The 52,123-nt window shown below is 36.3% G+C and overlaps 2 protein-coding genes and 1 pseudogene across 2 annotated transcripts; 1 reads left to right on the top strand and 2 right to left on the bottom strand.

Annotated features, from left to right (window-relative positions):
- The first annotated feature begins 20,568 nt into the window (after positions 1-20,568).
- LOC137722595 (pirin-like protein) lies at positions 20,569-24,405 on the top strand. Its single transcript, XM_068461637.1, has 6 exons — positions 20,569-20,820; positions 20,984-21,033; positions 21,138-21,205; positions 21,321-21,383; positions 21,602-21,705; positions 23,490-24,405. Exons 1-6 carry the CDS (start codon positions 20,603-20,605, stop codon positions 23,962-23,964), a joined length of 978 nt encoding a protein of 325 aa, XP_068317738.1. The 5' UTR covers positions 20,569-20,602; the 3' UTR covers positions 23,965-24,405.
- Positions 24,406-36,681: 12,276 nt separating this feature from the next.
- Positions 36,682-38,590, bottom strand: LOC137723218 (UDP-glycosyltransferase 92A1-like). The gene has a single exon (XM_068462383.1). It carries the CDS (start codon positions 38,263-38,265, stop codon positions 36,742-36,744), a length of 1,524 nt encoding a protein of 507 aa, XP_068318484.1. The 5' UTR covers positions 38,266-38,590; the 3' UTR covers positions 36,682-36,741.
- A 6,619-nt stretch (positions 38,591-45,209) lies between these two features.
- On the bottom strand, positions 45,210-46,510 carry LOC137723223 (UDP-glycosyltransferase 92A1-like; annotated as a pseudogene).
- Between the last annotated feature and the right edge of the window lie 5,613 nt (positions 46,511-52,123).

The raw sequence follows: 52,123 nt of genomic DNA, 5'->3' as shown, positions 1-52,123 counted from the left end.
GTCATATTAATTAGTTTACAAATTTATACAAAAATTTAGCTTGCTTAGCATTACTCGAATTAAAACGTAAATTTGGTTATGCAAGCAACAGCAATAGGACCTGGATTGTCTGCCCTCCCCATCTCATACACTTCCCATCCCCTCCTATTTCTGCAGTCATGGTTAAGCTGCATCAACATTTTATATTCCCATTGCATTTTGTCTTATTATTTCTATAAAAAAAATCAATATAAAATGTCGACGTGGCTTAACCGTGGCCACATAATATAGGAGGGGATGTGAAGGGTATGGGATGGGGAGGGCAGACAATCTAGGTCCATAGCAATACAGACTTGGATTTGATTGGTTTCTAGTTTGCGATGTGGAGGAAATGCTGCCATAGATGCCAACTCGGTATCAAATGAGGATTCTTTCCAGATCCTTTTGTGAGGATTTCAAAGATCCTCAAATTGTGTTTCAGAAATCATTTTAAATATTTTTATTTAAAACTAAACATGAATAGTATTTGAAGAAAACTAACAGCAAGATGCACAATGAACAAACACGATTTGAAAATTCCTAAAATCTTCACAAAAAAAAAAATCAGGAGAGGATCATCATTCCTCTGTATCCTGACATATATTTGGTTTCTTCCTCTTGCTTTTTTCCTTATGCTATGTAGTTCAGTTCTGCATCAATGTGATGCATGCTTTTCCATTTCTAAGGTTGCGTTGCGTACGTTGCAGATACTGTCGAATTATAAGTAGTAACTTTTAAAAATCACCACTTCATCATCTACTTTTAACGTCACTTGGAACTAGTCCTTTAATGACATGTTTACCAATCAAGATAAGAGTAGAAAGAAACAGAATTGCACGCTTTCTAAAGCATTTTAACGTTTGTTAACATGTGCACGCCTTCTAAGAGCAAGTTCAGCAGGGGTGATTGCCTGATGGGCCGGGGACCATTTAATTGCAATTGCATCCCTCCCTTGCTCCAGCTCATGCGGGCAATTGGGCTCGGGGGAGGCCTGAGTAAGAGGGGAGGCGGGAATCAACAGCCCGAGTGCTTGAGGGTGCTGATGCAAGGCTGACATCAACCATGTTAAAAAATTAATAAAAAATGTAAAACATTAATAAAAACATCTGAAAAAAAATTTAAAAATTAACAAAATTTGATTTAATTTTACTATAAATTTCTTATTATTATCTTCCACCTTACACCACAATTTTATATTTTCTCAAATACTTTGGATTGTAATTTCTTATTTAATAACACGTGGCATAACAAAACCGATTAAAAATCATATCCGAAATTACAAATAAAATTATTTTTTATTATTTTATAAAATAAAAAATACTAATATTTTATTGCCTATTGTCATGGCTATTCAGTTTATGGGTGGAGATGCAAAAGATAATTACTGTTCATTAAAGACAGTTACTGTTCACTGGAGGGGATTCAATAGTAAGTTGCTCTGGGGGACCTTTGATATGCTGGAGTTGCTTTAAAGCATTTTAACATTTACTAACACTTGAGGGATTAAAAAATAAGAACTTTAACGAAAAGGTTCCGGTATTATTTACTTTAACTAAAAACTATATTTTTACACAAAAAGTCAATCTCGGTACTATTCATTTTACTATTTATTTTGTTTTTATCGTTAAAACTCAAAATTTTCAAGTCATTTTCATTACTTTAAAAAAAAAATTGGTGAGGCCCGCCTAATGTTCAGAATCAAATTCCAAAATTACATGAAATTGGATTATTTAGATGGAAATGGTATTTGAATTCTAGATAGCTATGTACCTTTACAATAATCCTAAAGCATCCTTCCACCTTTTCTCCATCCGCCGTATGACTTTACTAGCAAACACCAAGAAGGCACCACCCACCTTCATGAAAGCATCAAGACACCAAAATCACTTCGACTCATCCACCGCCTCGATCTTGTCGGTTGGCGATGACCAAATTAAATATTAATAAAATAAAAGAGAGAAATTTATAGGGCTCTGTGTGTGTGAGTGAGAGAGAGAGAGAGAGAGAGAGAGAGAGAGAGAGAGAGAGAGAGAGATAGATAAAGGCGTCTGGGGGTGATAGGTGAGGCTGTGGCTATGTGTAAGCGGTGGGGGAAAGATAGATAAAGGGCCATGAAAGCGGTGGTCACGGAGTGGATTTTGTATTTTTATTTTTTTTGTCAAATGTTAAGTTTGTTCGATTAGGAAGTCGATAGAGTTTGAACTATCATCGTAGTACAAAATCAATACTTCTTTTTATCATTGTAATAAAGAGCCACTTACGAGTAAATTAGTACAACTGATTTTATTCTCTATACAAATAAAAAATAAAAAATAAAAAGAACTTGAATCCTTCTCACAAATTTTTGAAAGTTAAAAAGAATAAAAAATTTACTAAGGATAAAAAAAATTAGCACATAAAATATAATACTTAGAATATGAGCATTCTAACAATAACATTCATTTTCATTCCGATTCATATGAGTTAGTAAGCAATTTATATGGATTGATACTATTATACTCCGGTTCCAAACAGTTTTAGTAAACATTTTCAACAAAAATCTAATTCTAACTCTATTTCCTTCCAATTTCTTCTCAATTCAATTCATATCAATTTGATTACGAATTAGTAAATGAGCCATAAATGTTTTGAATCTAGTAAGTTTTCTCCTCAAAAAGCTAGGGTGGTGCTATCCAACACCCATTTTTACCTCCATACTCCCTCTCAATTTCTTGCCACTAGATCAAATAACTTGAAGTAGATAAAATTTAGTAAGAATGTGTGAAAGGTAAAAAATGGTGTATGAATAGCCAATGGAGGATCCAGGATTTGAACCTGGGGAGTCTCAATGTTAAATGTCCAAATTTTAGTCACTGAGGCATTTCATTGAACATTTGGTGTGTTGTCATCAGTTAAACCATGTTGTGCACATGTCAGTCAAATCATGGTGCGCACATGTCAACAGATATCAACATATGCCGAAGCAATCTGATGAGTGATATCAAGAGAATTTGTCGAGTCTTGTTAATGAAACCTGTCAAGATATGTCTAAAAAATATTATATCAAACAGTTGGTAGTTACAAAATGGAACAGTACCAAATATTCGAATGGTCTTCGAAAGAACTTCACTTGTATATTTCCCAAACTCCAAGTAATTCAGAGACTAGCTCTGTTCTAATGTGCATCCCCACCTATGAATAACATCACCTTAAAACTAATATCTCTACCTCTACCGAAGAAAGAAATGAACTTTCAACCTGTTAGTTGACAGACAAAACGAGTGACGCTCCATGTAAAATAATGAGTTCATTGGAAGCTGGGGGTGTTGAATGATAGCCGCCATGTCCGGAACGAGGTTTTGTCCAAGCACCCGGAGTTGCATCATTTGAAATGTAATTGGCGGAGCCTTGAATTGAGGATTGTACATCAACAAATTGAGTAGATTTAGCCCAACCTAAAGTACAATGGGCCATGGGATTTCAATAAAGGTGATTGTTTAGACGAGTGTACAAACCCATACGGTAACACATTTTTTATTTTTTCCAAGCCACACCGTCGGATTGTTTAGAATGGATGGGTATTACCATGAATGTCGGACCATCGGATCGAGCTGGTTTGAATGAGTGTGATATCATATAAGCTTCAGAGTGAACCTCACGGTCCAGAGCGAATTAACGGCAACGGACTGTGATGCGAGAATTACTTGACACTCAAATTAAACCCTCGTTTGACAATTGTAGTAGAATGGATAAGTGAGGGATCGTTCTAGACCGGGGATTAGGAGGGCTTGCTAAAACCTTCTAAATTGACTTAAAAACATAAAAACTAAATTAAAACAGATTTAAGACACTTGGGAACAAGGAAATAAAAAAGGGGGTTTTAGTTTTGACGAAGTTGAAATAAACAAACAAAATGCAAAAATGGACAGATTGTAAACAAGTGTTGTGAAACAAGATGGTTGGTGAATTAGCTAGAGGTTCTTTCTCCACACATGATATTTATGCATATGAATCAATTTCCAGTTATTCCTTCATTGAAATATGAACGACAATGCCCCAAATTAACCGTGACATCACTAGTTAACCCTCAGATTTTCCTTATATTATTGGATTGGATGGCATCATTCGACAACCCAAAACATTCTCAAAAGTTCCCTACATGTCATCATAATAGAGATACAATCGAAGATCATTAAGAATAATGAAAACCATAAGCATTGACAAAGCATTTGCAACTATGACATCATGTTACTCATGCTAAGAATTAAACTTAACGCGATCGTGACAAGCGACCTTAACTACTTTCAAGTATAAGTTAGTAACGATTATGTGAAACCTTCTTAAACTTTAGCCACATATTTATGCATGCTAATTAAGTGTCGACCCTTAATCGACAAACACAAATAAGTTAATCAAATAGTTAAGCCAATTGTATTCACGAATCAAGAGTTCATAACCGGAATTCATCAATTCATATCACATAAATAATCATGGTATTGAAATCACCCCTAGCCAAAAAGGGTTTAGTTCCTCATAACTTTGAAATCAAAGAAACACCTAAACATTCCAACAACTCAAACTTGAATTGTATGAACGTTTAGGCACTCTTCTCTTCCATTCCTCATACGTACAAAATAAAGAGAATTAAAAATGAAACATTGAAATCAAAGAATCACCTAAACATTCCAACAACTCAAACTTGAATTGTATGAACGTTTAGGCACTCTTCTCTTCCTCGTTGTTGTAGCACAAGGTTTAAGGATAGGTTGTGTGATGGTATGAAGTGTTTTGGAGGGATGGGAAGTGGTTGGATAGTGGCTGCAATGGAGGAGAAAAACTGTACAGAAATGGAAGGGGAAGTGTTTGTGTTGTGTGTTTTGTATGAAAAATGAGATATGCATGAATGAATGAATGCTAGGGTATTTATAGGGGTAGTGGAGGGAACATATGGCTGTTTGTTTAAGCATTTGTGTGGAGGAATGATGGAAAAACAGCTAGGACACATGTGAAAACTGGAATTGCACAAGGGGAGCAAAGGGAACCCACGGCATGGATGGATTTGTGCATGTGTTGGCTGATTAAGATTGTGGAAATGCAAGGGAATGCACGGGTTAGGTTTGAAGAAAAGGTGTGTGAATGGGGTAATTGAATGATTAAAGTGCATGTAGGTTGGATATTAAAGGATGGAATGTATGTGAATTAAGTTGGAAAGCTGGAATGATGAAGTGGGAGTGCACGGCATTGAGTGTTTGTTTGATGATGATGCATGTGATGGGTGGGAACAAAGGGGGAAACATGGCACAAGGGGGCTTGAATGAATGATTGAATGTGCATGTGGATTTAAAGAATGAGTGGTGGTGTAATGATGAAGTGAATGCATGTGACTTGTGAATACAAAGAGAAGGGGAAAAACTGGAAATACTCAAGGAGTGCACGGCATTGGGGGGGGGAAGAAATGATGGCATGAAAGTGAAGGGATTAGTGGTGCATGTGCATGTGTTTTAGGTTGTGAAAGCATGTGGATTAGGTGGAAAGAGGTGGATGTGCATGTGAGTTGAAATGCATATGTTTAAATGGTTGAAATGTGTAGATGATTATGAGTATGATAAGTGATAAGTGAATGATATGTGGTGAGTGATAAGTGAATGAAAGTGATAAGTGATTATAGGGCTAGTTTAAAGGGCTAGGGTTTAAGTACATAGAATGGGCCTAAAATAGGTTGGTTTGCATGGCATAATATGTTTGATTGGACTAGAGGTTTTCCATGGCTCAAAGGATTTGTTTGATTGGGCTAGGCCCTTTGTTTGATGTCCCCAAAGAGCATACAAGGCTTCAATTTCGTCCATCCTCTTTGCTCCATGATTAAGCTATCCAATCCTTGCCCAAAAGTGCCCCAAATAGCCTCAAAATGCACTTTCTTGCTCCCTAAGCCCTTAGAACCTGAAAACACACAAAAGAAGCATAAAGGACTAAAATAACTAGAGAAACATAACGTAAATGCACGAGAACAAGCCATTTAAGTCGCATGAATATGCTTCTATCAGACTGTCGAAACAATCATTTTGATACGTCTAAGATTGTGCCAATGGATGAGCATAATAGGTTTTTATCACCCAACAAGATCCTCTCCGTATCCTTTTGGTGAGGATCATGGGGATCCATGAATCGTGTATGTTCATCGTACATCGTGTGCGGGCAGTTTTTATCAGACACTGTTTCTGTTTAATTTTAAATAAAAATATTTAAAATGATTTCTGACCGCATGATGTACGATGAACGGACACGATTCACGGATCCCTAGGATCCTCACAAAGAGGATCCGGATTCTTTTATCACCAGCTAGAAAATAGGTGCTTATTAAAGAGGTAGCATTGTCATTGCCAAACTATGTCATGTTTTGCTTTAAGCTGCTATTAAATTTATACAAAGAGTTGAACGATTGTTCTTGTAATTTTGGTAGATTAACACAAAAAACTCAGTAAAAATTACACTGGGCATCTTGGAAAAAAAAAAGGGCAATTAGTTGGAATGGGCACATTTTGACATATTGTTGCACTTTTGATCACTTTTTAAAAGGGCAAATAGTCTGAATGACCAATTTTTGACATTTGGTTGTAGAAATGATCAATGTTTATTATCGTCATTTTATCATCATTGCATGGTTGTTAGGTCATCGTTGCGTCATCAATATATGATCAATATTTCTTCGTTACATTGATCATTCCTAAAATCAAATGTCAAACACAGATCATTGCTGCTAATTTCCCATTAAAATTTCTATTTATGTGAGGTTGGCAAGACTTAAGAGTGAGAGTTTGAGGAATGAGCATATACATAAATGGAATGAAATTGAATGGCAGAATCGTATGAATTACATGCTCTCAAATCCCATTTTAATTTGGTTTTCCTTTCGGGATTTTTGTTGTTTGGATGTATCATTGATAATTTAATTTTGAACATTGACAATAGACATCTTTTGTTATTTTAATTTGGCAATGTTTTACAATAAATTAATTATTTTTTTTAATACAGATGATATTATAATATTACCACGTTAGTAAGATAGAGTTTGAGTTTAAAACGTAATGAACTAAAAAAAAATAACTTAATTAATATGACAATCCACTACTTAAGTTTGAAAGAAAATGACACATATTAGCATTGCAAATGCAATGGGAACACATTTTTAGAAGATATTTTCCCATTAAATACGTTAAAACTTTCTTAAAAGAATAGGATGAAAATCATGAAGTGAGACATTTGCGGTGAGTATATTGGAAAGTTTTGAAGAAAATTGATGACCAAATGATTGTGCGTAACGAATGGATGAAATGAATCCCTTTGATTCTACATACTATATAAGATGAGAAAATTGTAGCAATAGTCTTTCAACTTTAATCTAATTGGAGCAATTGTTCTTTAACTAAAAGTTTGTGACTTTTAATTTCTTAGCTTATCAAAATGTTCGCTATGGTCATTTTCATCAACTCCCTCAAAACTTTAGTCAAAATGAGTCATGTTGGAAAAAACAACTTACAATTGGTGACTATTGCGCTAATTGGGTAAAAGTTGAGGAACCATTTCTCCAATTAGGTTAAAATTGAATGAAGTTGCTACAATTTTTCTTGTTTGATTTTTCGTATTTATTATTTTATTCACCCCCACGTGACTCATTTTGACGAAAGTTCTAACGAAGAGCAAATATGGAAAACCAAACAAGAAAAATTGTGACTATTTTTTCAATTGAATTAAAGTTGAACCTTTTGCTACAATTTCTTCATTGAGATTGAGTAGGTCAAGGTCAAACCAAATCCATACTCACAATCACATTCGCACACATCTCTCCCTCCCTCCCTCCCTCATGGTGACAAGGGGTTGACTAGTATCTTTACCTCTACTGAATACTAAAGATCAATGAACAAAATTTAACAAAATATATAAAAAGTAAAAACAAACGTGTGAATAGTACTACCAAAAAATAATATCTCAACCTCTACAGAAGCAAGAAATGAACTTTTTACCTGTCAGTTGACAAACAACAAGTGACACTTCATGTAAAATACTAATTTACAACGAGCCATGGGGTTTCGATAAAGGTGATTGTTTAGCTGAGCCAACAAACTCATATGGTAACACCTTTTTTAGGATTTGGATCCTCGCCATATCCCCTCCCTGGGGATCCTAAGGATCAACAAACATGGGCCGATGATAAAAATTTGTGCAGTCTCAATTAAATGTTTTTTATATTTTTAAAAGTAAAGCACCATCGTTTTGCGTGAAAAATATAAAAAAGGAAAAAATTGTGGCCGCACGATTTTTGATCAACGGTCTGTGTTCGTTGATCCCTAAGATCCCTAGGGAGGGGATTCGGCGAGGATCCAAATCCCCTTTTTGATTTTTGATTTTTTTTCAAGCTATAGAGACTCATTGTTTAGCATTGAAGGGTATTATGGGACCATGAATTTCGGACCATCGGGTCGAGCTAGTCGGAATGACTGTGATATTGCATAAGCTCCGGAATGAATCTCACAGTCTAGAACGAGTTAACGGCAACGGAATGTCATAGCAAGTCATTTTGATATGTTCAAGATTGTGTCAATGGATGGGCATAGTAATTTTTATTGGTGACTAGAAAAAAGGTAGCATCGTCAATGCCAAACTATGTTATGTTTTACTTTAAGATGCTAGTAAATTTATCTAAAGAGTTAGAATGATTGCTCTCGCAATTTTGGTGAACCAAAAAAAAAAAAAAAAACTGAATAAAGACTACTTTTCACCCCTAAATTTGAGTACAAAAAACTACACTGGGCATGTTGAGAAAAAATAAGGGCAGCTAGCTGGAATAGACACGTTTTGTCATATTGTTACATTTTTTTATTACACTCTTTAAAAGGGCAAATAGCCTGAATAATCAGTTTTTGACATTTGATTGCAGAAATGATCAGTATTTATAATGTCGTTATTATATCATTGTTCTGTGGTTGTTATGTCATCATTGGGTCATCTGTGACGACCCGTCCCAATTTTCATTATAATTTTCTCCCGGAGTATGTAAGATGATGATTATGCACTTGATGGCTTAGTGACGTGGATGTGCATATGCAGTTTTAAATAATCTTCCTCACTATCGTAATTAAATCGTACTTGACATCACGAACGCGTCAATGCGAGTTAGGGTTGAATCGGGTTCCTAATGAAAATGTTACGACGATGAAAGAACGAGTTAGGGTAGAAATATATTGTTGGGTTGACTATATTTTATTCACCAATCAATTAGTTCCTGTCATGTCTAGCCCAATCAGATTTTAGGTTGAATTGTTATTTTCCTTAGGCTAATTGGACCCTAAAACTCTCTCTCTTTCTCTTTCTCACAGCAGCCCAATCAGGGCCTTACTTCTTTTCTTTCTGGCCAATTCGTGACCACACACACACATGTACACACATACACACACACACACGTATCCCTCACTCTCTCATTCTTTCTCGATTCTTTTTCCCGTTCGTACAACCGTGAGACCACCACACTCAAACCATACCAAAACATCAAGGATCGAGTCCTTGGACACTACCATCATCTTCCTCATAACCTCACGAACTCATCCATACCTTTGGTTCATCGAATGGTTGTCGGAAACATAAGAAACCAAAAGCTTCGACATGGTGGGTTTTTAGGATGTCCTGATCGTGGGTGATTTATATGATTTTAAGGCTCAGGATAGACTCTAAACAACTCCCTTAACATCTTAGAGTGAAATTGGAGTGGTTTGGACATCGAAACACACAGGTTCGAAGTTGTAGAGTTGATTGGAGGTATCAAAGGAAATTCCGATCATTTTCCATTGGTTTTAGGACCTCTAATAGGTATGGATGTGTTCTACTCTTCAAGACCTTCAAATCCATATAAATTTCATGGATTTTGGTTAAGAATTGAAGAAGATATTGCACTTTAAAAAAATTTCCAGAAACCGGCAGACTTCTGCGAGTCAACGGAGAAGAAGAAGCACATTCCGTTAACTTTAACGAAATATTCTAACGGCGTTAGGTAATTTAATGGAATATTCCCTAACGGTGTTTGGGTTTTCGTCAGTGTGCCAGGCACGTGCTTGCACGTGTGGTCGTGCTTTGGCTGGTGCGTGGCGGCGCATCTGACCTGACGTCCAAAATTTTTTCTAAAAATATGGGGGTGTTCGTGTTGTCAAGTAGATCACTTTGATATATTCAAACACCCCATTTGAGCAACATATGAGAAGTTATTCCTAGGGTTTGTGTATGTGCTTTAAAATTTACGTAAAATTAGTTATTTCGCGTATAGGTGAGACGTACACCGAGGACGAGCGTGGACAAGCAAGATTGGGGGGGCTACGATCCTGCTACTTATTAGTGAGTGGGCATTTGCTTTCTATATATATCGTGGTTTCCATAACATTTTTAAAATGATTTATGCTTTAAATGCCATGTTGAAAATGAGTTACATTTTAAGTATTGCATTATTATAAATCGTGAATTATATCGTTTGATGCTGCAGAGGCCCATGTAAGCTTCAGGTGAGTATATTGTGATGGTATTGGTTGCATTGCACATTGTTATGCATAGATGCATTTAGAACTCATCATTGCTGCACCCCGATGTTAGTGCTCCCGTCTGAGGCCAGGGCACAGTCCTTCAAGTGATGTTCACCTCCCACACCGCACGCTCACCTTGGATCCAAGTTTGGTGTCAACCCTGTCATATAAACCACAATAGGTGGTTCTGACTCGTAGGTGACCCGCAATTATTCCCACAGCCTTTACGTGATCGTAGCACTTGAGCATACATATTACACCCAGCCCTATTGTACGTACAGGTCACATTAGGTGACTTCGGCTGACATATTATTTTATGTTGATTTCACATGGCTTACATCTTTTAGTGCGGAAACATTATGACATGGCATACATCAGTTTTTATTGGCCTTGTGCATTGGTATTTGTATGTATATACTTAGTATTATTTTCTGGAGACTATACGAGTTTTACAGTGAGGGGTTATTATGTTCAGAAAAGATAAATGTGTTTTCAAATGTTTTGTTTTTGCCCACCTAACCTTCTGTTTTGCGCCCCTCCAGTTCCTAGGTATTGTATATCTTGGTGACTCACGAGGACTTCTCGGCGGTTCTGACAATCTACTAAATAACTGTAGGGATCTTCTCCCCGTTTGTATAATTAGTACTTCGTTTGTCTGACTACATTGTTGATACCTATGCTTTGAATACTTGTGTTTGGTTATGTTCACTTTCACACACTTATTTCTAGTCTAATTAAGTTTAAGTTTCGTTCTTTTTATTATTACCCATGTTTTCGCATAATTATCACTTTTGCTGCGCACTTGGCTACGTCATCCTTACGTGACGGCCAACACGTCTAAACTTCTGTCGGGATGTGTCATCATCAATGTCTGATCAATATGTCGTCATTACTAAAAACTGATCATTTTTGCACCAATGTAAAAAACTGATCATTCCTACTAATTGCCCATTAAGGGCTCATTTAAATGTGCTTTTAAAATAACTAAAACCACTTTTAGATAAAATGTTTTTAGGTTATAAAAGCACTTCAAGTGTTTTTCCAAAATTCACTTGTATTTTTACTAAAAATTGGTTTCGAAAATATTTTCATAAAAAACGCTTCCAACCGTTTAGGTAAATTACACTTTACCACATCAGGTTTGGAGTCAATTTCAATTCCTTACAACATCTTTAAAACATTTCACTTTCATACCTCAAGTACTATTTTATTTCAATATAATACATCCATTATATTTTCCATCCATTGATCCGTTAAGTGCTGATGTGGCTGCCACATTTATGCCACGTGATTGCCAAATATCTGTCACGTGGCAAAAAAAAAAACCCCTTAATCTTCTAAATTAAAAAATAAAAAAAAAGGTTAGAAAATTCAAATCCCATTCCCATACTTGAACCTTGAAAGAAAAGAAGAAGCAACAGAAAACCTGGAACCCGATGAAGAAGAAGAAGAAGAAGCAGACAACCTGGAACCCGATCCCATTACCCACCCCCCCCCCCTCCGCGAACCCAACCTGGATGCCATTATCCCTCCCCCACCCCCACCCCCCCCCCCCACCCCCCCGGGGAACCCAGATTCGTGAAACCCATATCCCATATTCCCCCACCAAACCACCCCCCATGCGCGAACCCAGATCCCACCCCCGGCAACGAAGTAGTGGGGTTTTTTTTTCCTCTCCTCGTCTTCTTCTTCTGGGTTGCAAGTTGGGTGGGTGAGGAAAACAAGCTTTTGTTTCGCTCTCTTTGTCCCTCTCTTGCAGCGCTCTCTGGCCACTCTCTCACATCGCTAGCTCTCTCGTCTGAATCCCAGGTTGTTGGTGTTGTTCTTCTTTCCTCTCTTCCGCCCCTTTCCTTCCATTCTTCTTGCAATTTTTCTTATTCTTCTTTCTCTATTCCATCTTCATCCTCCTATTTTTCATGCAATTTTATTTCAATTGATTGATTCAAATTATTTTCTTATCTCCAAATTTGCAATTGATGATATAATTTTGTCTTTCATTTAAACTTTTAGGGTTTGTCAATTCCCAAGCTCTCCTACCCCCCTCAAACTATCAAATCTGTTCTCAACTCAAGTCCTTTTCTTTTTCCCCAGTTTTTCTCTCCAACCCTAGCTGTAAATCTCTCAAGGCAGTAGGAAGCCAACGTCATCGCTTTCTAAAAATGTCGAAGACTTGTCCTCGGGGGTTGGGGTTTTTTTTTTCCTCTCCTCTTCTTCTTCTGAGTTGCAGGTTGGGGGGGATCCGGGTTTTTTCTTTTTGTTCAAGGTTCTGGGGGTGGGGTGATGGGATCTGGATTTTCTAACCTTTTTTTTTTTTTTTTTTTATTAGAAGATTAAGGCTTTTTTAGAAAAAAAAAAAAAAAAAGTTTAATTTTTTTTACCACGTGACGCATATTTGGCAGTCACGTCAGCACTTAACAGATCAAGATTTTTTCTTTTTGTTCAAGGTTCTGGGGGTGGGATGATGGGATCTGGATTTTCTAACTTTTTTTTTATTTTTTATTTTTTAATTTAGAAGATTAAGGTTTTTTTTAGAAAAAAGAAAGTTTATTTTTTTTACCACGTGACGCACATTTGGCAGTCACGTGGCATAAATGTGGCAGTCACGTCAGCACTTAACAGATCAATAGATGAAAAATGTAACAGATGTATTATATTGAAATAAAATAGTACTTGAGGTGTGAAAGTGAAATGTTTTAAAGATGTAAAAAATTGAAATTGAACTCAAACATAAAGTGGTAAAATGTAATCAACCCAAAACATTTTCAAACGTCCTAACATTGCTATTTTTGAGAGGTTGGTAATAGTGAGAGTTTAAGGAATGAGCATATATATGAATGGAATCGAATGGAATTGAGGGGCATATTCATATTATATGCTCCCATTTATTATGAAACCATGTTAATTTGTTTTCCTTCAGGGATTTATTTAGTTTAGATGTATCATTGGTACTTTAATTTTGAATGTTGATTATAAACATCTTGTATTATTTTAATTTGGCAATGTTTGACACTAAATTAATTATTTTGTAGTACAGATGGTATTACTACGTTAATCCAAACTATAGAAGATGACATCGTTTGAATACGGAACACAATGAATTGAAAAAAATGACACATAATAGCAGATGTGAGGGAGTGACAAGTGCGAAGCGCATGCATCATCACACAAACACATCCATAAACCATTGGACAGAAAGGGATCCGGTCCTTAAACCATTGGATAGAAAGGGATCCAGCCCCTAAATCATTGGACAGAAAGCGATGCTCTTCAGATTTCTTTCCACCTAATTTACCTAGTTTAAGATTCGGACTGTTGAAATATGATCAAATGACTATAAACAGGAGGTCTCTTTAAAAGTAATGATAACTGTAACCGTTGAATCAAATTCCAACAACTCGAATCCTGAACTAAGTAGATTAGGTGGAAAAAGGATCCAGCCCCATTGGATAGGCCTGGCAATTTCTGACACGACCCGATAACCTGACACGACACGAAATTAACAGGTGTTTGGGTCGACACGATAACGAATCGGGTCGTTATCGGGTTGTTGGAAATATGCCCTGAAAGTCAATCTTTGGAAGAAACCTTTCAGGACAATGAATTGATGTATATATGACTCTTATACATCGGAAGACAAAGATACTAATTAGGACTATCTCAATGAACAAAATATGTCCTAAATAGTGAATCCATGGACAATGGATCGATGGAAGAAGTAACCTAATGATGTTAGATTACAGAGACCTTCTTCTCATAACCATCATGTCCAAAAAGGTTCTTGGTCATAAGGATTGTCGGAGGGATACTGACAATCCATAGACCGGTACATACTATGTCTGCTTCAATTGGAAGGATGGAAAGTCTCATCCCATTCGTGTAGCGACACTAAGACAAGCATGTAGGTGCTCATTAAGGGAATGAGTTCACTGAACACAATCGAACGAGAGTACTTGCATGGAGGTCTACTCACATGTCAAGCAAGTAACTCTAATGGTTGGAATAATGTAAGTAATCCTTTGACCTGAGGCATCGTCGTTGTCTTGTGGTTAAGTACTTAATCTTTGATTATGTTAAAGTCATTCCATACGCGAGTGTCCAAGGCATCGTTGGGGTTAAGCCACTTAGCCATGAAGGCAAGTGAATGCGCAACAAGGAATCTCTAATCCTCGATAAGAAAGGATGAATACTCTAAGATATGATTCGGGAATCTTCGGCCGAAGTATCGAGCGTAATAAAGGAAAGCGTTCCTATACGTCTCAATTGAATCGTATAAGAAGGAATAATCACATTAGGGGTTTGACATTATAAATCCATACCCTAGTGATGTGATTGAGAGTATTGTTTTTGAGAAGGATCGAATTACATTGTAATTCCAACTGAATAGGTTCTCCGAATAAACTTCTACATTAGCTTGGGTAGCCATGATATATGGTTAGATGTCACTCATGGCTTGTGAGTTCTTCTAGATGATTAAATGTAGTCATCAAAATGAAGGTGAATTAAAAGTAAGTTTTAATTCACTAAGTGATTGGATAATCAATTGGATTGGTGCCAATCACCTCACTGCCTTGCTAATTAGAACCTAAAAGATTGTTCACCAATACACTCTTGTAGTGAGTAACTAATGGATGATGGAAATAATTAATTGGATTAATTAAGTGTTTTGATTAATTTAGAAAGTCTAAAGAAATCATAAAAGCGATAAAGATCGTTTTGGGCTTAAAGAAACGTTCGGGTTTAATTAGGCCCATTGGGCCAAAACCCATTGGGCTTTTATTCAAGCATTGGATGACTTGAAATAATTAAAAGCCCAAAGCCCAAACCAAACACACATGGCCGGCCAAAGAGAGGAGAGAAGGTCAATTGTTGACTTGTTTCTTTATGTAATAAAAGGAACATAATAATGAAAGATGTAGGGGTGTGTTTTTAGATTATAAAAAACACAAAAGAGAAGAGAATATCAAACTCTCTCTAACAACAAAGGGCCGGCCACCATGGGGGAAAATTAGCTAATCATTTTTCATCACCCCTTTGGTTATTCCTTCATCTTTCTCATTACAAAGTGGGTGAGGATCTTTAGAGGTTTTCATATCTTTGGAAACTTGAAGAGAACCTAGGAGCACTTACTATACAAAGTGGAGGAAGCAAGGAGGGAGGCTAGGCTCAAGGAGTTTGAGGAGCAAAGATCTTGGAGGTGGTCCATCCTTGGTCTAAGATCTAGATCAAGAGGTATAAAACTAAACCTCTAGTTTGTTCTTCTTATAAATTTTGTTTTGATGCATCTTATATAAACCTATGCATCTTGAAGGGGATTTGCATGACTATAGCTTTGATAAAATGTATGACATGCTTCCGTTGCTTTCGTATATAAATTTTGAATTGTATATGCATGCTAGTCACTAGAAATCCCACATGAATCTCATAGATTTCCCTTCACGGGTAACCCGATAAGCACCTGTTAAGATAACGGGTTGGTTCGGGTATACACGTGGGTAACACGATACACGATAAGCTGAATATTATTTTTATAATTTTATAACCCTAAAAAAATACTGTAATAATTATATACATTAATTTTACAATTTTATACCCCTAAAAATTATAATATATATATTAAATTAACTATAAAATTTATAATAATTATATATACTATAATAATTATAGCCCCAAAATATTAAGTCTATCTATAATAATTATATATATATATTAAATTTTATAAAAACTATAATAATTATTAATTAATAATTTAATATGCATGAATATGATTCATTGCATTGCATCCATTGAAATTTGATGTGATTTGTTTCCATTCAAATTTCAATAATGAATTTCTTGCCGTTGCCAACTTGCCACCCTTTTTGAAAAAAAAAATGGAGGGAAAATGAAAATGTTAAGAAAAGTTGAAAATGAAACAAAAAAGTGAGGGAATTAGGGAAAGATGTTGGAGGGAAAAGTGAAAATGATAAGAAAAAGTTGAAAAGGAAACAAAAAAAAAGAGGGAAAAATGAAAATTAATAGAAATGGTGAGAATTTTTTTTTTTTTTTTAAGTTATTAACTTTTTATCACACACATGACTGTCATGACATATCTCACTATTTTTATAATGACACACGTGACACGTGATGTATGTACTATTCCGTGTACCAGTCAATTATAATTTATACGTACAAAATAAATAGATTTAAATCTACTTAATAAATATATATATATACACACACACACGGAACTTGATTGATGGCATACGAATTCTCCAAAACTAATTTCAACGATCCCAACCGTCAAACTTGTTTGTATATGCTTTGAGATCACATCAACAAAAAATCATAAAAAATAAACATTCAGAGATCAAGTAACGGGACAAAGCTTTTCAACGGTTATAAACGAAAAATCACGATTTAACGGTTATTTTAACTCCGATTTTGATGATTTTTTATAACTACACTCCTTGACCCTATATGAATACAATGAATGAATTCGATCTTCAATTTAAAATATTTACACAAGTGGATACCACAAAATCTTATGTTATACTTAATGAAAGTATAAATAAACTCTAAGTGTTAGTCAATCTATCGTTTTACGAATTCTCCAAAACTAATTTCAACGATCCAAACCGTCAAAATTGTTTGTATATGCTTGGAGATCATATCAGCAAAAAATCACAAAAAAAAAAACATTCAGATATCAAGTAACGGGACAATGCTTTTCAACGGTTATAAACGAAAAATCACGATTTAACGGTTATTTTAACTCCGATTTTAATGATTTTTTATAACTACACTCATTGACCCTATATGAATACAATGCATGAATTCGATCTTCAATTTAAAATATTTACACAAGTGGATACCACAAAATCTTATGTTATACTTAATGAAAGTATAAATAAACTCTAAGTGTTAGTCAATCTATCATTTTACGAATTCTCCAAAACTAATTTCAACGATCCAAACCGTCAAAATTGTTTGTATATGCTTGGAGATCACATCAGCAAAAAATCACAAAAACAAAAACATTCAAAGATCAAGTAACGGGACAAAGCTTTTCAACAGTTATAAACGAAAAATCACGATTTAACGGTTATTTTAACTCCGATTTTGATGATTTTTTATAACTACACTCCTTGACCCTATATGAATACAATGAATGAATTCGATCTTCAATTTAAAATATTTACACAAGTGGATACCACAAAATCTTATGTTATACTTAATAAAAGTATAAATAAACTCTAAGTGTTAGTCAATCTATCGTTTTACGAATTCTCCAAAACTAATTTCAACGATCCAAACCGTCAAAATTGTTTGTATATGCTTGGAGATCACATCAGCAAAAAATCACAAAAAAAAAAACATTCAGAGATCAAGTAACGGGACAAAGCTTTTCAACGGTTATAAACGAAAAATCACGATTTAACGGTTATTTTAACTCCGATTTTGATGATTTTTTATAACTACACTACTTGACCCTATATGAATACAATGAATGAATTCGATCTTCAATTTAAAATATTTACACAAGTGGATATCACAAAATCTTATGTTATACTTAATGAAAGTATAAATAAACTCCAAGTGTTAGTCAATCTATCGTTTTACGAATTCTCCAAAACTAATTTCAACGATCCAAACCGTCAAAATTGTTTGTATATGCTTGGAGATCACATCAGCAAAAAATCACAAAAAAAAAACATTCAGAGATCAAGTAACGGGACAAAGCTTTTCGACGGTTATAAACAAAAAATCAAGATTTAACGGTTATTTTAACTCTGATCTTGATGAATTTTTACAGCTACACTCCTTGACCCTATATGAATACAAAGAATGAATTTGATCTTCAATTTAAAATATTTACACTAGTGGATGTGGATATCACAAAATCTTATGTTATAATTTATATACTTAATAAAAGTATGAATCAACTATTTGGAAAAGGAGGTAATATATTTTTATATGGTATAGTATTATTATTTTATTTCTTTTCATAATTATTTTGTTTAACTTTTCATAATTGAATGATTTTTAATGTTTACTTTTTCTATACTTAGTTTATGCGGAAGAGAGTTCTGACGTGGAAAATCTTACTGAAAACATCTTCAACATAACTCTTGAAGGCAATAGATCAAGCCAAAGTTCCAATACAATTTCATGATGATCGATGTAAATTGAAGGTTTTGTAAATGGAGGTGTAAACTTTTGAGAAAGACTTACAATCTTAAAAACAAAAACTCTTTATCCTTGCACATTTAATATTTGTAATAGATTAGTAGTGTATGTATTATTTTTTTTATTAGGCTTTTATTTTCGAGTGTAGATATAGTACTTGAACGAGAAATTTTTTAATGTTTTGAAGTAATATTTATGTGGCAATGTGTGATATGTGCAAATTTTTAAAAAATATATTTTTTTCTTAACGGGTCATAATGGGTCGGGTCACTTTACCCGTTGGATAAAGTGACACGACCTGTTAAGGACCCGTTAAGATAACGGATGTGACACGACACGACCCGTTAAGATAACAGGTGTTACACGAAAACAACACGAACACGATAGACACGATCCGTTTGCCAGACCTACCATTGGACAATGGGATAGCAAATGCAATGGGAACACATAACAGAATTGATTGAAAGCAGTGATACGTTCCCATTAAATATGTTAAAACTTTCTTAAAAGGTAGGATGAAAATCAAGATATCATAGAGATTTGCGGTGAGGTCATTGGAAGGTTTTGAAGAAAATTGATGACCAAACGATTGTGCGGTGATGACGACTGGATGAATCACTTTGAATTCTACATATTATATAAGATCAAAAAATTATATCAGTGGTCTTTTAATTATAATTTAATTCAAACAATAAATCTTTAACTAAAAACTTGTAACCATTGGTGTCTTAATTCATTAAAATTAGGAATTATGGTCATTTTCGTCAATTCTACTAGAATTTTTGGCTAAATGAATGATATTGGAAGGACCATTGCTACAATTAAGTTAGAATTAAAGGACCATTGCTCAAATTAGGTTAAAGTCAAACGACTATTGCTACAAAGTTTTTGCATTTTGTTTTTCATATTTGCTTCTTTGTTCAGCCTCACGTGCGTGGCATGTAACTTATTTTGATAAAAGTTTTAATGAAGTTGACTAAAAGGAATATAACTGTGCTTTTTTATGAATTATGAGATAAATGATCATAAATTTTTAATTTCGAGATCATTACTAAGTTAAAGTTCAGAGATGCTAAATGTTCAAAGATATTTTACTGCAATTTCATCATCGAGATTGAGTAGGTCAAGGTCAAACCAAACCCATACTCATATTCACACACCCCCAGCCTCCAAACCTCATGGTGACAAGGGCTTGACATCACCAATCATCAGCGGTCCAAGGAGGCTGAGTGGGTCCCACTCTATGTTTCCCCACACCTCCTCCAATTTCCTAATGTACGCTAGACCCAGTCTGTCACCCACGGCCAACCCAAAACTAGAACCCCTTTCTTATCCACAGAAAGGTTAAAGAAAGTCCCAGAAACTCAATATCTTAATGTACGCAGTCTTATCGTATTGTTATTAATTTACGTGTTAAAATAAAATATATTTCTATATCTTATGTAGTTCCATGCTGTTATTAATTCAACTATTAAAGTAAAATTGATTGCATAGTTAATATTCTTATAAACTTAAAAACTTAGGAATTATTTATGACAACCTCTTTTGGTAACAAGGAAAAATCATTACGATAACAAAGAAACGTAACACATGAAATATCTCATATAAAATATGCACGTAACACAAGAAACATAACCAACACGGTCGACAGCATTTAATTCAATTTCATTATCTAGTTACAAATTCTGACCTGTCGTGCTGGTGTTTCCTAATAAAATTGTCCATTTTTTAATGTCTGACTTTTTGCATTTCCAAATCGGCCGGTTTGTCCGGCCTCCCACCATCCTCAATGCCGTTATATATTAAATCAATCATATCACGGAAGTTATAAAGACACGCATCCAGCTCTCAACTTCTCTGTATAAAAGGCATTGCTCATGAAAGCTATTTCCGCAGCACCAAACACCACCTCATTATTCCGCAGAGCAACCAACCGCTTCAAAATCCCAGTCCCTTCCTTCATCCGAAACACCATGTCTGATTCCGATCACCAATCCCTTCCTCCTTTTTCCTCCCCAAGAATGGTCGTCAAGAAGGTCCTCGCCAAGAGCCAGCACGAAGGCGATGGCGCTGTTGTCAAGAGAGCCATTGGAAGGTAACCATCTCAAATTCTACCCATTTTTCAAATTTTTTGCATCCTTTTTTGCTTTTGAATCTTTCACTGTTACACTTTTTTTGGGATTTCATTACATGGGTTCTTGTGTTCTTGAGTTTTTGAAAACTGGGTTCTTATTTGTTCGTGGATTTTGATTTTTCAGCCGCGAGTTGAGGAACCTGGATCCTTTTCTGATGCTGGATCACTTTTCAGGTACTGTTTTTTCATTATTTTAATTCCTCTTTTTTATTTTTTTTTATTTTTATGGATGATATGAATTCTGTGCTGACATTGTTGTTTGCTTTGTGATGTTGCAGTGTCCCCTCCTGCTGGATTTCCTGACCACCCACACAGAGGTTTCGAGACTGTCACATATATGTTACAGGTCCAATCTTCTTTCCTTTAATTTTTTTTTTAAAATTTTTAAATGTTTTTGGATTCTGGATTTCAGATTGCAGTAAGAAATTGAAGTTACAAGTTTTGGTTTCTTTGGATTTCAGGGAGCAATCACTCACCAAGACTTTGCAGGGCACAGGGGTACAATCCGAACTGGGGATGTGCAGGTATCTATTGAATTGTTAATAATACTAGAGTCGTCAAATTTGTTCACGTATATATTCACTCAATTATGTGTCAACATCGTTGTTGCTGTTACCCGATCAAAATAAATTGTCAAACGTCAAGGCGTTATTTGGTGAATAAATTTGACGACGGTAGCAGAAATGTTTGTGATTGGACATGTATTAAGCATTTTGTTGGATGTGTGATATTTTGGGGGCAGTGGATGACGGCAGGCAGGGGAATAGTTCATTCAGAAATGCCTGAAGGAGAAGGACCCAGCACTGGTTTGCAGCTTTGGATCAATTTAGCCCGGAAGGACAAAATGTACGTATTTTTTCTCATTCCACTGCATAATTTGGGATAGGGTTATTTACACACCTCTTTTATCTCTCACACCTTCTTGATAATTTATGTTTATTAATATTTTTCAATTCATTCGATCACGATTGAAAATTAAAATGGGTGTGAGAGTAAAAATAGGTGTGTGGATAGCACCGCCTCATAATTTATTTTTGTGCATCAATCAATTGTCACTACTTAGTATTTATATCTATGCACTTTGTTATGAGTTGAATCATCACCGATCTTTACCCCATAACAACTAACAATTTAACACGATAATTTGTCAAAAAAATAAAATAATTTTCAATACTTACATTTTAGTCCCTTTTTGCTGACCCGTAATAGTTTATATAATCATCAAATCATAGATATTTAGAGTAATATAAATGAATAACTTAAGTTTACAAAATTTGATTTGGACCAATAAATAATTATAAAATGATTGAAATCGCTTTTAAAATAATTGAAAACGTTTTTAGTGAAATTAAATGTTTTGTAGAAGAAACACCAAATATTTGCTTATTGTAGAAAATACTTAAAATGTTTTTCAAGTTTCACTTAAATTTGTTCTAAGAACTGATTTCAAAAATATTTTTCACAAAAAACGATTTTAATTAATTTAAAGAACACTTTTATTATAGATTAAAAACACAAAAAGTTAATTGACTCAATGTGAATGTTGTAATTTTTTTTTTCCGTGTATTAACGGGATCTATTTGGATATTTTGTAGTCTGACAAATTATTCATAGAATATTAGTGTCGAAAGTTCCTAAAATTGTTTTGTAAAGTATTTCACACCGGCATGAGTTGACCTTTACTTTAAAGTTATCGTGCCGAATATGTGTGGCTGACTCACCAAAGCCTTTTTTAATTAACTTTCAACAAAACACAGTTGACCCTAGAATGCTTAAATACAGAAGAAGATTCTCTTCGGATTTATTTTGTAAGGATTTTAAGGATTTTTACATTTTAATCATTTATGGTGTATCATATGATTAATTTTCGTTAGATGTTATTTGTGTTTAATTTTAAATTTAAAAAATTAAATGATTTTGACCGTACGATGCAAAATGAATGATCAATATGTGAGTATCTTTAGAATTCCCATAATTTAGATGATCCAAATCCCTCAAATACATACATGTGGTCTCGTTGGAACCCCCACCAACAATTAAAAAAAATAAAAAAAATAAACTAAAATAAACTAAAATTTAGCAAAGGAATTAGGATTTTTTTTAATTTCTTGCCATGGGGAACTGGTACAAGAATTTAATTTTTTACACATTTCTGTTTTTTTTTACTGTTATTTTTGTTTTAATCTTTTACACATTCTTGTTTATATTATATTTTTAATTTTATAGATTTGTGATATATCTATTTGCATGTCATTCTAAGAAAAGTTAGGCCTATCTATACCATCTATTAATAGAACACTCTTTGTCAACAAAAATAAGTTTAGTTTTTTTTTTCTTCTTCTTCTCTTGTTCATATGTCATCAAAACGTATCTCCAATTAAAAAAATTAAAAATTAAAATAAACCACATTTTCTCTCTCTCTATCTCTCTCTCTCTCTCTAACATTTCTTCCCACTTCTCTCTCTTCCATATTATAATTTTTAATTTTTAATTTTTATGTTTACGCATTCATAATATATGAGCTCCATCTAGTAATTATAATTATTTGATTTACTGCGAGTAATTACAAAATTATTTTTCCAAAAATTTATAGTTCTCTATATTCACTATGAAAATATTATTGCTTGCAGGATTGAGCCAAGATATCAAGAACTCCTAAGCAAGGACATAACTAGGGCAGAGAAAGACGGGGTCGATGTCCGAGTTGTCGCCGGAGAAGCATTGGGAGTCAACTCCCCAGTTTACACCAGAACACCAGCAATGTTTCTAGATTTCGTCTTAAAACCAAGAGCTCAACTTCATCATTGCATACCGGAAGCCTGGACTTCATTTGTGTACGTAATCGAAGGAGAAGGGTTGTTTGGATCAACTCATTCGTCAGCTCATCACATCTTGGTTTTGGGTTCAGGAGACGGTCTAAGCGTGTGCAACAAGTCATCGGAGCCGTTGCGGTTTTTGTTAGCGGCAGGGCAACCTTTAAATGAACCAGTGGTTTCGCATGGCCCTTTTGTGATGAACACACAGGAGGAAATCTACCAAACTATTCAAGACTATCACTATGGCATGAATGGGTTTGAAATGGCCAAGAATTGGACATCTAAATGAGTGGGAAATGACCGATTTTCTCACTCGTCTTTCTCCTCCTGTACTCCTCTTTTTTTCTTTTCGTCAGTTGCATTGGATAAATTGACGGAGAAAAGTAAAAAGAGAAGTGTAGAAGGAGAAACAAGGGTGAAAAACGAAATGAAAATAGAAGAATAAGATAAAGGATTTGTCTTTATCATCAGTCAATTGTCTCCATATTCCATCCATATTAGCAAATCTAGTAGGAAGTGAAAAGAAAATAAAAGATTTTAAAGAAATTGGGCAAAAGCTTCTAGAAGAATCTTGAGTTTATATTGGTTAGCCCACTTCCATGTATGATGCGTCAACTTATCTTTTCATTTACTTTTCTTTCAGTAAGATTTTTCTTTTCCTTTTTCTCTTTTGTAATGAGTTTTTATGGTAATTATGTTTTGAATTTGATTATTGTGGTTGATACTGCTATCTACACACCTCTTTTAATTTCTCACATATCTTCTGTTAATTTCTATCGTTTAATTTTCTCCAATTTATATTCTACCTGACGATTGAAACTGAAAAGTGTGTGCAAGGTAAAAAGAAATGCATGAATAACATTGCCTTGTATTTTTTCTATTGGGGTTTGATGGCGATGGAAAACAGTTGTGTGGTAGGGTTGGCTTTTACCTTGTGAGTTGGGTTCTCAATCATATCTCTAACACCCCAAATTGATCCTCCACCAACCATGTGATTGCTAGAATAACCACAACTGAGTTGAATATTTCGTGGCAAAGGTTGATTTTGTTCTAGAACTAATATCTTTGGGGTGATGCCACCATTGGGATATCAACTTAGTGGCATGGTTGGGAGTTGAGGTTAGGCAAGCACCCAACTCCCATTCCATTGCTCTATCTAAGGTCTGAATTTGCGGCCATTGATTCCTCAAATAAATAGAAAATTCTTCTTTTGCACAATTTAGTCTACCATTAGTGCTTGTAAATAGTAACATAAAAATAAAGTAACAAACATTGTTCGCATCCTTAAAGATAAGGAGTTTCACCTGATTTTTGAACTCGTCCTTAAAGATAAGGAGTTTCACCTGATTTTTGAACTCGTCGTATCAGAATCAAAGAGTTCTAATGTGAACAACAGTTGTTTTCCAACTCAACTTGTACCTCTTGTCAATGAAGTCAATCACATATATTGAATTGACTTAGAACTTGTTTGGAAGTGTTTTTAAAATAACTGAAAGCGATTTTAGTAAAAATATAACCAATTATTAATAAAAATCAAGTGGGTCTTAGAAAATCACTTTTAGTATTTCCTACAAGAAGCACGTATCTTATGCTTATTCCAAAAAGCACTTGAAACCCAAAATCAATATCATCAAAAATATTTTTAATCATTTTAAATGTACTTTTAAACGAACTCATGATAAAAGAATAAAAAAATATAATTTATACGCACACATCAAACTTCAATTAATTAGTAAGGAGGAAATGCTCCTTGCATCTAAGGAACCATTTGCAGTGAAGTCAACATCAGATGATCAGAACGGTTGCTTACAGACAAGTGCCTGGGTCTACTTAAAAACCACATACAACTGGCAAATAGGGACGTTCAAATAATGTAGTGCCTACTGAACCAGCTCACCATACATCACCACCTCACACAAGAAATTGGCTGGCTACTCTTGTGCAGTAACATGGCTTCTACGTAGAGGTGAAGTTTGAGTTTTCTAGGACCATTTCTAATCGAAAAAGTTAAATATAGCCCCATTTAGATTTATAGTCTTGAAAAAAATTATTTTTAAATAAACAATTTCAGGTCATATTCATATGTCATCTTCAACCGAAGAGGCTAAACACAGTCCCCTCAATAATTTATTAGTTTTAAGTTTATATTTCAAATTTATTGGTTAATTTAATTACACTACCGTTAGATATTTTCAAATTCAGCCATTGAATTTAAATCAATTATTGCACCTGAAGAAGTAAGCCCAAAAAAAAAGGATAAGAGGGGAACTACATTTGGCAGCTTGGTGTCCCTTCAACCAAATAATGGCCTTGTGAACTTCATACAATTATAACTCAACCATCGGTTGGTGATGAGACTTCAAACAAATAAAACCCTTTTTTTCACTTTTGGTCCTTTAGTCATCTCTATTGGAGATGACCTAAGCCACCGGGTTAGCCCGGTGGTGAAAGTGGTGGGTAGATTAACGGGCAAGAGTGCTAAATCCACGATTCGAAATCCTCCAATGTAACCAAACAAAAGAAGCAAGGTTCGAGTTTCCTTTTCTTCAGATGACCACACATTCACATACAACTGCTGGAAAACATATAACTTGAACACCAAATATTCAGGTCCTAGAGACAAACTCACAAAAGAAAGTCTGATCAATTTTTTTTTTCTTTGATAAATGCACACGTCGTGATTCAAAAAAAATATCGTTCGATGTTTTTCTCCACTGCACAGTAAAATCACATAAAATTCATCGAGTTGCTGAACATAATATGCTTACCAGAACAAATAACATCACACAAAAAAAAAGGGGTGCCTGTTTTCATTTTATAGAAGTTACATGGTTTCCATCCAGTGTACAAATTCAACTTGTTTACATGAATTACAAAGATAAGAATTTACTTGTATAATATCGACTTGTTCGGAAACCTTTGAGAAGGTACCGAATACAGAGGATGAAGAGGCTCGAGTCTTGCGCTTCTGAACAGAAATCTCCTTACTGAGTAGAAGTCCATGGAGTTCATCACCATTAACAGACTCAGTCCTTGTTTCAATTGAATCAACAAAGGATTCATACTCATCCGGTAGACCAGCAAGAATATGTTGAATTAGTGGCCAAGTGGATGATGATGTTTGTTGAAAAGAAAAAAAGGTGGACAACATCATTGTGTCTTCCTTGTTTTGGGGAGGAAAATAGGGAAAAGTTTGGTTGTTTTTTGAAAAGTTTTTTTGTTCTCTTCCTACATCCGTGTCTTTTGAAAAAGAAATATGGGAGAGCTCATAGGGTTCGGTTGTGAAAAAAAAAGAAGAGAGAAAAGAGAGCTTTTCTTCAGAGAGCAAGGGAGAGTTGCAGAGAAAAAGGGAGAGTTGCAGAGAGCCTAAAACAGAAGAAGAAAGTTGTTGCTTCAATTGGTTAGTAATCATCCACCAAAGTAGTTGTTGTTGTAATAGCTTTGAGCTATATGTATAGAGAAGAAATTATTCATTATATTTCTTTCTCTATTTGTTTCTTTGGTGTGTGAGAGCTATTGGGTGTATTGGGCTTTTGGGTTGTGAGATTGCCAACACTTTGTAAACTCCCATTTGGTTGATAGTGGATTATTGGGTGAGCTCCTACTGCTCCGAGGACGTACTCCAGTTACACTGACTGTGGAGGAACCTCGTTAAAATCTTTGTGTCTTTTATATTTTGTTCTTGCATTTCCATTTGATAAATTTCCTGTGGGCTAGCTTGATTTGGTTCCGCGTGGTTTGGTGCTTTCCTAGCACAACAATTGGTATCAGAGCACTGGTTGCTCTTGGGTACTGTCTAGTTGCCAAAGATGTCAGACGGGCAAGATGAGAATCCTTTTGGAAGCAGCTCCGGGTTTGCAAGAACTACGGTGCAAAATGCAAAGTTCGAAGTGGAAAAGTTTGATGGCACAAACAACTTCGGGATGTGGCAATGTGAAGTTAAAGATGTGTTGGCTCAACAAGATCTTCTTGCCGCCTTGGGAGAGAAGCCTGAAGCTATGTCGAAACTAGAATGGGAGAAATTAAATTTGTGGGCTTGCTCTTCAATTCGGTTGTGCCTTGCAAAAACTCAGAAGTATTTTGTGATGCGGGAGACTTTGGCAAGTGTGTTGTGGCAAAAATTGGAAGACAAGTATATGACGAAGAGTGCAGAGAACCGGCTACACTTGAAGAAAAAGCTCTACCGCTTCCAATACAAAGAAGGTACAAAAATGATTAGACACCTTGATGCTTTTAATAAGTTGATTGCCGACTTGTTAAATTTAGATGAGGATATTAAGGATGAAGATAAGGCCTTAATATTGTTGAATTCCTTGCCGGACTCTTATGAGCATTTTGTTACCACTATTATGCATGGTAAAGAAACTGTGAAATTTGAAGATGTGTCAAATGCCTTGATGAATTATGAAATGAGGCATAGAGATAAAAATCATGATAGTACCTCTGAAGCTTTATTTGTTAGAGGTAGATCATCGGAGAGGAGATCCTCTTCTAGCAGGAAAAAATCACAGTCTCGACCTAGAGGAAACTCTAAAGGTAGAAAACCTTTGGAAAGGGATGAATGTGCCTTTTGTCGTAATAAGGGCCATTGGAAGAAAGATTGTCCTAGATTGAAGACCAAAGGCAAAGAAAGTTCTGAAGCTAATGTTGCTGAGGTTGAAACAGATTTTTCTGATTTTGCTTTAACCACTTCCTCATCATTTGATTGTGCTACTAAGTGGGTGTTGGATACGGGTTGTACTCATCATATGACTCCTCACAAGGATTGGTTTTCAAGCTTGAAAGAGTTTGATGGCGGTGTTGTGTTCATGGGAGATGACAATCCTTGCACAACAAAAGGGATTGGTACAGTTCGTTTGAAGTTGCATGATGGCATGGTTAAAGAGTTGACAGGTGTTCGGTATGTACCGAATTTGAAGAAAAATCTTATTTCTTTGGGAACTTTGGAAGCCAAGGGCTTCAGGTTTCATTCAGATGGGCAGACATTGAAAGTGACTTATGGTGCACTTGTTGTGATGAAAGCTCCTCGATGTGGCCATTTGTATTTATTGCAAGGTAGCACTGTGACAGGTGAAGCGTCTGTAGTCTCAGAAAATATGGGCACATCCGATTCTGATACTACTAGATTGTGGCATATGAGGTTAGGCCATGCTGGTGAGAGAGCTCTACAAGGGCTTGTGAAACAAGGTCTTCTAAAAGGTGCCACGACTTGTAAGCTTGATTTCTGCGAGCATTGTGTCTTGGGAAAACAAACTAGAGTGAAGTTTGGTACTGCTGTACATCAGACGAAGGGCATTCTTGATTATGTGCATTCGGATGTTTGGGGTCCTACAAAGACTCCCTCTTTGAGTGGTAGACATTGGTTCGTGACCTTTGTTGATGATTATTCAAGAAGGTCTTGGGTCTACACTATGAAGCACAAGAGTGAGGTGTTGAGCATTTTCTTGGGTTGGAAGAAAATGGTTGAGAACCAGACTGGGAGAAAGATTAAGATTTTGAGATCGGATAATGGTGGTGAATACACATCCGACCCTTTCTTTAAAGTTTGCAAAGAGGAAGGGATTGTGAGACATTTTAGTGTCCGGGGAACTCCACAACAAAATGGAGTTGCAGAAAGATTGAATCGAACCTTGCTTGAGAAGGTTAGATGCATGTTGTCTCAGTCGGGTTTGAGCAAGTCATTTTGGGCAGAGGCAGTTACTTATGCATGTCACATCATCAACCGATTACCCTCAGCTGCTGTTCAGGGTAAGACGCCAATGGAGGTATGGACTGGAAAACCTTCTACTGATTATGATTATATTCGTATTTTTGGTTCACCTGCTTATTTTCATGTAACTGAAAATAAACTTGATCCTAGAGCCAAAAAGGCTATCTTTCTTGGTTTTAGTAGTGGTGTCAAAGGTTACAGGTTATGGTGCCCGGAGATGAAGAAACTTGTAATCAGCAGAGATGTGACATTTGATGAAGAAAATATGTTCAGAGACTCTGAAAAGAATGTGAAAGATGTCCAACAGGTGGAGCTTGAGAAAGTTGCCTCTAGTACTTCAAATCCTATTTCCGCTGATGTCGAAGCCACTACAAGTGAAGAAGTGGGAGACCATGAGGATGTTGAAGAAGTTGAACTTGAAGATTCTATTCAAGTTGAAGAGCAAGTTTCACCTCAAGAGTCTATTGCCAAGAACAGAGGAAAAAGACAAATTACCAAGCCAGCTCGGTATAGTGACTATGTTGCTTTTGCTCTTCCTATTATCACTGATGAGATTCCATCCAATTTTGAGGAAGCCATTGAGAGTGAGGAAAAGGAGAAGTGGTGCAATGCCATGGGTGACGAGATGAATTCTCTCATGAAAAACAAGACTTGGGAGTTAGCTAAATTGCCTAAGGGTAAGAAAGCTATTGGTTGCAAATGGGTGTATGCCAAGAAGGAAGATGCTGATGAGAAACGCAATGTCAGATTCAAAGCAAGATTAGTTGCTAAAGGGTATGCACAAAAGGAGGGCATTGACTACAATGAAATCTTTTCTCCAGTTGTGAAGCACTCCTCAATTCGCATTATGTTAGCTCTTGTTGCACAATATGATCTTGAACTTGTGCAACTTGATGTGAAGACGGCTTTCCTACATGGTGATTTGAATGAAGAGATTTATATGTGTCAACCGGATGGGTATAAAGTGAAAGGGAAAGAAAATTTGTTTTGCAAATTGAAGAAATCACTTTATGGCTTGAAGCAATCTCCAAGGCAATGGTATTTGAGGTTTGATAAATTTATGAGAGGCCAAAATTATTCTAGAAGTCAATATGATCATTGTGTGTACTTCAAGAAGTTGCAAGATGGGTCTTTCATTTATTTATTGATATATGTTGATGATATGTTGATTGCCTCAAAGAATGTCGAAGAGATTGAGAAATTGAAGAAGCAAATGAAAAATGAGTTCGAGATGAAGGATCTTGGTGAAGCAAAGAAGATCCTTGGCATGGAGATCACTAGAGACAGAGAGAAGGGTTTGGTTTGTTTGAATCAAAGACAATACCTTGAGAAGTTGATTCGGAAGTTTGGAGTTCATGATTCAACTAAACCGGTTAGTACCCCTTTGGCTCCTCATTTTAAATTGAGTTCTCTACAATGTCCTAAAACTGATCAAGAGAAGCTACAAATGAAAAATATACCATATGCAAATTTGGTTGGTAGTTTGATGTATGCAATGGTATGCTCTAGACCGGATATTGCTCATGCAGTTGGCATGGTGAGTCGATATATGCATAATCCTGGTAAAGAGCATTGGAATGCAGCTAAGTGGATATTGAGGTATCTCCATGGTACTCGAGATGTTGGTTTATGCTTTGAGAGGGATGACTCTGGTATTGGTCATTTTGCTGTTGGTTATGTTGATTCAGATTATGCAGGTGATCTGGATGGAAGGAAGTCTACTACAGGCTATGTATTTACTATGGCTAAAGGGCCAGTTTGTTGGAGGTCCATTTTGCAGTCGTCTGTTGCCTTGTCTACTACAGAGGCTGAATATATGGCAGTTGCTGAAGCTATAAAGGAGGCCATTTGGATACATGGACTGATTAGAGATTTGGGGGTTGATCAGAAGCAGGTGGAGGTACATTGTGATAGTCAGAGTGCCATTTATTTGGCTAAGTATCAGGTTCATCATGCGAGGACCAAGCACATAGATGTGCGTTATCACTTTGTTCGTGAAGTAGTTGGTGAAGGGGAGATCATTCTCCAAAAGATTCCAACTAAAGACAACCCCGCTGATATGTTGACTAAGGTTGTTGGTGTAGCCAAGTTTGTTCATTGCTTGAACTTGGCTCACATTTTGCCTATATAAAGAAGGCGTTGAGCAGTAGGAGTTTTGGAGCATTTGGCTCGGCATTAGTTATTCTCTTGCTAGTGTTTGGGAGTGTTTTTTTTTATCAATTTTGTTGGTTGGCTTATCATGGCGTTTTCGGAACTTGGCCAAGGTGGAGATTGTTGAATTAGTGGCCAAGTGGATGATGATGTTTGTTGAAAAGAAAAAAAGGTGGACAACATCATTGTGTCTTCCTTGTTTTGGGGAGGAAAATAGGGAAAAGTTTGGTTGTTTTTTGAAAAGTTTTTTTGTTCTCTTCCTACATCCGTGTCTTTTGAAAAAGAAATATGGGAGAGCTCATAGGGTTCGGTTGTGAAAAAAAAAGAAGAGAGAAAAGAGAGCTTTTCTTCAGAGAGCAAGGGAGAGTTGCAGAGAAAAAGGGAGAGTTGCAGAGAGCCTAAAACAGAAGAAGAAAGTTGTTGCTTCAATTGGTTAGTAATCATCCACCAAAGTAGTTGTTGTTGTAATAGCTTTGAGCTATATGTATAGAGAAGAAATTATTCATTATATTTCTTTCTCTATTTGTTTCTTTGGTGTGTGAGAGCTATTGGGTGTATTGGGCTTTTGGGTTGTGAGATTGCCAACACTTTGTAAACTCCCATTTGGTTGATAGTGGATTATTGGGTGAGCTCCTACTGCTCCGAGGACGTACTCCAGTTACACTGACTGTGGAGGAACCTCGTTAAAATCTTTGTGTCTTTTATATTTTGTTCTTGCATTTCCATTTGATAAATTTCCTGTGGGCTAGCTTGATTTGGTTCCGCGTGGTTTGGTGCTTTCCTAGCACAACAGAATATAAGCCACAAGATCAGAATCGGAAATCGGTTCTCCGGCAGCAGCAAGTTTGTCAGAGATATCCTTAATAGTGTTGAGATAATCAGTCACGGAAGCTTCGCCTTTCTGGAATAGTCTGGATTTTGGATCGGAGACGGTGAACATGAGTGCGCGAAGCTCCTGCGAAACGTCGTTCAAGAGACTGCCACAGAGAACGAGAGTCTTCCATTCCAATAGTCAGAGGAAGAAGATCTTCAGCCAGAGTGGAGTTGATCCAGATCGTCAAGATTTGATCCCGTTCACACCACAATTCGTATGCAGAATTAGGAATTTGAGATCCAGACGAATCACGAACAAACTGAGGAGGACAAGGATCATCGCTTCAAAACAGGAAGGAACAAGCTGCGCCAGGTGATGTAGTTTTGCCGATTGAGTTTCGTCGGAACCATTCCAGCAATATTTTGGACTGTAATTGTCGCAATCGATGGAGGTACTTTGGTAGAAATCTCACGAAGAGGAGTAGGACCAAAAGATGTAGTAGGAGAGGGAGAATCAGAAGTATTCAGAGTAGGCGCCATAGTTGTTGCAGACGAATTTCACGAGAGAGAAGAAAAAGAAATAAGGTAAGATCTGTTTGGGAGGTGAGAAAATTCAAGAAATCAAGAAACGAAGGGAAGCGAGGTGGGAAAATTCAAGAAATCAAGAAATGAAGGGAAGCGGAGGATCGACGTCGGTGGACTCCGGCGATGATACCATGTAGAAGTTATGTATCTGTGCAGTTGATATTAAGAGAGAGAGAGAGAGAGAGAGAGAGAGATTGACTCAGATTGTAAGAAGAATGCCAACTCTGGATCGCGGTCCGTGGAGGAAATGCCTTCACAATGCCCACTATGTATCCTGTGAAATTCTTGTAGTGACTGACATTGCCACATTTGAAGTTGAAGTTCGGAGAATGGTAAAAGTCAATGCACCAGAGCCGATACACTTCTTTGTCTCATTAGGTTTGATGTATAAGCAGAAGAGGAAGGTTGCAACGTTGAAACAATATCATGCATGCTTTTGCATTTCCGAGGCTGCGTTGCGTGCGTTGAGACTGAGAGGAAGTCCCTCTCTCTGAGAAATACTAAAGAGACTCTCAAAAGTGGGACTCTACATGTACTCTTTTTCACTTCATAACTTTTGCACAATTATCGTACTAATATTATAAAATATTATGTAAAAAACATAAGGTGACGGAGAGTCAAACTTTAAAAGAGTCTCTTTAGCATTTCTCTCTCTGAAAACATTGTAGAATTAGAGGTGATAACTTTTCCGAATAAATACTACATCTTCTACCTTCAACGTCACAATTTGAAAATAGTTCTCTAAATATCTTCAATCTAGTAAGTTTTTCCCTCAAAAAAAATTAATATATCTACCTCTGCAAATGCAAAAGATGAACTTTCTACACCGTCTCATCGTTTAGTATTGAAGGGTATATGGGATCATGAATTTCGGACCATCGGATCAAGCTGATCGGAATGACGGCGATATCACATAAGCTCTTGAATGAACCTCACGGAAAATGGCAGCAACGAACTACCACAGCAAGTCACTTCGACAAGTCCCAGATCACTGGGCATGGTAGTTTTTGTGGCCGGCTAGAGAAGAGGTGCTTATTAAAGAGGTAGCGTCGTCACTACCAAACAATTTTGCTGCTAATAAATTTATATAAAGAGTTAGAACATTTGCACCTGCAATTCTTGTGGATAAACTAAAAAAAACGTCACTAAAAACTACCCTGGGCATATTCATTCAAAACTAAAAATAGACACAGTTAATGCCACAATTTGGAGGTTAACAATGGTCACTATGGTTTGATGGGCTCAGGGTAAAAGCAATAGAAATCTAACAACAAGGATTAAGTGGGTCACTCTAAAAAACTAGCTTACGTCCACTGAGGTGCCATATATATTGAATAAAGGTTACAAAAAAACGTTAAAAAATAGTCTTTTTTTTCTCTTTCGTGTCCGACCATTTATAAAAGGTACTCATCCTTCTTAAAGAAGCCTTTGGTGAACCCCAAAAGCCCTGGGCTCAAGTGTTTAATCGCCTCAGCATATTCACTCACGTATACCAAACGAGGCCCAAAGATTGCCAGCTTTACAGTTGCATGGAGTGGACATGAATCAAGTAATGCCCTCTTTCATTAAATTAAAGAGAGTGAGTGAAGGGAAGATGGAGAGAGTGCCCAGTTGGTTTGGGATAACACCTTTTTGAGAAAACTATTCATGTTAATTAGCTACAAAACAAAATAGTTCAGCATTTTATGTATTGGAAAGAGATCATCTCTGGATCCATTTCCACCTAATCTACTTAGTTTGGGATCCGGACCGTTGAAATTTGATCCAACGGTTGCAGTTATTATCAAATTTAGGGTTTCTCTGTTGTTGTCTGTTTTTGCTGCCTCAGGGCCTAAGTTTGTGTGGATCTCCCATTGTATCTTGAGTTGTAATTCTCCTATTGCTTGGGCCTTTTTACTCTTTTATCGTATATGTCTTTGCTTTTTAAGGGTTTTGTATTTTGTTTGGGCTTAGTCCATCTGTCACATTTGTAATTCTCCATTTATCTTAATTAAGTTTGTTTTCTTACCCAAAAAAAAAAGGATCCACTTTAATTCATATAGCTTCAATTGTCACAAGTTTTTTTTTTCTTTTTCTTTTTTTTTTTTTTTTTGAATCTCCCATTGTATCTTGAGTTGTAATTCTCCTGTTGTTTGGGCCTTTTACTCTTTTACTGTATTTGTCTTTGCTTTTTAAGGGTTTGTATTTTGTTTGGACTCAGTCCATCTGTCACATTTGTAATTCTCCCTTTATCTTAATTAAGTTCGTTTTCTTACCAAAAATTTAAAAAAAAAAAAAGGAAAAGAAAAGAAAAAAGAATCCACTTTAATTCATATAGTTTCAATTGTCACAAGTTTTTTTTTTTTTTTTTTTGGTGTTAAAAGTACTTTTTATTACAAAATAAAAAAAATTACAAAACAGACAAGGCTCAAAGCTAACATATTAACATAAAAAAAAAGGGCCAAAACAGAACAACACACTACAAAAGGTAAGATACAATTAGGCCCAAAAAGCAAATCACGAACCACACCCAAGTAACACTTCACCAAATGTCACATCCAACTCCAATTTGCTTCACATCCATAAAGTAAGGATAGTCGGCAACCAAACGAGAGAAGCCAACTATCAAGATAAGTCTGTGGAGATCCACGAACAACACTGCGGATAAAGGTAGATAACAAAGAGAAAGTGGTGATGTTCGAAACACCCGAGCCAATGAAGTAACCAGAGCTCTACACACAATCTCAGTAGGTTGTATGGCTGAAAATCGGAATATGGATGAACTCAAAGGATAGATATTGTCTGGAAAAGAAAAACAAGACATATCAGTATAACAACTAAGGTGAAAAAACAGTGAAAGTAAGAAAAAAAGACAAGAAGGAAAGAAAGGGAAGTACGGCAACCGATCCCGACCGAAGTTAGGATCCGCGCCACCGATTTTGCTCAATTTGAGGCCTTGAGAAAAAAATCTCAAAAGCAGAGAGTCTCACTAGAGAGAGAAGTATTCCAATCAATTTTCACAAGTTTAGACATGTAGCTTACACATGCGAGCAAAATGAGCGCATTTGTTCCAAGTTTCAACCCTGCTCTCTTTAGCCATGTGCAGGCTTTTCGTTGGACTTTGGATGCCATCCACACAGGCTAAGTGGGTCGTTTCTCGTTTATTGCATCCACATATTTTTACAGAATCATCAAATTTGAGATATTACACTAATAACAAAAGGAAAATGTTAAAAAAATTAAATTTTTAGATTATGTTTTTGTAGATTTCATAATATGACAGATGGTTGAACTTTTTTTTTTTTAATTTTTTTTTTCAATTTGGCCGTAAAATTCATCCCTCTCCAGCATTGTTATTATGGGAAGGAACTTTGATGAGAATTTATTGATAAACGAGAAAGAGTTCAACCATTAATTGCCACATCATGTTTTTTACAAAAGATGATCTAAAAAGTTAGTCTAGCTAGTATCACACATAAAAAAAGAAGATGTTATTAACAAACAACAACAAAGTTTTATCCTATTAAATGATGTCAGCCGCATAAATCCTAGAATGTTCGTCTTTTCACCAAGTCTTCCATTAGCATTTTTTTTTTTTTTTTTTAGGAGTCCTAGATGCTATTAACGCTTTAGAAATATCATTGGCATTTTATGTACAGTTCTTGTCCATATTTTCCCAGATATAACAAAAGCATGGTAACTTTTCAAAGTGACAAACATTGACTTAACATGTTTCGAAACAAAACCTATCCCCTTGCCAACAATAGGAAAGTCACATGTTATTATTTCAATTTCAATGCAAAAACTAGTTAAGTAACATAATCACCACTAATTAATTTTTGACAAATCTTGTCTCTTTGATAAAAGAGCAGCCACGAAATCCTCCATTGCCTTGACAGAAGACCCCTTCTCCTTTCCTTGATCACCATCATCATCTCTAATTGATCTTCTTATCTTCACCTTAATCTCACCAGCATTTTTCCTCATCTCCCCTCCCTTCCCACTCTCATCCATCACCAAATCAATCACCTCCTTCACCTCCTTCCATCCAATATTACTCTGCACGCCCCTTGTCAGCTCCACGCTCACACCCATCTCCTCCACCAACATCTTCGAATTATAGGCCTGCTCCGCCGCCAACGGCCACCCCACAATCGGCACGCCCTGGCTCAAGCTCTCCATCACTGAATTCCACCCACAATGGCTCACAAAAAGCCCTATGGATTTGTGTGACAAAATCTCCAACTGGGGTGCCCAGTTGTGCACTAGCAACCCCTGTTTTCGTTTACCCATTCTCTCCTCAAATCCATGAGGCAGCCACTCTGCTCTGAACTCTCCCTTCAGATCAAACCCCACCGGAGGCCTTATCACCCAAACGAAAGGCTTTCCGCTTTCTTCCAACCCAACAGCCAATTCCATCATTTGGGTTGCACTGATTGTGTTCTGAGAACCAAATGAGATGTAAATTACAGAATTCGGACCTTGCGAGTCAAGCCACTCGAGGCATTTCTCCGCAGAAAAGCCCATTTCTTTTCCGGCGCGCTGCCTCGAGACCTTTGAGTCCAATGTGGATGAGTTTTTTAGTGCATCAGTAGGAATTAGAGGACCAATGCACCAAACAGGAAGCTTCAAGTAATCCCTCAAGATATCCAATCCCAACGGCTCAATTTCCTCCACAGTATTACACAGCCAACCAAAAGATTTTGTAGAACCCGAAATCTGGGGCTGGAAAAATCTTGACCAAGAATCTGTACCGTCTGCAGCTCTTAGAAACGGATGCAGCTGAGAGATGTGGAACCTGCAGCGTCCCGGGAAGCCGGGGAGGGTGAAGTATTCGTTGCTTGCGGAGCGGTGAGGCAGGTTGAGCCATATTGATGTGTAGGCTGCAGAGCCGTAAGCCCCGCCTGTGGTGAAACTCACATTGACAGTGCCTAAGCTGTTTGCAAGATCAGTAGCCCATCCGAAGAAGACATCGGAGATCAAACAGAGCGGCGGGCGGCCTTCTTTTTCGATGATATCGGAGATAAGGCGGCGGGATGGAGGTTCGAGGGCGACTGAGGCGGCGAAAAGGTTGATGATTTTGGGGAGGGGGAGGTTCTCGGTGGTTTCTGTGTTGGGGGGCAGGTCGTGGTCTGAGCTGCAGAAGGGAAGTTCGGCCAAGTGGATGTTTTTGTGATTCGATGAGGCAGTGGAAATGGTGGATTGGAGGGATTTGATGTTGAGAGGGGTGGTGGCGATGGTGATTGTGAAGTTTGTTGACTCCTGGATTTGCTTTGCAAGTGCTAGGAATGGTATGATATGGCCTTGCGCCATGAACGGCAGCATCACAATATGCTCTCTCTCAGACCCCATTTTTTTTCCTGAGGATTTTGTGAGTTATCTGTAATGGTGAGGAGGAGGAGGAAGAAGAAGAAGAATGTATGCTATTTTTCAGAGGTCGGCAAGGGTGAGAGGTTTAGCAATGAGCATATATATGTATAACCGAATGAATTATATGCTCTCAACAAAAATCCCATTTTAATTTGGTTTTCCTTTTGGGATTTTTGTTGTTTGGATATATCATTGGAAATATTTTTTAGTATGATCGGAACACAGATGTTATATTACGTGTGGTAAGATATGTGTGTTAAATAGTTAATAACTTCAAAAATAAAATTATCCACCACTTATATAAAAATACATGATGTACTACTTGTGTTCCGATCATAATAAAAAAGTTCTCGTATCATTGATAATTTAACTTTTTATGTTGATAATATACATTTTTGTTATATTTTAATCTAACGATGTTTTACGTTAGAATAATACTAGAAATATCGACTATTTTAAGTAAATTTGGAATTTATATGACGTGGTTGTTAATTTGATTATTACACAAATGTTGATTTATGTGTTTATTTTCTATTGATGACACATCACATGATTTACATATTTAGTCTAAAAAGTTGATCTATCTAATATTACTGTTTACACTAAATTAATTATATTTTAGTACGGATGATATTACTATCTTAGAAGAGGAATTTGAATCCGAAACTTGATGTTGAACAACTAAAATAATCTACTACTTGATGCACTAAATTAATTTGAATAACAAAACAAATGCCAAAAATATCATGAATAAAAAATAAAAACCTTATACTTCTTCCATCATGGAACAGATATTCTTATTACATTATTAGTTATTTTCTGTTTTTAGTATTCTTGATTATTAGGTAATTTAATACTTTTATCAAGTAAAATGTTAAGGAGGCTTGTCCGAAAAATGACTATATGAACTATTTGTTAACTCATATTTCGATACAATGTGTTATAATGTTGATATAAAAATTAACGTAAAACTATGAAGTGATAGATAATCTATTAAGGGCGTATTTACCAATCGGGGTTGGAATGTGGAGAAATGGAATTGCACTCCTCGCAAAGAATTCTGGGGGAATAAAAAATTATGTAGGGCCCACTCAATATCAGGAGTTCAATTCCTTAATATCCCATAATTGGATTACCTCTACGGGGGTAGTAATTGGACTCCGGGTAGAAGGTTACATCAGGAATCAAAATTTTCTACCCAAAATACCCATTTGCACTCCCTCCCCTCAGTGTGTTACTCTCACAGCAAATACACCCCACCGTTGCGATCTGGAACGATGCCTCAACTACTACCGTTATTTGGAACAACGAACGCCTAAATTGTCATTTGACAAATTCAATTGAGAGGAAAATGTGATTTGCAGTTCGCCAAAACTTCTCATATTCTCTTGAAACTGAATGGAAGGAACGATCTCCTTATCACTTTCGCTCTATGAAAACGGATTTTGTGGTTTTTTATTTTTTATTTTTTCTATTGATGTGATGGGTTATGGCGTCCTCCTGAGATTGGATGGGGGTTTTGGATAAATACCCCAACTGCAGGGTAGGGGTTCTGAATACTATGGACTGAGGTTTTGTAATTAGAGACAGAAAATGGAGGAAGCGGAGGAGAAAGAAGAAAGAGAAAATTCAGGCGTGAAGATGTGGGGAAGATGATTATGGGTTTAAGGATTTTATTTCCTCTCCTATTTATTTTTAACGTTTTTGTTATTTATCCTATTATATAAATTAATTAAGAATTAATTAAATTAATTAGTATGAAGATAATTTATTTATGTAATTGCAATATAGTAAGCAACTTAGTTTTCATTCCGATTGAAGTGAATTAGTAAACAACTTATATAGACTCAACATCATTCATACTTCGATTCCAGACAGTTTTAGTAAATAACCTTAACAGAAATCTGATTATGATTCCACCTCATTTTAATTCTTCCTCATTCAAATTCCTTCTCAATTCAATTAATCTCGATTTGATTACGGATTAATAAACACGTCGTAAGAGTCTTACTTTAAAAGAGTTTTCTTACTATTCTCTTTTATCAATTAGATCTACAGTTGAAAAAAAAATATTTTTCTTTAATTCATTCATTTACCTTATTTTCGAAGGGGCCCTTGAGAATTTTAAGAAATCACTGTGCGTTAGCGGGGGAATTAAAACAAAAGTTGGGCTATGCAAGCAAAAGCAATACAGACTTGGATTTGATTGGCTTCTAGTTTGTGCAAAAAGATGGACCGACGTGGAGGAAATGGCATCACAAATATCCTGACTTATTCTGATAGTGACCGACATTGCCATCTTAGAAGTTGGAAGCCAATGCAGTCTGCAGCCGACTGACCAGATACATTTATTGCCCTAAATAGGTTTGCTGTATAATCAAAAGACCAAGGTTGTGAGTCACGTTGAAACTAATTACATATTATGATTTGTGAGTCACGTTGAAACTAATTATATATTATGATTTGTGAGTCACGTTGAAACTAATTATATATTATGGTTTGTAGTTCAGTTCTGCATCAATGTGATGCATGCTCTTCCATTTCTAAGGTTGCGTTGCGTACGTCGCAGATAATTGTAGAATTATAAGTGATAACTTTTGAGAATGAATATTTCATTTTCTATCTTCAACGTCGCAATTTGAAATTAATTTTTTAATAGCATGTTTACCAAACAGGATAAGAATGAAATGAAACAAAATTATAGTTTAGAAATTTACGAGTGTATAAGCATTATAATTACTCAACTTAAGGTGCCATAAAGTGAAAAGTTGATTTTTAGGTTGGATAAAGTTCCACTTTAATTCATATAGCTTCCATTTTCACAAGTTTAGACATGTAGCTTACGCATGCGAGCATAATGTGAGGGCATGTGTTCCAAGTTTCAACCCTAACCTCTTAGCCATGTGCAGGCTTTTCTTTGTATTTTTTTTTAATTTTTGTCAAAGGTAAATTCATTACTAACAAAGAAATATTACAGTAAAGAAAGCCCAAATACAAAAGTAAACACAAGATATTAGGTTGGACCCTCTATATAAATAAAGGAGTAAGATTCTCTCTCTTTTATTCTTATTCATTTCCCTCCCTTCTATTTTATTATTTTTATAAAAAAAAAATAATATAAAATAAAATGTTAACGTGATTTAATCATAACCATTCAAGTAGAAGGAAAGAATAAGAGAGAAATCCTTCTCTATAAACAAATGTAAGAGCCCAATACAAACATTGGAGTCCACAACAGAAAAAACCAAAACACACAAAAACCCTAACAACTTCAACAACCTTCCTGCTACCGCCGCCGCAAGAAACCCTGAGCATCAAAGAAAAGACCGCAGCCTTGACAATAGATCTAGAGAGCATGGTGTTGTAGCATCCAACATGAGTTAGCAACCGACGTCATCCTCCATCGATCAAAGGATGGGTCAAACGTGACCCTTGAACTAAACCCACCACCGCAGATGTGAAATCCACAAATGTGGTAAGGTTGGAGAACGACACTAGCAGTAAAGGAAAACAAGAAGGCATCAAAAGCAATAGTCCCAAAAGTAAAAACAGCCAATAAAATCATCAAATAGAAGGCATCCCAAAAATTTAAGACCTAATGTTTGGTTAAGGGAAAACGAAGATGGTAGGGAAGAAAATGATTGAAATGGACGGATATGCAGGTTGGTGGGGGGAATATGGAGGGTCTGGGGTTGAGGGAAAGGGGGTGCAAGATGGGGACTAGGATGAGAAAGGAACACATAAAATAAAAAGAAAATGCCCCGGCCGTTGACTCTCAAAACGGCAATCGAAGGGAGAAACTGTTGAAGGGGGTGGAGGAGACGAAAAAGAGGTTGAGAAATTGAAGCAGTTACAACTCTCTCACCCCTAACATCTTTTGAAACAAAACCTATCCCTTTGCAAACCAAAAATGGTTTAAAGAAGAGTTCAACCATCAATCGTCACATCATGGATTTTACAAAAAAATGATCTAAAGCGTTAGTTTCTCTAGCATCACCCATAACAAAAAGATGTTATCAACAAACAACAATAACAACAAAGTTTTATATCATTAAGTGGCGTCAGTCGCATGAATTCTAAAATGTCACTGCGTTCGATTTTGCACCTTGTTTTTCGTTAATTTTTCTGTGTGAATCCTAAATGTTATTAACACTTCAAAAATATCATTCACATTTGGCTTATTAATCGAAATGCCCCTGAAACGACCATTGAGTCTCAGTTTATCTCCTGAAACTGGTTTTGTCTCACTTTGCCCCCTTAAACTGGCATTTTCAACTCTTTTGTGACACACCCCAACCTAAATCGAGGCATGCTGGTCATCACGTGAGGGTGACGTAGTCATGAGTGCAGTGCGAAAGTGATAATGATATGAAAATGTGAGTAATTAAAAACCAAAACTAACTACTTTATACTAAGATACTATAAAAGTGTGCAGAGGTGTTTAAAATAGTAATGCAAGTGCTCAGAGCGTAGGTAACCTAAGTGCAGTCCAGCAGGCTAAGTATTAATTATACAAGACATGAAAGAAATCCCTACATTATTTGAAGTCTGTCAAAACTGCTGTAGAATCCTCGTAAGCCACCAACATGAACTTCTATCTACAACCTGGAGGGGTGCAAAACAAAAAGTGTGAGTGGGCAAAAACAAAGTTTTTCAAAACGATTTCTGTTTCCAAAAGTAATAACCCATCACCGTAAAACCCGTATAATTTCCCAGAAAATAGTAATACATATGTATTTATAGAAATCAAGCTCGAGAGTAACGAAAACCAAGTATATGCCATGTCACTATCTTAGTAGTAAATATGTTAGCCAGGTGATATAAATCAATGTAAACGTGATATGTCAGTCGGAGTCACCTAATGTGACCTGTATGGCACTAAACCTGCACACGAGTCGGAACCACTTAATGTGGTCTGTATAACAAGCTGGGTGTAAATAAGTACGCTCAAGTGCTACGATCATGTGAAGACTGTGCGACGAATCGCAGGTTACTTACGAGTCGAAACCACCTAATGTGGTCTATACGACAGGCTGGCACCTCACCTGGATCCCAGCTGAGCGTGTAGTGCGGAAGGTGAACGATCACGTGAAAGCTAGGCCCTGGCCATGGACGGAGCACTAACATCGGGGTGCAGGACAATGAGCTCTACGTGCATCAACTCATAATCAACTACCATGCAACCATAGCATCAATATATATTCACCTGAACTTACCTGGGCCTCTGCAACATCATGCAATATTATGCAAAGCTATTCTAATGAATATGCTAAAATGTAAAGCAAACATGACATGGCATTTTAAACGAAATTCCATTTAAAACAGTTTCTGGGAAACACATATATATATATATATATAGAAAACTAAAAGCCTACTCACTAGTATGTAGCAAGGTCGTAACCCCCGAGTCTCGCTTGGCTGCGCTCGTCCTTTGGAAACGTCTCACTTATATGTGAAACAACTATTTTAACATATGAGAAGTTATTGCATGGTTTTGGTTATGTGCTTAAAATTAAAACTATCACATCTCGACCTGGGCCCCCACCACATTCCGGGCTCGACTCCGCCGTAACACGATATTGTCCGTTTTAGGCCCCGACCATGCATTCACGGTTTTGTTTCTGGGAACTCATATGAGAACTTCCCAATGGGTCACCCATCTTGGGATTGCTCTCAAGTGAACTCGCTTAACTTCGGAGTTCTTATGGAACCCGAAGCCAGTGAGCTCCCAAAAATCCTCGTGCTAGGTAGAGATAAGAATATACATATAAGGCTTACAAGATCCACTCCCCTGGGTGATATGGGATGTTACAATTTGTCTCACTTTACCCACTTCCGTTAATGGACTATTAAATTTAAGGGTATTTTAGATATTTTAGTTTTTACACATTTATTTACCTTTAGCTCCCACACTAAAACAAGTCTGAATTTTATTTTTGACAACTCTAATTCAAATGCATCAATTTTGGGCATTTTTGAAAATAAATTATTCAATCAATAGAAAAATTCTGAGCAACAAAATTATTGTATCAACCAAATAAGGGTTACATTTGTTCGTAGATCATTTCACTTGCAAGACATCCACGTATTGGCTCAAAACCTTGCAATTGAAAAATATTCATTGCAACAAAATCGTTATATCATTAAGCTATCGTATCTAAAATACTTCCCAAACCAAAAAAATTATTTAAAGCAAATGTGCCCAGTTTGAAATAAAAAATTTCACATTGTTGAGCACTGATTCCACTAGGCATGAGCTTGTTCAAACTGTGCGCATTTGCTTTAAATGATTTTTTTGGTTTGAGAAGTATTTTGGATAGGTCAACTTAATGGTTTAATGATTTTGTTGTAATGAATATTTTTCAGTTGCAAAGTTTTGAGCCAATACATGGATGCCTTGCAAATGAAATGACTCTACGAACAAATGTAAACTTTATTTTGGTTGATACAATGATTTTGTTGCTCGAAAATTTTTCTAAAGAATAATTTTTTTTTTTAAATGCCCAAAATCTATACGTTTGAATTAGAATTGTCAAAAATAAAATTGAGACTTGTTGAGTGTGCGGGCTAAAGGTGAATAAATGTGTAAAAAACCCTTAAATTTAATAGTCCATTAACGGAAGTAAGTAAAATGAGACAAAAAAGTTGAAAATGTCATTTTTAGGAGGTAAAGTGAGATAAGACCAATTTCAGCGGGTAAACTGAGACTCAATAGTAATTTTAGGAGCAATTCGCCCAATAGGCTTTCGCATTTTATGTTTAGTTCTTTTCCAAGTTTTCATAGATAACAAAAGCAAAATAACTTTTTAGAGTGGCAAACATTGATTAACGTCTTTTGAATCAAAACCTATCCATTTGCAAACAAAAGGAATTTCTCAATTGACTTGAAATTACCAGTAACCTAATCACCTCTAATTAACTTTTGACTAATCTTGTTTCTTTGATAAAAGAGTAGCCACAAAATCCTCCGTGGCCTTGACAGAAAACCCCTTCTCCTTTCCTTGATCACCATCATTCTCTAATTGATCTTCTTAATTTCTCCTTAATCTCACCGGCATTTTTCCTCATCTCCCCTCCCTTCTCACTCTCATCCATCACCAAATCAATCACCTCCTTCACCTCATTCACCTCCTTCCATCCAATGTTACTCTGCACACCCCTTGTCAGCTACACACTCACACCCATCTCCTCCACCAACATCTTCGAATTATAAGCCTGCTCCGCCGCCAACGGCCACCCCACAATCGGCACGCCCTGGCTCAAGCTCTCTATCACTGATTTCCACCCGCAATGGCTCACAAAAAACCCTGTCGATTTGTGTGACAAAATCTCCAACTGGGGTGCCCAGTTGTCCACTAGCAACCCCTGTTTTCGTTTACTCATTCTTTCCTCAAACCCGTCTGGCAGCCAGTCTGCTTTGAACTCTCTCCTTCCGATTAAACCCCACCGGAGGCCTTATCACCCAAACGAAAGGCTTTCCGCTTTCTTCCAACCCAACAACCAATTCTATCATTTGGGTTGCACTGATTGTGTTATGAGAACCAAATGAGATGTAAATTACAGAATTCGAACCTTGCGAGTCAAGCCACTCGAGGCATTTCTCGGCGGAAAAGCACAGTTATTTTCCAGCGCGCTGCCTCGAGACTTTTAAGGCCAATGTGGATGAGTTTTTGAGTGCCTCAATAGGAATTAGAGGACCAATGCACCAAACAGGAAGCTTTAAGTTATCCCTCAAGATATCCAATCCCAACGGCTCAATTTCCTCCACAGTATTACATAGCCAACCAAAAGATTTTGTGGAACCCGAAATTTGGGGCTGGAAAAATTTTGACCAAGAATCTGTGCCGTCTGCAGCTCTTATAAACGGATGCAGCTGAGAGATGTGGAACCTGCAGCGTTCCGGGAAACCGGGGACGGTGAAGTATTTGTTGCTTATGGAGCGAAAATGTTGATCATTGTGGCGAGGGAGAGGTTCTCGGTGGTTTCTGTGTTGGGGGGGAGGTCGTGGTCTGAGCTGTAGAAGGGAAGCTCGACCAGGTTGATGTTGTTGTGATTGGATGAGGAGGAGGAAATGGTGGATTGGAGGGATTTGATGTTGAGAGGGGTGGTGGCGATGGTGACTGAAGTTTGTGGACTGTTTGATTTGCTTTGCAAGTGCTAGGAATGAGATGATATGGCCTTGAGCCATGAACAGCAGCATCACTATATGCTCTTTCTCAAATCCCATTTTTTCCTGAGGGTTTTCTGAATTATCTGTAAGGAGGAGGAGGAGCAGGAGGAGGAAGCGGAGGAGTAAGAGGAAGAATATATCGCTATTTTTCAAAGGTTGGGTGAGAGAGAGAGAGTTCAAGAAATAGAACTATGTTGTGTGAAATACGAGTTTGGAATTCGTCACTAACTACTTAATACCTCGCGGTGGTTAAAGGTAAAATGATTGAATATGAGACACAATGAGTTAAAAAAATGGCACTAACCTCCTAAATAATGTACCATTTGCTACACTAAGTTAATTTAAATAATAAAACAAGTGCTATAAATATATGAAATAAAATTAAAAATTGATTTTTGTTGTAGACCTATTTAATTGAAGGATCTTAGGGTTTAGAGAGAGAAAGAGGGCCGGTGGCAATTAGAGAGAAGAGAGAGTGATTTAATTGTGAGGTGTATTTGATTCACCCCATTGTGCCTTTATTTATAGTCGTATGATAGGTAAAAACCTTTCCCTTTAGGATTACAACATTTAATAGGTAATCAACTCTTAATAGGAATATAAGATACATTTTCAATCTACTAGGACTTACACAATCACATTCATATTCTAAATATGATTGCAACACTCCCCCTTGAGTGTGTAAATACTCAACAAACCATCGCATTAGATCTTCAACAGATAAGGTAGAATAGTTGATGAAGTCATCGGCACAACGGGTGATCGCGAATCTCAAATTTAAAAAAGTATGCATTTATAGTAAAACTCACAAAATCTCGCTATGGTAAAATTCAAGGGTATGGGGAAAAACCCATAGACTAAGGAGAAAAATGAGAAGTATGCATGATGTCTAAAAGAAACATCAAATAGGACGAAAGTAATGAATTCAATGGAGTATGATCATCCCAGGATAGGTGCCTCGTTAAAACCTCATTAGGTAGCAAAAACCCAGTGGGAAAAATACTTCTAATTGTAGGAAAAAAAAGTATATTAAGATCATGTGAGTATTGTAACGCCTCGGAAATTTTATATGGAAGCTAACAACGTTAATAGGCCCAAAAATGTCATAGTAACCCTTTATGTTATTAACCATACTAACATTTCTCTCTTTGACGATTTTCCGCTAATATTTAATCTCGTTTATTTTATGGATGTATCTAACTTCTCATTAGACTGCCTAATTACTCTTCGGAGGGATCAAGCCAATCGTAGTTCACAATCTATTTTTAATCCATTTTCTAAATCATTCAAGTGACTAACAATCACAAAACTAGGTTCAAACAAATGAATCACACCAACAAAAGCAATACTAATTTAACATCCGATCACAAAAATGAATTTTATAAAGGCCTGCTGTATTACCCCTACTTGGATTCCGAAGCACTGCTCTAAGTGTTAACACAAGAAACCACTACTTTGATAGCTCTTATTCACAAGTGTAAGCAAAACACTATATGCAAGGCATGAACTTTAATCCTCAACAAAATACTCAAGCTCACTAATCTCACACTACTAATTCTCAAAGTCATTTTGGTTGATCTAGAATAGTTTGGTCATAACAAACGAAATGTTTGAATAAGTACAACCTTCAGGAAATCAGGGAGCAAGTGAAATTCAAATTTACATATGCATACTGTCTTCATGGTAAATAAGAAGGCTGACATTTTAAACCATGGGTAGACATTATAATATTACTTCCAACTCCATAATAGATCATATTTACTTGATACATATATCTCAGATAATATGTAGTAGGAGTGCAAAAGGTCTGACAATGTTAAACCAATTCGGTTTAGTTCGAATGTATACCCACACATAGATTTAATAAGATGTCGAGAATATATCACTAAACTTGTTAAGCCAAAAGGAGACCCTAAACAGATATGCAATACATTGGACAATTACCATATATTCCTTTTCAACATTTATACTGAAAGACTAAATTGTTTCATATATAAAAATCAGCATCTTATAAATGGTTTTAGAAGAACGGTGGCCAATCCACAACTCAAAATGTCACTACTCAGTTAACAACAAATAGAAAGACATAATTAGCTAAAATATAGCTTGGATGTCTTTGTCCTTCTCTACATACCGCATCCATCAATTGTTCACAACTAAATAAGAAAAGTAACAATTTGAAATCTTCTTTCTTACCCCGTAAGGTAGAGAACCAGCTAAGAGCTTTCCTTCAATTTGAAATAAAACTAATTAGGACACTAGAACTACCTGGTTGTTGTACTGATAGTAGAACTACTTCGTTGTTGTACTGATAGGAGCATATTTATCCGACTTTGTTAACCTATTTCCTTGCATCTACTCAGTTAGTTTCTATTTATTATAGTGTTTTAAGTCATTTTCGTGTGTTTGCAAGTCCAAATGGCAAAGTTGGCAAGAAAAGGCAATTTGAAGCATTTTAGAGCAGTTTTGGGCTTGGATTGGTTAGCATGCGTGTGGAGCATAATGGATGGACTTTTTGGTGTTTTACATGTGCTAAATATGTGATAAAATCTGGAGGAATCAAATTTGGAAGCTTGGAAGACAAGGAATCAGCTGAAAAGAAGGAACCTTATCCAAACTTACCTTATCTTATCATATCCTAATCCTACCTTACCTTATCTCCAGCTATAAGGGGGATTCCTCATCATATTAAATCACCACTTATCTAATTTAAGGAGTCCTAAAACTATGCAAACAACTAATCCTTTTCCTCCATAAACAATGTCGTGCCCTGCCGATATATATTCAATCTTTGCCGCAAGTTTGGGGGAAAGAGTTTTAGAGAGAATTTCAGAGAAAAATATAAAGAGTGCCACAACAAGGAAGGAAGGAAGGAAGGAGTTTTGAGCCATGACCTGCATCCAAGGATTGTGCAATCTGCCATTAGAGTGCTAAAGCGTTTCTAGGTGTATTCTATCCTTAGGTTTAGTCCCATGTTTATTTTAATTTGGTTTTCAATTATGATGGACATGTGGAACTAATTTCTTTTTAGTTAGAGGTGAATTCAAAGCCATAAACATATATGTGATATGAATTGATTTGCTCCGGTTATTGTGTCGTAAAACATGAATGTGATTTACTTATCTGTTTGATTGATAACTTATTCTTGTATGTTGATTAAGGGTGCACACTTACTTTGCATGCATGAATTTTATGCTAAAATATAAGGTAATTTCACCTAATAGTTATGAACTTATATTTATAAGTAGTGGAAATCACTAGTCATGATTGTTTTAAGTAAATACATGGCAAGAGTATCATGCAGTTCATAGTTACGAGTGCCTTGTCAATGCTTATGATTTTCATAGAACTTAATGATCTTTGATATGTTTCTTTATCATGCAGTTCATATAGGGAACTTGATAAGAATAATTTGATTGCGTCGTTGAGTCCAATTCGATGAAATTAGAAAAATCTGAGAGTTAATTAGTGATGTTCACAATTAATTTGGGGTATTGTCATTTATGGTTTATAGGAATAATAACTGGAAATTGATTTGTATGCATGTGTCATGTGTGGAGAATGACCCTCTAACTAGCCCTTCACCCTTTAATTCACCCAATTTCGTACCAAACTTAATTTGTTTATGCAATTTTCTTAGTTTTAGTTAAATTCGTCAAAACAACCCCTATTTAGTATTTTGAGTCTTTTTAGTTTAATTTTCGTCCAAACTTTTTTCTAATTCTTGTTTTGAGTCAATTTAACCTAGTTTTGTGTTATTTGAGTCAATTTAGCTTGTTTTGAGTTGTTTAAGTTTAGTTTTCTATTTTTGAGTCTAGTTTAGTGATCTAGAGTTTAATTTGTGTAGATTAGCAGCCCTCATAATCCCCGGCCTAGAACGATCCCCACTTACTACAACTATAAAAAAGAGGATTTAATTTGTGTGTTAGTTTATACCACATCATGTACTGATGGTGCCATTATTACAGCAGCTCCCTTTTCCATCTTAAGTTGACTTGCTACTCCTCACCATCACTAGCAGACAACATCCAAATATCAACTATCTCCTTAACTCTCATCTGTCATCTTTCATCATCTTTTTCGTATTCCTTTTCTTTCCACGCTTCTCTACATCTCTGCATAATCCAAACTTCAGACTCCAAATAGCAGTTCTCTTCCCTTGTAATTGTAAGTAGCCCACCTCCCGTGGTAGCAACGGCTGCATTACACATCTTCAAACCTTTAGCTTTTTGCAAAGAACAGGGAAATTTCTTTCTTCTGCACCAGTTTCTCTTCCTCCGATTCCCCCTCTTTTGCTTTTCCCCGAGAGAAATACAGAGAGTTCCAGAATGATGGAACTGTGGGTCCCCTTGGCACACAAGATTCTGCTAAATTAGACAAAACAAAAACCTTCCAATGACCTGAAATCACTAAATTGCCCTTCAAGTGTCATATTTCGTAAAATCTTCATTTTAACTTTAAATTCAGTGTTGCTTGCACTCACGAGTTCGTAATGACAAGTACTAACCAAGTACACAAATTAATATGTCACATGTATCCGGATTACTAAGTCAACAAAAGTCAACATTTACACTTATAAGTGCATTTTGGTCGTTTCACATTTTTAGGGTATAAAATATAATAAAATTAGTTCCTGGTTGTAACAAGTATACTTCTAAATACTCTCCATGAGTTAGACATAACTTCTAAATAAGAGAACTACAAGTGATTCAACTTAGATAATTTACGCATACCGATTCCTTGGACGAGCTTCTAAAAAGTAGACTTGGGCGATGACTTGGTGAAGAGATCGGCCAAGTTGTCATGATAACGAATTTGCTTGATTTCAATGTTCTGATGCTACTGCTGCTGGTATGAGTAAAAGAACTTCAGCGCTATATGTTTGGTGTTGTTTCCCTTTATGTATCCCTTTTTTAACTGCTCAATACATGCTGCATTGTCTTCAAAGATCGTCGTAGGAAGGTCAACAACTGATGTAAGACCACTAGTGCTTCGAATATGTTCCATAACTTCTCTCAACCAAAAGCACTCACGCGATACTTCATGTAGGGCGAGAATCTCAGCATGGTTCGATGAAGTTGTAACTAGCGTTTGCAACGGGTATATGTGATCTTGTCACCTTTGCTAGATCATTAAAAGCATCCGGCATACTTTGAGCAATGCTCTGAAGATCTATAATTCGTCGCACCTCAATTTCAGATTGGGCAGTGCGGGGATCTAAATGAGACATAGTGGGAGCATACCACGACAATTCGCAGTGTTCTACAGGAACGTTAGCATGCTTATCTCCCCCTAACAACAGGAAGACTATCGCATCAAAGTGACAATCGGCAAAACGTGCGGTAAAGCGATCTCCTGTCAAGGGTTTTAAATATCAAACAATTGATGGTGAATCATAACCGACATAGATTCCCATTTTTCTCTAAGTACCCATTTTGGTACGTAGTAGCGGCACTATTGGCACATAAACGGCGCACCCAAACACTCGTAAATGTGAGATGTCAGGCTCATATCCAATGACCAACTGTAATGGTGAATGTGGTTAGGTAGTAGTGGGGCCTTAGGTGGACCAATATAGCTGCGTGCAATATTTCATAGCCCCAAGCAGATACCGGCGGTTTGGTTCTTATAACCAAAGTCCGAGCTATCAATTGAAGGTGATTTATGAAA

This window comes from Pyrus communis, chromosome 17, assembly GCF_963583255.1.
Source record: "Pyrus communis chromosome 17, drPyrComm1.1, whole genome shotgun sequence".
In the NCBI taxonomy this organism is placed as follows: Eukaryota; Viridiplantae; Streptophyta; class Magnoliopsida; order Rosales; family Rosaceae; genus Pyrus; species Pyrus communis.
The sequence above is the reverse complement of the archived record's forward strand: the minus strand, read 5'-3'. Positions and strand labels throughout refer to the sequence as shown.

What these genes read in the sequence shown, in the direction of transcription:
- LOC137722595 (XM_068461637.1), top strand. Translation starts at nt 20,603, where the DNA reads ATGAAAGCTATTTCCGCAGCACCAAACACCACCTCATTATTCCGCAGA. An exon ending in GTCAAGAGAGCCATTGGAAG is followed by an intron (nt 20,821 to 20,983) that starts GTAACCATCTCA and finishes TTGATTTTTCAG; the next exon opens with CCGCGAGTTGAGGAACCTGG. An exon ending in CTGTCACATATATGTTACAG is followed by an intron (nt 21,206 to 21,320) that starts GTCCAATCTTCT and finishes TTTGGATTTCAG; the next exon opens with GGAGCAATCACTCACCAAGA.
- LOC137723218 (XM_068462383.1), bottom strand. Translation starts at nt 38,265, where the DNA reads ATGGGGTCTGAGAGAGAGCATATTGTGATGCTGCCGTTCATGGCGCAA.